Raw genomic sequence first — 70,749 nt, forward strand, 5'->3', positions numbered from 1 at the left:
CGTTTTGTTTTGTAACTTAATCAAAACAACGGTAAAGAAACATGGTCATTTTACCCCCAAAAGCTAACAGAATAAATCTACTTATTAAGTTGCTAGCTGACAAGTTAGCAGGAAACTTCCTCAAACAGCAATAATATCAAAGATTTGTATAACTAAATGTCATTGTTCTATCTGTGATATTATTGTGGAACACCTTCGAGCACCAAGCTCATGGTAACTACAGTACATTCGGAAAGTATTCAGACCCCTTGACTTTTTCCACATTTTGTTACATTACAGCTTTATTCTAAAATTGATGAAATAATTTTTTTTCTTGTCAATCTACACACAATATCCCATAATGACATAGCAAAAACAGGTTCTAAGACATTTTTGAAAATGTATAAAAAAATAAAAAATATTCACCTTTACATAAGTATTCAGAACCTTTACTCAGTACTTTGTTGAAGCCCCTTTGGCAGCGATTACAGCCTCAAGTCTTCTTGGGTATGACGCTACAAGCTTGGTACACCTGTATTTGGGGAGTTTCTCCCATTCTTCTCTGCAGATCCTCTCAAGTTCTGTCAGGTTGAATGGGGAGCATCGCCTCACAGCTATTTCCAGGTGTCTCCAGAGATGTTCGATCCGATTCAAGTCCGGGCTCTGTCTGGACCACTCAAGGACATTCAGAGACTTGTCCCGAAGCCACTCCTGCATTGTCTTGGCTGTGTGCTTAGGGTCGTTGTCCTGTTGGAAGGTGAACCTTAGCCCCAGTCTGAGGTCCTGAGCGCTCTGGAGCAGGTTTTCATCCAGGATCTCTCTGTACTTTGCTCCATTCATCTTTCCCTCGATCTCCCAGTCCCTGCCGCTGATAAACATCCCCACAGCATGAGGCTGCCACCACCACCCCATAGGTATGGTGCCAGGTGTCCTCCAGACGTGACGCTTGGCATTCAGGCCGAAGAGTTCAATCTTTGTTTCATCAGACTAGAGAATCTTGTTTCTCATTTTTAGAATAAGGCTGTGGAAAAAGGGAAGGGGCCTGAATACTGGAAAATGTGGAAAAAGGGAAGGGGCCTGAATACTTTCCGAATGCACAGTACATGCTAATTACTGGAATCCCAAGCTTTATACCCGCCACATCCTCAGAGGAAATAGGCCTACCACAGAACATCACAATTTCAGTAACACTAACACAACTTGAATGTTTTAAGCTGTTCTACACTCAGTTGCTGGCCTCCTGCTGCAGTCTCATTTACTGGCTTGTATGTCTTCTTTTTTCACAGGGAAATGATAGAGGAAATAACCCGTTTTGGGAATCTATTCTGAAATTATAGTTTACCAACCGACCAACTATTTCACTTCACACTGGAATAAGCTAAGCTACGCTAAAGCTGCCTTAAGGAAAATACAATTGGCTGAACTAAAGTTACTTTTAAAAACTAGTTCACTACAGCCAATTCACTTTGTGAAAAATGATCATAAATCTGAAATGTCATAGACTACAAATTGCAAGAACAGATCAGTTTTGAGTCATATGTTAAAATAATGTGTCATTATTGAACACAAAAACAATGTTTCAAGTGAGAATTAGGCAGGTCCAGTAAGTAGCTAAACTGCTACATGTCAAAAAGTAATTAACTACTGAAAACACGACCTAGATTTAGTTCAACTACCACCAAGCTCAACTACCACCAAGTTCAACTACCACCAAGTTCAACTACCACCAAGTTCAACTACCACCAAGTTCAACTACCACCAAGCTACTGCAGAATGTAATTATTTTACTAGTTGAACTGCAGAATGTAATTATTTTACTAGTTGAACTGCAGAATGTAGTTATTTTACTAGTTGAACTGCAGAATGTAATTATTTTACTAGTTGAACTGCAGAATGTAGTTATTTTACTAGTTGAACTGCAGAATGTAATTATTTTACTAGTTGAACTGCAGAATGTAGTTATTTTACTAGTTGAACTGCAGAATGTAATTATTTTACTAGTTGAACTGCAGAATGTAATTATTTTACTATTTGAACTGCAGAATGTAATTATTTTACTAGTTGAACTGCAGAATGTAGTTATTTTACTAGTTAAACTGCAGAATGTAATTATTTTACTAGTTGAACTGCAGAATGTAATTATTTTACTAGTTGAACTGCAGAATGTAATTATTTTACTAGTTGAACTGCAGAATGTAATTATTTTACTAGTTGAACTGCAGAATGTAATTATTTTACTAGTTGAACTGCAGAATGTAATTACTTTACTAGTTGAACTGCAGAATGTAGTTATTTTACTAGTTGAACTGCAGAATGTAATTATTTTACTAGTTGAACTGCAGAATGTAATTATTTTACTAGTTGAACTGCAGAATGTAGTTATTTTACTAGTTGAACTGCAGAATGTAATTATTTTACTAGTTGAACTGCAGAATGTAGTTACTTTACTAGTTGAACTGCAGAATGTAATTATTTTACTAGTTGAACTGCAGAATGTAATTATTTTACTAGTTGAACTGCAGAATGTAGTTATTTTACTAGTTGAACTGCAGAATGTAATTATTTTACTAGTTGAACTGCAGAATGTAATTATTTTACTAGTTGAACTGCAGAATGTAATTATTTTACTAGTTGAACTGCATAATGTAATTATTTTACTAGTTGAACTGCAGAATGTAATTATTTTACTAGTTGAACTGCAGAATGTAATTATTTTACTAGTTGAACTGCAGAATGTAATTATTTTACTAGTTGAACTGCAGAATGTAATTATTTTACTAGTTGAACTACATGTACCCTCTAAAAAGTAAAGGTTACTGGAGTATCCTTTAGGCGTTCTTCAAATTGAAACTGTGGGGGAACCTCTATAAGTTCTTTTAATTACCCTTTAAACCTCTTTTTAATGGATCCTCGAACCTTTTGAAGAATTGTTTGGGGTACATTTAACGGTACCCCTCCACTATTATTAGTATAAATAATAATATGCGTAACAATAAAACAATATTTTAGTTGTCAGTGTTTATTATGATTTTAGTGCAAAGCAGAATTGAAGAGAAATCTAATATGAGTTAAACTCCCAGGAGATCCCCAAGTCCAATGGGTATATCCTCTGGCGTGTTGATGAACCTCTTAAGGATCAGATCCTTTTTTTAAATTTTCGCCTAAAATGACATACCCAAATCTAACTGCCTGTAGATCAGGCCCTGAAGCAAGGATATGCATATTCTTGGTACCATTTGAAAGGAAACACTTTGAAGTTTGTGGAAATGTGAAAGGAATGTAGTAGAATATAACACATTGGAGCTGGTAAAATATAACACAAAGAAGAAAAAAAACGTTTTTTTGTATTTATTTTGTACCGTCTTTGAAATGCAAGAGAAAGGCCATAATGTATTATTCCAGCCCGGGTGCAATTTAGATTGTGGCCACTAGATGGCAGCAGTGCATGTGCACAATTGGCCTAGTGTCGGCACCAGTGAGTCCTGTGGCGGGCCGGGCGCAGTGCGCGCTAACTAAGGTTGCCAGGTGCATGGTGTTTCCTCCGATACATTGGTGCGGCTGGCTTCCGGGTTGGATGGCGCTGTGTTAAGAAGCAGTGCGGCTTGGTTGGGTTGTGTATCGGAGGACGCATGACTTTCAACCTTTGTCTCTCCCGAGCCCGTACAGGAGTTGTAGCGATGAGACAAGATAGTAGCTATTAAAAACAATTGGATACCATGAAAATTGGGGAGAAAAAGGGGTCAAATTAAAAATAAAAATAAATTAAAGTCATTACACAGATGATTAACAAAATATGCACACGACAATATTCAAACCTTGTTTTTTGTGGTGAATGAAAAAACTTTTGATAATGGTTTTCATACACATACACAAGGGAAGAGGATGGTAAATGTGAGCTGTAAAACATACCAATACCAATTGTCTGTATACCTGCAGACAGACACAAAAGTGAGCGGTTCAGTCATCTGCACCCAATACAGCCAGCCTTCAACATATTCTAATAGCCTACATATTCTTACCTCTGTTGATTGATATGCATTGTATTGTATCCATTTTCTCTTTTAGAAAGATTTGCACAAATATGAAAAGATAGATGGTATCATCATAAAACAATATACAGTTGAAGTAGGAAGTTTACATACACTTAGGTTGGAGTAATTAAAACTTGTTTTTCAACCACTCCACAAATTTCTTGTTAGCAAACTATAGTTTTGGCAAGTCGGTTAGGACATCTACTTTGTGCATGACACTAGTAATTTTTCTCAACAATTGTTTACAGACAGATTATTTCACTTATAATTCACTGTATCACAATTCCAGTGGGTCAGAAGTTTACATACACTAAGTTGACTGTGCCTTTAAACAGCTTGGAAAATTCCAGAAAATTATGTCATGGCTTTAGAAGCTTCTGATAGGCTAATTGACATAATTTGAGTCAATTGGAGGTGTACCTGTGGATGTATTTCAAGGCCTACCTTCAACCTCAGTGCCTCTTTGCTTGACATCATGGGGAAATCACAAGAAATCAGCCAAGACCTCAGGAAAAATTGTAGACCTCCACAAGTCTGGATCATCCTTGGGAGCAATTTCCAAATGCCTGAGGGTACCACGTTCATCTGTACAAACAATAGTACGCAAGTATAAACACCATGGGACCACACAGCCGTCATACCGCTCAGGAAGGAGACGCGTTCTGCCTCCTAGAGATGAACGTACTTTGGTGCAAAAAGTGCACAACAATCCCAGAACAACAGCAAAGGACCTTGTGAAGATGCTGGAGGAAACAGGTACAAAAGTATCTATATCCACAGTAAAACGAGTCCTATATTAACATAACCTGAAAGGCCGCTGAGCAAGGAAGAAGCCACTGCTCCAAAATCACCACTACGGTTTGCAACTGCACATGGGGACAAAGATCGTACTTTTTTGAGAAATGTCCTCTGGTCTGATGAAACAAAAATAGAACTGTTTGGCCATAATGACCATCGTTATGTTTGGAGGAAAAAGGGGGAGGCTTGCAAGCCGAAGAACACCATCCCAACCGTGAAGCACGGGGGGGCAGCATCATGTTGTGGGGGTGCTTTGCTGCAAGAGACTGGTGCACTTCACAAAATAGATGGCGTCATGAGGCAGAAACATTATGTGGATATATTGAACCAACATCTCAAAACATCAGTTAAAGCTTGGTCGCAAATGGGTCTTCCAAATGGACAATGACTCCAAGCACACTTCCAAAGTTGTGGCAAATGGCTTAAGGACAACAAAGTCAAGGTATTGGAGTGGCCACCACAAAGCCCTGATCTCAATCCTATATAAAATGTGTGGACAAAACTGAAAAAGGGTGTGCGAGCAAGGAGGCCTACAAACCTGACTCAGTTGCACCAGCTCTGTCAGGAGGAATGGGACAACATTTTTGTGGAAGACTACCCGAAACATTTGACCCAAGTTAAACAATTTAAAGGCAATGCTACCAAATACTAATTGAGTGTATGTAAACTTCTGTCCCACTGGGAATGTGAAAAACCTGAAATAAATCATTCTCTCTACTATTATTCTGACATTTTTGAAGAATAAAATGTATCTAGCTTCAAGATATAGTTAAACTATCTTGTGGATGTTATGGACTATCGGTCCTTGCATGTCAAGCGCTATCTTTGAATTTGATGGGGGTAACGTTTCCTAAGCCCATCCCTCAGCTGTATACCAAAACAAGTGGAAGGGACTCCCTTTTGTTGTTTTTTTAATTGTAGGCTAGCTTTAAAGATGCTCTATGCAGAAATCGCTCCAGAATATCCTGGTTGCTAAAATACTAATAGTTAGCCTAATTTCAGTTTGTGGCAAAATAAGCAGGTATAGTGTCGAGAATCATTGCACCATCTAAACCGCTGTGAAATATATTTTACATAAGCAAACATTGTATTTTCAGCTGTTTGAAGCTGGTGTACAAAACCTAAAGTAAAAGATACAACAACTAATCTTAAGAATGTGAAGCATAGAAATAGCGCACAGAAGAGATCTACTGCTTCTTAGACTTGCTTTCAATCACAATTTGTAAATTTGGTCGGATCGCCCAAAAAGTTACATATTTCAGCTTTAAGGTTTAGAGCTAATAGTCACGTAGGGTGACGTCTCATAATGAGTTTTTATATGGCTATATCCCTACAGTTGGAAAAATGTGTGATAGCAGTGCAGCAATGGTAGCATTGTAATGGTTTTCCTCCTCTTCTGAGGAGGAGAAGGAAGGATCGGACCAATATGCAGCGTGGTAAGTGTTCGTCATTTTATTAAACTGAACACTACAATACAAAGCAAACAAAAAGAACGACCGAAACAGTTCCGCCTGGTAACTAATACAAAGACAGAAAACAACTACCCACAAATCATAGTGGGAAAACAGGCTGCCTAAGTATTGGTTCTCAATCAGAGACAACGATAAACAGCTGCCTCTGATTGGGAACCATACCAGGCCAAACACAGAAATACAAAAACATAGAATGCCCACCCCAACTCACGCCCTGACCAAACTAAAATAGAGACATAAAAAAGGAACTAAGGTCAGGACGTGACAAGCATTCTGTGTTAGCACGCTTTCTTTCATCCTTCCATCCCATTACTTTTCCCATAGGGATTTTACCTGATGGCAAACAATGTCAGTATACAACAAGTTACTGCTCACGTATCCTCTTTAATCATATATCATTGGAAAGCTAAGATTCACAGCTGTACGTCATACACATTTTCACAATGTTCAGGTCAACAGAACTTTGACCTCAAGGGTACATATCAGAATTACCTGTAGAAATGGCTTTAAAAAGGAAACCCTGATACATTTTAAACTTTGTTTGCCAAATGGTTCTGAAAGGTCGTGAAATTAGCTTTTAAATGATATGTGATATAATCAACTTAGAAAGCATCAGTTACAACTACTGTTTAGAAATCGCCCATATTGTGCCATTGACATTAGAATGTTGGACGCTTACCCACTGGACACACACTGGTTGAATGACATTGTTTCCACGTCATTTCAATGAAATTACGTTGAACAGATGTTGAATTGACGTCTGTGCCCAGTGGGTAGCAATAGAACTCCATAAAGTGGTGGAGCTATGTTTTTGGATTGTACCTTTTGGAACCAAATTTCACACACACAGCTAGAACAGGAAAGATTTGTATATACAGGGCCATCATAGGATTCACACATTAACCTCACAGAAGCCTTTTTCCAATATGGCCGCCAAACAACTCAATGGGGTCTTATTGGATCAATTTCGTATGACCATACCGGTATGAAATATAATTGCAGTACGCCCAATAATATCTTGTAAATGTTCATAGTGATGTAGAATACATAACCAAATGAGCCATAGATATAAAGATGATAAATTATTCACAGAATTAAGAATGACCCCAAATAGCTGTCTAATTCATTGATTTCTGAAGATGTTATGATCAGTAATTGCAATATGGCATCTTTAAACATGTAAAATGGATATGTAAATGTTAATTGTCATGGATGTGAGCCGATTAAAATGATATACTTAAGCAATAAGGCACCTCAGGGGTTTGTGACATATGGCCAATATACCACGGCTAAGGGCATGTCAGCCAATCAGCATTCAGGGCTCGAACCACTCAGTTTGTAAAATGTTATATTAGCTGTTTCCATAAAACAGAGGACTAGAAACTTGCTGCAAACATTACAGCGATCAAACATTTTGAAATTGCACCTTCTATATTCTACTATTCTCACTCCCATAAGTAAGTTGGGACCCTGACTAAAAATGTAATAAATGTATTTTTTTAATGGTCTAGGGGCCTCTTAGCAGCCATTGGGCCTTAAGCGGCCACTAATGTCGCTTGCCCGGCCCGGAACTTGCCCCTCAACCTCATAATCTTACATATGGTTGCTTTCAATCATAACAGGAGTAACTTGCTTAATAGATTAAACATAACTTTTTCATCACCCAGCACATCAGATCACATACGGCACAGAGTACTCACAGGTCTCAGTAACTCAATTCAACCCCACTCTCTGTACCAGAACATCAGATCACATAGGACACAGAGTACTCACAGGTCTCAGTAACTCAATTCAACCCCACTCTCTGTACCAGAACATCAGATCACATAGGACACAGAGTACTCACAGGTCTCAGTAACTCAATTAAACCCCACTCTCTGTGCCAGAACATCAGATCACATAGGACACAGAGTACTCACAGGTCTCAGTAACTCAATTCAACCCCACTCTCTGTGCCAGAACATCAGATCACATAGGACACAGAGTACTCACAGGTCTCAGTAACTCAATTCAACCCCACTCTCTGTGCCAGAACATCAGATCACATAGGACACAGAGTACTCACAGGTCTCAGTAACTCAATTCAACCCCACTCTCTGTGCCAGAACATCAGATCACATAGGACACAGAGTACTCACAGGTCTCAGTAACTCAATTCAACCCCACTCTCTGTGCCAGAACATCAGATCACATAGGACACAGAGTACTCACAGGTCTCAGTAACTCAATTCAACCCCACTCTCTGTGCCAGAACATCAGATCACATAGGACACAGAGTACTCACAGGTCTCAGTAACTCAATTCAACCCCACTCTCTGTGCCAGAACATCATGGCACAGAAGTAAAAGTAGTAGAATTTGCTTTGCTGGGTTACCACTCCCTATCAGTTAACGTCATAGACACGACAGTTACCAGAAACCAGACATTACGACAATAAACCTATGTTTTATGACAGAAAGACAATAAACAATCTTGATGTTATAATGAAGTGTATATAACATGGAGACTGAAGAAACATGACTATTGTACTTTTTTTTTAGCATTATGATGTGACTGCTTGTACCCTAGAAGAGCTGTATTAAACTGTTACTTTGACCGGATCCTCGAGTCTCCTCTTCTACCTTCACAAAGTCAACTTGCATTTGAAAATCACTGTACCACTGTCTTCACTGTGTAAAGTCAACTTGGAGCTATTTCTCTGTCCATATCATAACAATCCTCCCCTCCTGCAGACAGGGGATGATAGACTCCCCCAGCCGCCCTCCCGTGAAATAAAAAGACCCTGGCAATTTTCCACAGCCGTCTCACCCCAGCTTCTCTCTTGTCTGTGCAAATGACATGTTTCCCACTACTCCCTGGCTCCTGGGGTGATTATAGCGTGCTTCGGGCCCCCGCAGGCGGCTCACCGTGCACTAATAAGACCAGAGACAGGCTTCCCCAGCGTGCAAATGTGAGAGATTTCACTCCCAGACACATCATACCTCAGCATGACATTCACTTCCCTGAAGAGGATGATGACTGCTCAGGCTGAACTCCTTCCTGAGGAGGAATAGACTGGCATTAACATGTCAGAGGAGTTTCACCAGTTATGTATCAGTAAAGACAATGTACTATTTGTTACCTAAACGCCTCATCTCTTTAACACTGGTTGGTTATGAAACAAGTAATCATGGCAGCGTTTACACAGACAGCCCAATTCTGATCTTTTTTTCACTAATTGGTCTTTTGACCAATCAGATCAGCTCTGAAAAACAGCTGGTGTGAAAAGATCTGATGTGACTGGTCAAAAGACCAATTAGTGGAAAAAAAAGATCAGAATTGTGCTGCTGCATCCGAAGATCCTCCCCACTGTATTGACTCAATACATTATAGAAAGTCAGATAAAGGGATATATGACCAATCAACATTTGTTTGTTTTTTTGTGTGTAAACCACTTGTAAAGTGATTGTTGTAAAGACATCTGATTTGTCCCCTAATTGAGTGAGTGTCCCCTAATTTTCATGGGTCTGTGGCATCCACCTGTGCCGGGTTCAGGTGGAGAATTGGTGAGAGATGTCTGCCCTCTGCTGGATATACAGGGTAGTAGTGACAATTCTGTAATAAAAAATTCACCTCTACAAGGCTCCATAGGGACAAATGGGGATCAACTGTTTTTTAACTGAGGTATACAGGGGGCTCACTGGTCATACACTTTGTCCTTTGAGTGGTTGACTACTTCCATGAGGTGAGTAGTGTCAGGCGTACACGACCCTACTACAATCACGACCTGCCACGCACACCTGAACGTTACCAAGTTCATGGTATGGGTGACTGGAGGGGGTAAACTCATTGTGTTGCATAATTCATGGTCCATATTATCTTAGATCTACACAGTGCCTGTTTGGAAACAAAGCAGTCATTAACTAAATGATTTTGAAGAGAAAAAGGATTCCAGGCCTGTGGATCCAGAGCGAGGCCTTTGTCACTGAAACCCCGGGAGTCTGATTTCAGACTGGTGAATAAGATGTGATGGTTCCTCTGGTTCTATTTAGTGGAGAGATGAGGATAGGAAGGGTGAATGGAGTTCAGAGACAACAGTGATTGGTGTGTGTACTGTTCATTTGCACACATTTTACACTTGCAGTTACATTTGAAGCAATTTAATACATTTTGTGTTTTTAATTTAAAATGTATTTGTCTGTCTGTAAGGGGATGACAAGAAAGAGTGAAATGATTTGACTTCAGTAATGTCATATAACAGTCCAATAGTCTTTCATCCATTGTTGTCATGGCGCCTTGCCGATAATCAGAATGCTCATGAGGAAGACCATGATGAAGAAGATCCACATAAAATAACCTATCCGTCACCCTGGCAACCTTCTTCCACTCTGCCTGGTGGCGCAAGAGGCCCTCTGCTACCGGAAGCAGATGGCGATGTACTCCACGTTCCGCACCAGCTTGGAGTCCACCCCGGGTAAGCTGATGCCATGACTACAGAACATACAGGGGTCAAAGGTTACTGAGGCCACCACAGCAGCAACCACGGTTGCCTTTTCAACCTCTGGACAGCATGGAGGCGCCTCCTTACAGCAATCCCCCAGGGAGAGGTTCCCGTTGGACTCAAAACCTTCGTACTTGGAGCTGGGTTTTCTAATCTCTGGTGATGTGGTGTTGGGGGTCAAGGCTTGGGGTGACGTTGAAGTCCAGGGGTTTGGGATCAGGAGTGTTTGTGGCGGTACTGGTTCTCTCGCCCGCTGTGGCCTCCCAGTTTCCCATTGGCCTGGTGGTGGGGCTGAAGATGGGGTGGTGGAAGTCGTCCTGTCCATAGTGTGAGGAGGAAGAGGAGGGGGAAGAGGTGGCAGGGACACAGTTCTCTCTCACCTCGTAGACCAAGATGATCTTGGGAATGTAGTTGATGATGAGGACTTTGGCCCAATGGGGGACGGGTTTGGCTTCGGCACAACAGAAATGGATGTTCATGATGAAGACGGTGAGAGCTGTGGAGGCTGTGATCATTGTCATGGTAGTGACGTACTACTTTCCTGTGTGACAGACAGAAGAGAGGAAAACAACTTACTTCATGTAAATACATGGATTCTGTGTGTGTGTGTGTGTGTGTGTGTGTCTGCACTCACCAATAAGGGGTACATAATCAGACGACGGCATTCTCTCGGCCACCATGAGCTGGAACACGGTCAAGGCCAGCAGCACGGTGACCCCCAGGGACTCCTTCTCCCCAGAGTTAGCTGGCAGGTAGAAGCCCAGCGGGGCCAGGAAGGAGATGAGGAAGCGGGGCAGAAGGTTAAATATGTAGAAGGAGAAGCGGCGTTGTAGCAGGACGGTGTAGGTGATATCAGGGTAGGAATCGGAGCAACAGCCGTACATGATGACGATCTTGGTGGCCGGCATGCCGTGGCATTCCCACTTCACGTTCTCCACGAAGTCCGGCAGGTCCTCACTGTCCATGCCCATGGCTATGTCAACCTGGGAAGAGACATCGGAATAGAGGGTCAAATAGAATAGGAGTGTAACAGTGGTGTTTCAGAGCATGTATAATGCACACACACACAATGACTTTGTCTGCATTGCTAATGGCAGAATGACATCACCACATACAGGACTGTGTGTCTGCCTGTCTGTGGTAGGGCAGTCTGAAGCAGTAGGACAGGGTGAGTCTGCCTGTCTGTGGTAGGGCAGTCTGAAGCAGTAGGACAGGGTGGGTCTGCCTGTCTGTGGTAGGGCAGTCTGAAGCAGTAGGACAGGGTGGGTCTGCCTGTCTGTGGTAGGGCAGTCTGAAGCAGTAGGACAGGGTGGGTCTGCCTGTCTGTGGTAGGGCAGTCTGAAGCAGTAGGACAAGGACAGGGTGTGTCTGCCTGTCTGTGGTAGGGCAGTCTGAAGCAGTAGGACAGGGTGTGTCTGCCTGTCTGTCTTTCAGGCTCACCAAGTTGTCACCATTTAACTTTTATACTGACACAGGAGACAGTCTAAATAACAAAGTATGTGTGTGTGTGTGTGGTGTGTGTGTGGTGTGTGGTGTGGGTGCCCATCCTGTACACCTCGTTGCCGTTGTATGTCCAGGAGCCAAATGTGAGGTTGCACTCCTGGCTGTGGAAGGGGAAGTAGGAGACGACCACCACAAAGGAGCTCAAATTCCAATTACAATTCATGGACCAACAGTTATTCTTGGTAAGGGAGGTTGTTTCTAGATAGTAGAAATGATTATGGTTTAGAGGCTGTACTGTACAGTATATCTGTGTCACGTACGCGCGTACTTGTCATAGAGGACGAGGTCAGGCCTCCACACCAGACTGCTGGGGATCCGGATGACCTCCAGGCCATCATAGTCCTCCTTGTTCCACCTCAGGTAGGCATCGTGCCACATCTGACGGATCCACAGCTATCAATACCTGGTTCCTCTCATCCTGCACACACAGACACAGATATAAACACACACACACAGACAGACACAGATACTGTATAAACACACACACACATAGATGCAGGTGCCCACATACCGCAGACACATGCACACAGCAGTCACACACACACAAGACATGTGGACACACACACAGATAAGGGCAATATACTAGCGAACAGTCTTATTCTTCTTGTCATTGTCTCTCTCTCTCTCATTAACCCACTAAAGTCTCAGATTAGCTTTCATACAGTGAAATTCAGACCCAGCTATCTGTCAATATCACGTGGATGAGGAGTTTAGATGGGGGGGGTGAGGGGTTGTCACTGCCAGAACCTGACACATTGCTTGACCAAAGCATGGAACCAAGGAGTAATGGGACACTCAAAACACACAAACACACACACCATTAGTCTGTCTGCATTTCAAAGTGATATCATCCCAGAGACACGGAGTGAGTTGGCAGTAGGACAGCTCTCTTTAGAGAGCACTGGACAAGGTACACTTAGTAACACACACACAAATGGGAGGTTGACACTCCACTGAACTGAAAGAGTATATGGCTGCTAACTGTAGGCCTGTACAGTACATCTGACGTCTCTCATACACATCACCAGAGGAACCAATTGGGTATCATACAGCATGTTCAAGGTACAGTACTTGTGCCTTGCATACATAGGTAAAATAACAGGTGAGTCACAGAGCTGATGGACTATACGTGTCTTAGCAATGAGCAGAACAGCGCTGGCTGCTGCCTGGTTCCTCTGATCTAAAGTACATGATCTCTCTCTACGATATCTCTCAGAAGAGTTATCCTCTGTATACGTACTCACAGTATTTGATCAGGGGATATACATTTTGTCAAAGCCTCATTGTGAGAGAAGCCGGTCATAGATTACCAGTGGTCCTCTACTCATCGCCGAGACCTAGTCAGTAATCTCTGAGACATGCCTTTGATCTGGGAGAGAGTGATCTGCAGGGTGACGTTCAGGGCTTAGTCTGTGTCCTCAACTGGCCACAGGGCTTTCGAGTAGTTCTCCATCAGGTCAGTAAGCAGCTGCTGTGCGTACTGGCCCTGAGCCGAGTGGGTCACTACAATAGGAGAATAGAAGTCAGTCTTATTTGTGAAAGAATACAGAAGGCAGGCCAATTTGTTGTATGTACAGTGCCTTGTGAAAGTATTCGGCCCCCTTGAACTTTGCGACCTTTTGCCTCATTTCAGGCTTCAAACATAAAGATATAAAACTGTATTTTTTTGTGAAGAATCAACAACAAGTGGGACACAATCATGAAGTGGAACGACATTTATTGGATATTTCAGAATTTTTGAACAAATCAAAAACTGAAAAATTGGGCGTGCAAAATTATTCAGCCCCCTTAAGTTAATACTTTGTAGCGCCACCTTTTGCTGTGATTACAGCTGTAAGTCGCTTGGGGTATGTCTCTATCAGTTTTGCACATCGAGAGACTGACATTTTTTCCCATTCCTCCTTGCAAAACAGCTCGAGCTCAGTGAGGTTGGATGGAGAGCATTTGTGAACAGCAGTTTTCAGTTCTTTCCACAGATTCTCGATTGGATTCAGGTCTGGACTTTGACTTGGCCATTCTAACACCTGGATATGTTTATTTTTGAACCATTCCATTGTAGATTTTGCTTTATGTTTTGGATCATTGTCTTGTTGGAAGACAAATCTCCGTCCCAGTCTCAAGTCTTTTGCAGACTCCATCAGGTTTTCTTCCAGAATGGTCCTGTATTTGGCTCCATCCATCTTCCCATCAATTTTAACCATCTTCCCTGTCCCTGCTGAAGAAAAGCAGGCCCAAACCATGATGCTGCCACCACCATGTTTGACAGTGGGGATGGTGTGTTCAGCTGTGTTGCTCTTACGCCAAACATAACGTTTTGCATTGTTGCCAAAAAGTTCAATCTGACCAGAGCACCTTCTTCCACATGTTTGGTGTGTCTCCCAGGTGGCTTGTGGCAAACTTTAAACGACACTTTTTATGGATATCTTTAAGAAATGGCTTTCATCTTGCCACTCTTCCATAAAGGCCAGATTTGTACAATATACGACTGATTGTTGTCCTATGGACAGAGTCTCCCACCTCAGCTGTAGATCTCTGCAGTTCATCCAGAGTGATCATGGGCCTCTTGGCTGCATCTCTGATCAGTCTTCTCCTTGTATGATCTGAAAGTTTAGAGGGACGGCCAGGTCTTGGTAGATTTGCAGTGGTCTGATACTCCTTCCATTTCAATATTATCGCTTGCAAAGTGCTCCTTGGGATGTTTAAAGCTTGGGAAATCTTTTTGTATCCAAATCCGGCTTTAAACTTCTTCACAACAGTATCTCGGACCTGCCTGGTGTGTTCCTTGTTCTTCATGATGCTCTCTGCGCTTTTAACGGACTTCTGAGACTATCACAGTGCAGGTGCATTTATACGGAGACTTGATTACACACAGGTGGATTGTATTTATCATCATTAGTCATTTAGGTCAACATTGGATCATTCAGAGATCCTCACTGAACTTCTGGAGAGAGTTTGCTGCACTGAAAGTAAAGGGGCTGAATAATTTTGCACGCCCAATTTTTCAGTTTTTGATTTGTTAAAAAAGTTTGAAATATCCAATAAATGTCGTTCCACTTCATGATTGTGTCCCACTTGTTGTTGATTCTTACGTACGTACAGTCGTGGCCAAAAGTTGAGAATGACACAAATATTCATTTTCACAAAGTTCATTTTCACAAAGTTTGCTGCCTCAGTGTCTTTAGTATTTTTGTCAGATGTTACTATGGAATACTGAAGTATAATTACAAGCATTTCATAAGTGTCAAAGGCTTTTATTGACACTTTCATGAAGTTGATGCAAAGAGTCAATATTTGCAGTGTTGACCCATCTCTTTCAAGACCGCTGCAATCCGCCTTGGCATGCTGTCAATTAACTTCTGGGCCACATCCTGACTGATGGCAGCCCATTTTTGCATAATCAATGCTTGAAGTTTGTCAGAATTTGTGGGGTTTTGTTTGTCCATCCGCCTCTTGAGGATTGACCACAAGTTCTCAATGGGATTAAGGTCTGGGCAGTTTCCTGGCCATGGACCCAAAATATTGATGTTTTGTTCCCTGATCCACTTAGCTGTGGCTTTTGCCTTATGGCAAGGTGCTCCATCATGCTGGAAAAGGCATTGTTTGTCACCAAACTGTTCCTGGATGGTTGGGAGAAGTTGCTCTCGGAGGATGTGTTGGTACCATTCTTTATTCATGGCTGTGTTCTTAGGCAAAATTGTGAGTGAGCCCACTCCCTTGGCTGAGAAGCAACCCCACACATGAATGGTCTCAGGATGCTTTACTGTTGGCATGACACAGGACTGATGGTATGGCTCACCTTGTCTTCTCCAGACAAGCTTTTTTCCGGATGCCCCAAACAATCGGAAAGGGGATTCATCAGAGAAAATGACTTTACCCCAGTCCTCAGCAATCCTATCCCTGTACCTTTGACAGAATATCAGTCTGTCCCTGATGTTTTTCCTGGAGAGAAGTGGCTTCTTTGCTGCCCTTCTTGACACCAGGCCATCCTCCAAAAGTCTTCACCTCACTGTGCGCGCAGATGCACTCACACCTGCCTTCTGACATTCCTGAGCAAGCTCTGTACTGGTGGTGCCCCGATCCCGCAGCTGAATCAACTTTAGGAGACGGTCCTGGCGCTTGCTGGACTTCCTTGGGCGCCCTGAAGCCTTCTTCACAACAATTGAACCTCGCTCCTTGAAGTTCTTGATGATCCGATAAATGGTTGATTTAGGTGCAATCTTACTGGAGGCAATATCCTTGCCTGTGAAGCCCTTTTTGTGCAAAGCAATGATGACGGCACGTGTAAGCATGGATGACAGAGGAAGAACAATGATTCCAAGTACCACCCTCCTTTTGAAGCTTCCAGTCTATTATTCAACCTCAATCAGCATGACAGAGTGATCTCCAGCCTTGTCCTCGTCAACACTCACACCTGTGTTAATGAGAGATGACCTCCAGGCCATCATAGTCCTCCTTGATCCACCTCAGGTAGGCATCGTGCCACATCTGACGGATCCACAGCTATCAATACCTGGTTCCTCTCATCCTGCACACACAGACACAGATATAAACACACACACAGACAGACACAGATACTGTATAAACACATACACACATAGATGCAGGTGCCCACATACCACAGACACATGCACACAGCAGTCACACACACACAAGACATGTGGACACACACACATGATGTCAACTGGTCCTTTTGTGGCAGGGCTGAAATGCAGTGGAAATGTTTTGGGGGGATTCAGTTCATTTGCATGGCAAAGAGGGACTTTGCAATTATTTGCAATTCATCTGATCACTCTTCATAACATTCTGGAGTATATGCAAATTGCCGTCATACAAACTGAGGCAGCAGACTTTGTGAAAATGTATATTTGTCATTCTCAACACTTTTGCCCATGACTGTAGGCGACTTCCTCTGCCAAGGGGTCTAATAATTAATGGCACGGGTGGTATGGTATTAGCCCCATGGAATGCTGGTTCAAGCCTCCCTCCATTGTTACCCCCTCAATGGACCGAATAGCCCACATTGGGGAAGGGTCCTGTCTCGAGAGTTGTCTGCGGTGTGGAGAGATGTGACGCCTTGGTCGCAAATGCAAGGCGCATCCCGCGTAATCCAATGCGTAAAATGAGCTCACTGTGACGTTTTAAATATAAAAGCAACAATGTTAATCTAGGTCAAAATAAGACTGTTAATATAATTTAAAATAAGACAGACATATGTTTACATTTCCATAGGCTTAACTCCATTGTAGAATTTCCCAAACACGTCCTAAATACAGCTAATGTCACTGACTTACCATCGAGCAAAAACATCGCAAAGCACACAATTGGAAACATCTTCCGCGTTTAGGATGAATGTCCAGAAGGAACCAGGAGGAAGTTGGATCAACACACACCCGCTCCTTTGTTTAAATCCATCCAGGTTTGCATGACGTCCATTCAATCCCAATTGAACTCAATTGCTTATAACAGCCCTCCTCGCGCTTTAGGGCAGCAGAGGTTGCATGCCCGCTCAGACACGGAATAGGACCCCGGCTATCACGTAGAAGGCAGAGACCGGGGAAACCAGATCAAATCAAATCAAATCAAACCAGATGCCCCCGGACCATAGGCACAACACACAGGATGTATTCAGCTGTAAATCAAACTATTGGCAGGTGTGCTCGCGAGGAAGACACTGGTTGAAGCAGAAGGAATAATGTAATAGGTTTAGGCCTACCAATTTGTTGATCAATGGGCTTGGATATCAGGTTTGGATAGGGCATAGGAATGGTTTGTGTGATTTTATCATCATGGATACCAGGGTAATCAAATGGTTAGGCCTACAATTTCCAATCAAATACAAAGACTGGATGTGGGTTTTGGTTGCCTTGGAGGGCCCTTAGGAGACCTGGATAATGGGGCATTGAGGGAATAGATGGCGCAGGATTATATCTGGGTGGTATAACCAGTAGACGTGTTCCTATGGGGGTGTTCAAGTCCAAAACATAGGGTTGTCTTCTTCACAAAACCTAAAGCTGGGACCCAAGCTGTTGCCACCCTGACACTTACTCAGGTCACATCTCACTTTACTAAGTATCACCTACACTAAATCCCACAGCTTTTCTCAGCTCTGGCAGAAGACTTTGGTGGTGTGTCAGGGGAGAGATATTCATCATGGTAACAAAGAGAGATACATAACAAGCTTTTGTGACTTGGGAAACCTGAGGTTGGCTTTGTCTGTATCTCGATAGCAGGTGTCGCTGTACAGCAGGGGAGTCTGCATGGGTCGCAATAGGGAAACTAAGGCCTAACTCCAGCCTCCAGACACAGTAGGCCTATTTACACACAGACTGATACAAGCTTGTGTGTAAGGGCATTCTTCCCAGTGCAGGCATGCTGCAATATGGGTATCGGAGAGCAATGCCAGGTTCACTCCTGTGTTAAAAGATGGGCTTGTTGGCAAGGCTGGCTCAGACACAACACGCTACCTACCCTGCCATCTGGTTGTGTTCAGCCTAATAACTCTCGCCTGACTACACAAACAATATGCTCTGTGGCTTTTCTCAAACAAGAACTGATAGCCCATTGTACAATGTGTTAATCTAGTTCATGCTCCGATCCACTAGCATGTGGGGTTTTAATCATGTCTAGACAGAATCAACCCATTTAGTAAGTCCTTTCATGCTACTGATAGTGCAGTGCATACAAATGCAATTATTTAAATAAACATGCATTTGTATGCAGCCTGCTTACACACACACAATTCTATATTGTATTGCATATGTTTGTTCTACTTTCCTCAAGTATATAATTCCCACTGGACTTTGTTTCTTCCAGCATTATAAATGTAGCTTCTCACCCTAGATTTTTGTACACATACAGGGAGGGAAGACTACTAATCGCACACACAAATGCAAACACAATACTCAAAGTAATTCGGCAATATAATGCATTTCTAAAGAGCAAATAAAACATCACACATTTTGGATTAATTTACACAGACTTTAATAGCTTTATTTACAGATGAATTCTTTTGACAGGTTGTTGTTTTTTAAACCTCTGTTGGCGTTGTTCAGTGGATGCGATATCTTTCAAACCACTTTATTATTTTTTAACTCCCAGTCTTAAATTTGCTTGAGTAGCGTTATCGGTAAACAGTGCGCTGAGCGTTTCTGTTTTTTGTTTTCTTTCTCTTTTTAAAAACGGGAATCTAATCGTCTTCCTGTAGGAGGCCAGAACCAGATAAAAAAAGGGGGAAGAAGAAAGAGTGATGATGATAGTCATGACAGGGTTGAGAGGGGTGGGGCTCCCTGCTGATGGGATGGAGAGTTTAGGATGGTAAGACTAAGCCAGTTGACACATCATGTGGATACTGCAAGTGCTAGGAAACATCAGTGATGTGGTAAGTGCCAAAATGGTGGAGATTTCTCTGTTCAAACAATCTTACAACACTTCCTTACTTTCTTCAAGGTCATAACTGATGTAAAAGGATTGTATACGTCATAGGACGCCGGTGGAGAATGTTGAGACAAAGCCAGCGACTGAAGGAGTTGGGATGGTAATGGACATGAATAGCATGAGTAGAGAGGCACATGGCCTAAGGGAAGGAGTCATTTGATTGAGGTATGTGAAATGATGGCAGGGAACAGTGCCAACATGAAGATGGCAGGGAAGATGGAGGAGAGTGGTACAGAGATGTTGACAATGGGAGAAATGCCAGGAGGTTGAAAGGGGGTATCCAACAGGTAGATAAGAGGGGTGAGGGGTCAGAGGGACAGCAGAGAAAAGGGCTTCAGATGGAGGGAGACTGAAGGAGAGGGGTCAGATGGGGGCATTGAGACTCAGTTACTGAGCAGTAGCTCTGTTGCTGTCTCCACATCCCAGGATTTCGACGACAACGCCACTATTACTGCATTCTGTGAAGACGGGACAAACAGGAGTGTAAGAAGTTTAGAACACTGTCAGAACTGTGCTACAGTATTCAAAACACAAAACTGAGATCCATTGGTGAACCATATTAAAATGGGATCAAAGAACATCACCTATCAACAGTGGTCTTGTAATACCATAATAAAGCATTAATGACTTATGAAGGTATGAGACAGTAATAAGGGGTTGATCACTCACTTTGTCAAAGCCCATGGCACAGAGTTTGTCTATTTTGCGTGTGTACTCTGGGCTGGAGGAGGGGGCGCCAGCATACACATGAGACCAGAGTCTGGCCGTCTGTTTGAACATCTCTGGGTTCTGCTTATACTGGGGGGGGGGGGGGGGGGGGGGGGGGCAAAAAAGAGAAAGAAATAAAGAACACATCACAATACCGAGCAGGCAGCAGCATAGAAACCTCACTAGGTGACAATTTAGTAAATCACATTTACTCAACGAACAAATGGCAAAATCTACAAACAAATTAGAGGTTTACTTATTATGCATACTCTCTCTCTCTCACACACAGACACCCAGTGTTCCTCTCACCTGATTGGCCACCACAGCGTCCTGTGGGTCATCTGGCTCTGCAGCTGCCAGTAAGGCCTGTAGTGACAACAGCACTGTCCTCAGCGTCATAGCTGCCGCCCTGTCAGACACACAGAGGAGATGGTATTAGAGTACTAAGAACTGGGATCATCCGTAACTAAGACATGACAATGAATTGTTGTTATTTTTTTTAAAGAGTATTGGAACAGAGTGACTTACCACTGGTCTTTGAGGATGTCCAGACATATAGCACCTGTGACTGAGCTGATGTTGGGATGCCAGATCTTTGTGATAAATCGCACCTGGGAAGCACATAAACAAGCAAGTGAATTAGCAAAGGACTTCACCCTGGCACAGGTCAATGTTGACAAAATTCACAACTGAACAATAAACATTAGAATGTTATTTTGTATACATACCTTTGGTGGATTGAAGGGATATGTTTCTGGAATTTTAATTTCTAGTTGATATCTGCCACCTGAAAAATACAGAAAGCAAATAGTTATGACAGCAAGAACTCCAACATATGCACAAGTACTGACTAAAATATGGGATCAAGCGACTGCTCAAATCTTCTGTAACCTTTTGCATGACACAAGCCTAGCTCCCTTGATGGAAAAAATGCTTTGAATCCTATTGTGGCGCAGTAGACAGACTAGAGTTTGACTCAGGTAAGCTAAGTAAGTCTGCCTCAGCCCTCAACTAAACACAGGTAGGTGTGTCCCAGGTAAACCTGTTAGGTGTGTCCACAGTCCCAAGTCAGTAAACCCCAGCCTCTCACCTTCATACGGCGTGTCAGGTGGCCCTGCAATCTCCCCCTTCAGCTCTGTGAAGTTCTCATCCACTAGGTCCACCTTTATCTGGTTTCTACTCGTCTGTCAGAGAAGGAGAGAAGCAGAGGTCATCAGTTGGTTCTGTCACAGAGCATGTGCTGGGGTGTAAGGAAAGGAGGGGTAGCCATAAGACCAATACATCTATACCCAACTTCCTCTCAACAGACATACTCACAGAACGATCGGTGACAGCTAATACGTTCACATGACCTCTCTCCTTCCACTTGAATATGATATAATTTGATAAGAAGCAACAGTATGAGAACTTTGTCAGGTCCAAGTTGTGCTACAGATTCTTACGGGATATGCTAAACTAGTTGGCTAACGTTAACTCCATTCACAATTAAAATACTACCATGACATGACACTTATGTTGCTCAATACCTTTAACTTTCAATGCATGGCATGAAGCATGTCATAATCACCTGCAACAGGACAAGAAGGTAGAAAATGTCACGCTAGCTTTCGAACCCAAATCTGCCAATGCGGCAGAAGTTGACACCCTGGTAGTAAAAACACAGCGTTAACTGTGGGTGGCAAATATCATACTTCTTAGTTGACTAGTTAGCTACCACCCATCGTCTGACGTTAGAAAGGTTAATTAAGCCTCATTTTAAACCAGCGTGACTTTTTTCAATGCTTAGCTAGCTACCTTCGCTGGAAGCGCTAACGTTAGCGTCAAGGCAGGGAATTTCCTGTAGGCTAGTTAAGTTAGCAGCATAACGTTCACCAACGTTGCGAACAATCCAGTCACGCGTTCCTTCCTTGGCCTCCGTTTGCAAACAGGGTAGTTAGCGCCTTGTCCTTCACCTTTGTTAACATCTGGCTAAGTAACCTCAGTAGCTAGCTAGCATATAATAAAACACTCATTTTCAACAACAGGCAATCGTGTTAGACACCCAACTCAGCTAGCGTTAGCTTGCTAGCTAGCTAGATATTTAGCGTATCGTTCACGGTCGATTGAAAAAAATAAGCCCACCTCCTCGCTTTTGAGAACCTCTTTAAATTCCCGTTTTATCCTTTGAACCGCGATGTTGGCCATGATTTCGCCGTGTTTCTGTCGGAAGGGAACACGATCCTCTCGCTCAGTCAGGCCTCGCTTGGCTTCAGCCCTACTAGTAGCTAGCTAACCCAGCTAATTCGCAGTCCCCCTCGCACTTTCGTTCTTTCTGCCTGTCACTTTTGGATCCAAGCAACAATAACAGTTGCAAGGGTACAGCTAGTTACCACTAAATGCTAAGTTCTGCGCAAACGTGACTGAGCCACGATGTCATAAAATATACCGCTAGCTAGTTACTAAAGAGCCGAGGGACATGTGTATTTTCTGGAAGAATTGTCACAATGTACGCAGTTGACAGTTTGTGATGCTGGAAACATTTTAACACCAACTGCATGCAAGCTGAAAAGCGGATCATGTGATTTCGACAGCATTGCTTTGCTGTACGCTACTTGTCATTAGTTCCCTCCTTGTCATTACATTCCAGAGACGCTTGTCTGCAATAACTGGTACACCTATTTATTGTGAGTGGACAATGAAAAACAGGCCTATAATTGCTTATATATGCTTGATTATATTGTCCAAAGTATAATTGAATATATAAATAATTACACTGTACATGTAACATTATATGTATTGTTACCTATCTGGACCTCAATGATGCAACAATGGGGCAACATTCAGAATCTTCTTATAGAAAAATATGTATCTGGGACAACTCTCAATTCAGCAGTATATACGTATATATGGTTCACTGCTTCATACGTCCTTACTGGATCTAGAATGCTGATGAGGAAGCGATAAGTATAGGATGAGAACAACGTCCAAAATTATTCTATCAATCTATCAGAACAAACAAATCCTTTGCTCATTTGTATTAGTGGTCTTTGACTGTCACAAACTAGAAAAACTGCTTCATGTGGAGATGCCATATCGCTACAAATGACAGCTCAAGATGACTTAACTATCTACGTATGTCAGTCCATTTACATACTAAAATCAGAATCAGACTATGTGGTAGACTATGGTATTAATTCATCCTGTACTCTGTCTCTGACTATGTTCTACCTTTCTCAGCCTGTGTATCATGGTCAGCTCTTTCTCTCTGTATTCTCGCCAAGGGCCTTGAACTAGCGTTGGGACATAAGACTAGGGGGCAGCAGTGTCTCAAAGAATCAGTGCGCGCATAGCAACATTTCTGGCACAATCAAAGCTTCTACAACAGATAACATCAATTTGAAAAAGGGAAAGCTGCAACATACAGTTGTATTTTATTGAATTTCATTTATAGCAAATTATTATGGTTTAATTTACAGAATAGCATATTATGTATTTACAATTACATTACACATCATCTTTACCCCCTCAATAAAATCGCGCAATAAATTAGTCGAACTAAACAAGTGTTTGAGTTGGCCATCCATAGATAACATGGCTCTGGAGCCAAGAGAGAAAAATAATTATGCTATCAGTCCAGACGCCCTGTGAACTCCCTATTAATACAAGTAGACATGAGATCAGGACACCGAGTGATACACACCAACAAGTCATACAGGGCAGTCTATTGTTGGCCTACACAATACATGATCAGTCTAGGCCCCTTACTTTTTTCAATCTTTACTAATGACATGCCACTGGCTTTGAGTAAAGCCAGAGTGTCTATGTATGCGGATGACACAACACTATACATGTCAGCTACTACAGCAACCAAAATGACTGCTTAACAAAGAGCTGCAGTTAGTTTCAGAATGGGTGGCAAGGAATAAGTTAGTCCTAAATATTTCTAAAACTAAAATCATTGAATTTGGGACAAATCAGGTGACCAAACTGCTTGGAGTAACCCTGGATTGTAAACTGTCATGGTCAAAATATATTGATACAACAGTGGCTAAGATGGGGAGGAAAAAAAGTCCATAATAAAGCGCTGCTCTACCTTCTTAACAGCACTATCAACAAGGCAGGTCCTACAGGCCCTAGTTTCTACCTTCTTAACAACACTATCAACAAGGCAGGTCCTACAGGCCCTAGTTTCTACCTTCTTAACAGCACTATCAACAAGGCAGGTCCTACAGGCCCTAGTTTCTACCTTCTTAACAACACTATCACCAAGGCAGGTCCTACAGGCCCTAGTTTCTACCTTCTTAACAACACTATCAACAAGGCAGGTCCTACAGGCCCTAGTTTCTACCTTCTTAACAACACTATCAACAAGGCAGGTCCTACAGGCCCTAGTTTCTACCTTCTTAACAACACTATCAACAAGGCAGGTCCTACAGGCCCTAGTTTCTACCTTCTTAACAGCACTATCAACAAGGCAGGTCCTACAGGCCCTAGTTTCTACCTTCTTAACAACACTATCAACAAGGCAGGTCCTACAGGCCCTAGTTTCTACCTTCTTAACAGCACTATCACCAAGGCAGGTCCTACAGGCCCTAGTTTCTACCTTCTTAACAACACTATCAACAAGGCAGGTCCTACAGGCCCTAGTTTCTACCTTCTTAACAGCACTATCAACAAGGCAGGTCCTACAGGCCCTAGTTTCTACCTTCTTAACAACACTATCACCAAGGCAGGTCCTACAGGCCCTAGTTTCTACCTTCTTAACAACACTATCAACAAGGCAGGTCCTACAGGCCCTAGTTTCTACCTTCTTAACAGCACTATCAACAAGGCAGGTCCTATAGGCCCTAGTTTCTACCTTCTTAACAACACTATCAACAAGGCAGGTCCTACAGGCCCTAGTTTCTACCTTCTTAACCACACTATCAACAAGGCAGGTCCTACGGGCCCTAGTTTCTACCTTCTTAACAACACTATCAACAAGGCAGGTCCTTCAGGCCCTAGTTTCTACCTTCTTAACAGCACTATCAACAAGGCAGGTCCTACAGGCCCTAGTTTCTACCTTCTTAACAACACTATCACCAAGGCAGGTCCTACAGGCCCTAGTTTCTACCTTCTTAACAACACTATCAACAAGGCAGGTCCTACAGGCCCTAGTTTCTACCTTCTTAACAACACTATCAACAAGGCAGGTCCTACAGGCCCTAGTTTCTATCTTCTTAACAGCACTATCAACAAGGCAGGTCCTACAGGCCCTAGTTTCTACCTTCTTAACAACACTATCACCAAGGCAGGTCCTACAAGCCCTAGTTTCTACCTTCTTAACAACACTATCACCAAGGCAGGTCCTACAGGCCCTAGTTTCTACCTTCTTAACAACACTATCACCAAGGCAGGTCCTACAGGCCCTAGTTTCTACCTTCTTAACAACACTATCACCAAGGCAGGTCCTACAGGCCCTAGTTTCTACCTTCTTAACAACACTATCAACAAGGCAGGTCCTACAGGCCCTAGTTTCTACCTTCTTAACAACACTATCAACAAGGCAGGTCCTACAGGCCCTAGTTTCTACCTTCTTAACAGCACCATCACCAAGGCAGGTCCTACAGGCCCTAGTTTCTACCTTCTTAACAACACTATCACCAAGGCAGGTCCTACAGGCCCTAGTTTCTACCTTCTTAACAACACTATCACCAAGGCAGGTCCTACAGGCCCTAGTTTCTACCTTCTTAACAACACTATCAACAAGGCAGGTCCTACAGGCCCTAGTTTCTACCTTCTTAACAACACTATCACCAAGGCAGGTCCTACAGGCCCTAGTTTCTACCTTCTTAACAACACTATCACCAAGGCAGGTCCTACAGGCCCTAGTTTCTACCTTCTTAACAACACTATCAACAAGGCAGGTCCTACAGGCCCTAGTTTCTACCTTCTTAACAACACTATCACCAAGGCAGGTCCTACAGGCCCTAGTTTCTACCTTCTTAACAACACTATCAACAAGGCAGGTCCTACAGGCCCTAGTTTCTACCTTCTTAACAACACTATCACCAAGGCAGGTCCTACAGGCCCTAGTTTCTACCTTCTTAACAACACTATCAACAAGGCAGGTCCTACAGGCCCTAGTTTCTACCTTCTTAACAACACTATCACCAAGGCAGGTCCTACAGGCCCTAGTTTCTACCTTCTTAACAACACTATCAACAAGGCAGGTCCTACAAGCCCTAGTTTCTACCTTCTTAACAGCACTATCAACAAGGCAGGTCCTACAGGCCCTAGTTTCTACCTTCTTAACAACACTATCAACAAGGCAGGTCCTACGGGCCCTAGTTTCTACCTTCTTAACAGCACTATCAACAAGGCAGGTCCTACAGGCCCTAGTTTCTACCTTCTTAACAGCACTATCAACAAGGCAGGTCCTACAGGTCCTAGTTTCTACCTTCTTAACAACACTATCAACAAGGCAGGTCCTACAGGCCCTAGTTTCTACCTTCTTAACAGCACTATCAACAAGGCAGGTCCTACAGGCCCTAGTTTCTACCTTCTTAACAACACTATCAACAAGGCAGGTCCTACAGGCCCTAGTTTCTACCTTCTTAACAACACTATCAACAAGGCAGGTCCTACAGGCCCTAGTTTCTACCTTCTTAACAGCACTATCAACAAGGCAGGTCCTACAGGCCCTAGTTTCTACCTTCTTAACAACACTATCAACAAGGAAGGTCCTACAGGCCCTAGTTTCTACCTTCTTAACAACACTATCAACAAGGCAGGTCCTACAGGCCCTAGTTTCTACCTTCTTAACAACACTATCAACAAGGCAGGTCCTACAGGCCCTAGTTTCTACCTTCTTAACAACACTATCAACAAGGCAGGTCCTACAGGCCCTAGTTTCTACCTTCTTAACAGCACTATCAACAAGGCAGGTCCTACAGGCCCTAGTTTCTACCTTCTTAACAGCACTATCAACAAGGCAGGTCCTACAGGCCCTAGTTTCTACCTTCTTAACAGCACTATCAACAAGGCAGGTCCTACAGGCCCTAGTTTCTACCTTCTTAACAACACTATCAACAAGGCAGGTCCTACAGGCCCTAGTTTCTACCTTCTTAACAACACTATCACCAAGGCAGGTCCTACAGGCCCTAGTTTCTACCTTCTTAACAACACTATCAACAAGGCAGGTCCTACAGGCCCTAGTTTCTACCTTCTTAACAACACTATCACCAAGGCAGGTCCTACAGGCCCTAGTTTCTACCTTCTTAACAACACTATCAACAAGGCAGGTCCTACAGGCCCTAGTTTCTACCTTCTTAACAACACTATCACCAAGGCAGGTCCTACAGGCCCTAGTTTCTACCTTCTTAACAACACTATCAACAAGGCAGGTCCTACAAGCCCTAGTTTCTACCTTCTTAACAGCACTATCAACAAGGCAGGTCCTACAGGCCCTAGTTTCTACCTTCTTAACAACACTATCAACAAGGCAGGTCCTACGGGCCCTAGTTTCTACCTTCTTAACAGCACTATCAACAAGGCAGGTCCTACAGGCCCTAGTTTCTACCTTCTTAACAGCACTATCAACAAGGCAGGTCCTACAGGTCCTAGTTTCTACCTTCTTAACAACACTATCAACAAGGCAGGTCCTACAGGCCCTAGTTTCTACCTTCTTAACAGCACTATCAACAAGGCAGGTCCTACAGGCCCTAGTTTCTACCTTCTTAACAACACTATCAACAAGGCAGGTCCTACAGGCCCTAGTTTCTACCTTCTTAACAACACTATCAACAAGGCAGGTCCTACAGGCCCTAGTTTCTACCTTCTTAACAGCACTATCAACAAGGCAGGTCCTACAGGCCCTAGTTTCTACCTTCTTAACAACACTATCAACAAGGAAGGTCCTACAGGCCCTAGTTTCTACCTTCTTAACAACACTATCAACAAGGCAGGTCCTACAGGCCCTAGTTTCTACCTTCTTAACAACACTATCAACAAGGCAGGTCCTACAGGCCCTAGTTTCTACCTTCTTAACAACACTATCAACAAGGCAGGTCCTACAGGCCCTAGTTTCTACCTTCTTAACAGCACTATCAACAAGGCAGGTCCTACAGGCCCTAGTTTCTACCTTCTTAACAGCACTATCAACAAGGCAGGTCCTACAGGCCCTAGTTTCTACCTTCTTAACAGCACTATCAACAAGGCAGGTCCTACAGGCCCTAGTTTCTACCTTCTTAACAGCACTATCAACAAGGCAGGTCCTACAGGCCCTAGTTTCTACCTTCTTAACAACACTATCAACAAGGCAGGTCCTACAGGCCCTAGTTTCTACCTTCTTAACAACACTATCAACAAGGCAGGTCCTACAGGCCCTAGTTTCTACCTTCTTAACAACACTATCAACAAGGCAGGTCCTACAGGCCCTAGTTTCTACCTTCTTAACAACACTATCAACAAGGCAGGTCCTACAGGCCCTAGTTTCTACCTTCTTAACAACACTATCAACAAGGCAGGTCCTACAGGCCCTAGTTTCTACCTTCTTAACAACACTATCACCAAGGCAGGTCCTACAGGCCCTAGTTTCTACCTTCTTAACAACACTATCAACAAGGCAGGTCCTACAGGCCCTAGTTTCTACCTTCTTAACAACACTATCAACAAGGCAGGTCCTACAGGCCCTAGTTTCTACCTTCTTAACAACACTATCAACAAGGCAGGTCCTACAGGCCCTAGTTTCTACCTTCTTAACAACACTATCAACAAGGCAGGTCCTACAGGCCCTAGTTTCTACCTTCTTAACAACACTATCACCAAGGCAGGTCCTACAGGCCCTAGTTTCTACCTTCTTAACCACACTATCAACAAGGCAGGTCCTATAGGCCCTAGTTTCTACCTTCTTAACAGCACTATCAACAAGGCAGGTCCTACAAGCCCTAGTTTCTACCTTCTTAACAGCACTATCAACAAGGCAGGTCCTACAGGCCCTAGTTTCTACCTTCTTAACAGCACTATCAACAAGGCAGGTGCTACAGGCCCTAGTTTCTACCTTCTTAACAACACTATCACCAAGGCAGGTCCTTCAGGCCCTAGTTTCTACCTTCTTAACAATACTATCAACAAGGCAGGTCCTACAGGCCCTAGTTTCTACCTTCTTAACAACACTATCAACAAGGCAGGTCCTACAGGCCCTAGTTTTGTCGCACCTGGACTACTGTTCAGTCGTGTGGTCATGTGCCACAAAAAGGGACTTAGGAAAATTGCAATTGGCTCAGAACAGGGCAGCGCAGCTGGGCCTTGGATGTACACAGAGAGCTAATATTAATAATATGCATGTCAATCTCTCCTTGCTCAAAGTGGTCGACAGATTGACTACATCACTACTTGTATTTATGAGAGGTATTGACATGATGAATGCACCGAGTTGTCTGTTGAACTACTGCAGCACAGCTCGGACATCTATGCATACCCCACAAGACATGCCACCAGAGATCTCTTCACAGTCCCTAAGTCCAGGACAGACGATGGGAGGCGTACAGTACTACATAGAGCCATGACTACATGGAACATCAAGTAACTGATGCAAGCAGTAGAATCAGATTAAAAAATATATAAAATACCTTATGGAACAGCTGGGACTGTGAGGCAACACAAACATAGGCACAGACACATGCATACACACACGATAACATACGCACTACACACAAATGGATTTTGTACTGTAAATATGTGGTAGTGATGGAGTAGAGGCCTGAGGGCACACAGTGTGTTGTGAAATCTGTGAATGTATTGTAATGTTTTTAAAATGGTATAAACTGCCTTAATTTAGCTGGACCCCAGGAAGAGTAGCTGCTGCCTGGGCAGCATGAGGATTCATAATAAATACAAAAACAAATGTTTCTGATAGTTTATAGGCTACAAACTGTCAATTGTATTCGTTGGAGATACATTGTTTTTCAATATGTGGGATCTCTAGGGCTCAGACAGAGACTATTAGTCACTTGGTATTGGTAAAGATGACCCCTTGGCCCTCGCTGATCCCGCTGTGTTAAGCACAATCCCAGTGGGCTTGTGGATTGGAATGAAGTTTCCCCCTAGACACTGCTCTACAGTCAGTTTTGTGTTTTCCCTCTCAGTTCAAGATTTGGATTTCAGGAGGGTAAGCGGATCCTAGACCTGTCCCCAAGAACCATTACGACAGGACCAAACGCCTAGCAGCTGACCACTCGGATCCTTTCTGTCACACGCTGCAGGGCCACTCTCTCCCACAGCTGACACTTCATCCCCAGTGGGACAGGACACACCGGCACCCCCTACTCCTAGTCCTCTTCCTCCTGACGATGACGATGATGACTGCCACTAGCACAGCTAGCGTGATGAGGAGACATGCAGTGAAGAACAGCAGGGGTTTGTTCTCTGAGATGCGAGCGCAGATGGAACACACTTTCCGGCGGGTGCTGACCCTACAGGAAGATGTGACGTTGTTGCCAGGGAAACCACTGCAGTCAATGATCCCTCGGTAGGCTGCGATGAAGGTTTTGGGTTGGGACTGGTGGTGGAAAGAGGTGAAGAGGCCGAACTGACGGACGTGTCGATCCTGCAGTTTCCAGATGTAGAAGCCCTTTAGGTTGACTCCCTCTAACTGACGAGCTGGAGTGGAGAGAAGACAGGGAGAAGTGGGAGGTCAGAATCACTATTTCTACATACAGAAAAGCCACTTTAAGCAATACCAATAACAACAAGCTGTAGCATGTGTAGGGGCCATAAACCAACTGAGGCTTTATTGTGGCTACAGTACTGCACAGAATGTTTGTCTCAGTACAACGGGACAGTTCTCACTGGGATTCACTTTAGGGATCTCAAAGGTACCTCATACAGTAAAGTCTGTGAGTTTACTGTATTTTAATTGAAAATGAGAATTTGTTCTTAACTGACTTGCCTGGTTAAATAAAGGTTAAAAAACACAGGAATCTCTGAGCGGGGGTTGCATGTGACTCCAGGAAGAGGTTGCCGTGTTTTACCCAGTCTGCGTGCAGGGCCAGGGACACGTCCTCTCTGTTGGCTGAGATGCTCCCTCTCATAGAGCCTCCAGGCCTTAGTGTGGGCCAGCAGGAGGCTATGGGCTGCCAGATGCTGCTCCTCTCCACTCCATCAGTCTGTTGGGCTCATTGATGGTGATCCAATAACTCACCCAGGGCCCAGCCCTGTAGCAGAGCGTAGCTCTGGAAGGCCTCCACCGTGCTCTGGTTCAGCCAGCTTCTGGAGCCATGCACCGGGCCAGGCAAGCCCAGCAGAGGGGCTCTGTTCGTGGGGTAGTAGAGGATGACCATGGCCTCCAGGCCCTGCTTGCGGAGCTCAGTCAGGAGACAGCGATAGAATCTGTAAAAAGAGTTTGAAGTGATTTAAAATGCAATGTGTATCCATGCAGGCGTGCATTCTAGTGTATGTTTGCATGTGTATTAAACATTGAATACGCACTATACAGTGTGCGTCTACCTCAGGGCCTCTGTGTGCACATTAGACAGATCTCCATGGGGCAGGATGAGGGACCAGTTTAGAGCGAAGCGGTAGTGAGATGCCCCTGTGGACTCAAAGAGGCCCAGGTGACCTCGGATGGCCAGGTAGTCATCCTGGTGTGACCCCTTGGACAGGACGCAGTGCCCTGTCTGTCCCCTGTCAGGTTCCAGCTGTACAGATGGGGGTCCAATAATTAAGGGGAGAAGGGGTGGAAATGGACCTTTAATTAAGGAGAACAAGAATATAAATGTTTGTGTTTATTTCTTACAAGGTGTGTAATGACCTAGCTTGCGTATTGTTCTGTTCGAGATCGAGTGCTAAAAAAACAGAGCAGTTTTACTAAATAAAATCACAATCTCCTTTTCCTTTCTCCTCCCTCTCTCGTCTCTGCATCCTGTCCTCTTCTCATCCCCTCACCTGTACGGTTGAGTCGGCCACGCCCCAGTGGAAGTCACATGGGAAACACCCTTTGACCTCTCTGGTGGTCTCATCACCAGGGAAACCGTTGTCCTTTACGACCTGCCTGTAGAACTGAGCGGTGGTCTTTGGGACCACAGCAGGCTGTGTAGCCAAACACTCTGACACTGTCAAACACCATCGCTGGACACCAACAAACACAGAGAGAATTAAATGAGGAGACACAGTTACCACAGAGGTAGAAATAGCACAACAGTGCAGAGGTTAAATATATTAAAGAGGTCAGTCTGTCAAATATACTCTCTTGTTGACCTCTGTTTTCCCTAACCCTGCCCGCTCCTCTACCCACTCCTCCCTCCTCACCTTGCAGCACCTTGTTGAACCTCGTCATCGGGTAGATAGTGACTGTATCCTCCATCTCCACAGCTGCATCTGAGAACCAGCCCCCCTCCACCACCAGCACTGGAAGGCCCCCGTACTCCAGCCGCACCCAGCCCAGTACCCGCCTCAGGTCTGGGAACACCCGGCTCTGGCCCAGACACAGGTTGTTAGGCCCAAAGGACAGGGAAAGGAAGTCAGCTGTTCTCCTCACCCAGAGCTTCTCCTCAGGGGTGAACTCAGGCAGGAGCCATCTATGAGTGGATCTCACCCTCCACGAACACGGGTAAAAGTAAAGATACCTGAATAAAAGTGAAAGTCACCCAGTAAAATACTACTTGAGTAAAAGTCTAAAAGTATTTGGTTTTAAGTATACTTAAGTATCAAAATGAAATGTAATTGCTAAAATATACTTAAGTATCAAAAGTAAAAGTATAAATCATTTCAATTGCTTATATTAAGCAAACCAGTTGGCACCATTTAAAAAAAAAATGTTTACCGATAGCCAGGGGCACATTCCAACACGCAGACATAATTTAAAAATGAAGCATGTGTTTAATGAACGTGCCAGATCAGCGGTAGTAGGGATGACCAGAGTTGTCCTCTTGATAAGTGTGTGAATTGGACTATTTCCCTGTCCTGCTAAGCATTGAAAATGTAACATGTACTTTTGGGAGTCATGGAAAATGTATGGAGTAAAAAGTACATAATTTTCATTAGGAATGTGTCACGAGGAATGACGCTGTTGAGACGAAGCAGGTACGGGGAGTAAAACATTTAATTGTAACGGACAGAGATGAGACAGGAACAGTGTCAGAAACAATACAATGCAGCAGCGGGGAACAGAGCAGGGAACTGACAAATATAGGGGAGGAAATAAACAGGAGAAAAGTGAGTCCAGGTGAGTCCAATAACGCAGATGCGAGTGACGAGGGAAGGCAGGTGTGCATGATGGATGGTAGGAGTGCGTGATGCAGGGTCATCTGGCGCCCTCAAGTGCCAGGGAAGGGAAGAGCGGAAGCAGACGTGACAGAATGACAGAATGTAATGAGGTCAAAGTAAAAGTTGTCAAAAATATAAATAGTAAAGTACAGACACCACAAAGAAATACTTAAGTAGTACTTTAAAGTATTTTTTACTTTACTTTACTTTACTGTACTTTACAACACTGACCTTGACCCTGACTGACACCCTGAAGATGTTGTGGAATACGATGAATAAGGTCCTCTGTCTCTCCAGGCGTGTGAACTCCCATCCCGTACCCCTGGACAGCCACCAAGGTATGGGTTGTGCATGGTGATCCAGTACCTCCATATATACCCCAGTGCCTCAACATAATCCTACCAGTGGGTGTAACTGTCACTGCCTGTGTCTGTGACACCTCAGTGGGGGACCTGAGTCGGTGAAGTGGTACCAGATTGAGGGGCCTGTGCCGGTCTGAGGCCCCCTCGGGTATGAAAGGCAGAGGTCCCAGTGCCCTAGAGGATCCCTGGAGGGAAAGTCCCATTGAGAAAGGACCGGCTCTGGTTGTAAGGCTCTGGGGTGGAGGGCTGCTGCCACTGCCTCCTGCCCTCACCCAGGGAACAGAAAGCCCCGTCCCAGACGATCGCTTCCAGGAGGAGGGAGAGATGGTATGTTACCATACTGCAGCCAGAGTAAGAAGAATGATCCTCTCCAGAGATTTCAAAAATCCTTTAAGAAAAGCTGGTCTCATTCTGAGGGACTGTTCCTGTGTGAGTATGAGGGGTCTGGATGTGATGAATGTGAGGGATCCATGATGGAAGAATAGAAGATGAAGGGATTGAAGTGAATGAGTATAGGAGACTGAGACGTCAACATGTGGAGCCTAGGAGAGGAGAGGTACACTTTTCATCTGCCCGACGAACCTGGTTGGACTTACCTCTCTCTCTCTCTACCTCCCTCTCTCTCCCTCCTTTACTCTGTCATCCTCCCTCTCTCTCTCCTTTACTCAGTCCACCTCCCTCTCTCTCTCCTTTACTCTCTCCCCCTCCCTCTCTCTCTCTCATTTACTCTGTCCTCCTCCCTCTCTCTCTCTCCTTTACTCTGTCCTCCTCCTCTCTCTCTCTCTCTCTCTCTCTCTCTCTCCTTTACTCTGTCCTCCTCCCTCTCTCTCTCCTTTACTCTGTCCTCCTCTCTCTCTCTCTCTCTCTCTCCTTTACTCTGTCCTCCTCCCTCTCTCTCTCCTTTACTCTGTCCTCCTCCCTCTCTCTTCTTTACTCCTCTCTCTCTCTCTACTTTACTCTGTCCTTATCTCTCTCTCTCTCTCTCCTTTACTCGGTACTCCTCTCTCTCTCACTCATTTACTCTGTCCTCCTCTCTCTCTCTCTCCTTTACTCTGTACTCCTCTCTCTCTCTCTCCTTTACTCTGTCCTCCTCTCTCTCTCTCCTTTACTCTGTCCTCCTCTCCCTCTCTCCTTTACTCTGTCCTTCTCTCCCTCTCCCTCCTCTCCCTCCCTCTCTGTCCTCCTCTCTCTCTCTTCTTTACTCCTCCCTCTCTCTCTCCTTTACTCTGTCCTCCTCCCTCTCTCTCTCCTTTACTCTGTCCTCCTCCCTCTCTCTCTCCTTTACTCTGTCCTCCTCTCTCTCTCTCTCCTTTACTCTGTCCTCCTCCCTCTCTCTCTCCTTTACTCTGTCCTCCTCCCTCTCTCTCTCCTTTACTCTGTCCTCCTCTCTCTCCTTTACTCTGTCCTCCTCCCTCTCTCTCTCCTTTACTCTGTCCTCCCCTCTCTCTCTCTCTCTCTCTCTCTCTCTCTCCTTTACTCTGTCCTCCTCCCTCTCTCTCCTTTACTCTGTCCTCCCCCCTCTCTCTCTCTCTCTCTCTCTCTCTCTCTCTCTCTCTCTCTCTCTCTCTCTCTCCTTTACTCTGTCCTCCTCCCTTTCTCTCTCTCTCTCTCTCTCTCTCTCTCTCTCTCTCTCTCTCTCTCTCCTTTACTCTGTCCTCCTCCCTCTCTCTCCTTTACTCTGTCCTCCTCTCTCTCTCTCTCTCTCTCTCTCTCTCTCTCTCTCTCTCTCTCTCTCTCCTTTACTCTGTCCTCCTCCCCCTCTCTCTACTTTACTCTGTCCTCCTCTCTCTCTCTCTCTCTCTCTCCTTTACTCTGTCCTCTCTCTCTCTCTCTCTCTCCTTTACTCTGTCCTCCTCCATCTCTCTCTACTTTACTCTGTCCTCCTCTCTCTCTCTCTCCTTTACTCTTTCCTCCTCCCTCTCTCTCTCCTTTACTCTGTCCTACTCTCTCTCTTTCTCCTTTACTGTGTCCTCCTCCCTCTCTCTGACACATAATGTACATTGGGCATGCACAACCACTCTCCCCAACACTGACTCATACAGCCAGGAACACACATGCAGGCACACACACATTCTGTCAATGATTAGCTTGAACTCTGATCCTCACCTCGACTACATTTACTCTCCCTCCCTCTCTCTCTCACTCTCTCTTTCGATCTCTCTCTCCCTTTCAATCTCATCTCTATCTCACAATCACTTTCTCTTGCTAAATATTCTAGTCTCCCTCTCTCTCCTTTACTCTGTCCTCCCCTCTCTCTCTCTCTCTCTCTCTCTCTATCTCTCTCTCTCTCTCTCTCTCTCTCCTTTACTCTGTCCTCCTCCCTCTCTCTCTCTCTCTCTCTCTCTCTCTCTCTCTCTCTCTCTCCTTTACTCTGTCCTCCTCCCTCTCTCTCCTTTACTCTGTCCTCCTCTCTCTCTCTCTCTCTCTCTCTCTCGCTCTCTCTCTCTCTCTCTCTCTCTCTCTCCTTTACTCTGTCCTCCTCCCCCTCTCTCTACTTTACTCTGTCCTCCTCTCTCTCTCTCTCTCTCTCTCTCTCTCTCTCCTTTACTCTGTCCTCTCTCTCTCTCTCTCTCCTTTACTCTGTCCTCCTCCATCTTTCTCTACTTTACTCTGTCCTCCTCTCTCTCTCTCTCTCCTTTACTCTTTCCTCCTCCCTCTCTCTCTCCTTTACTCTGTCCTCCTCTCTCTCTTTCTCCTTTACTGTGTCCTCCTCCCTCTCTCTGACACATAATGTACATTGGGCATGCACAACCACTCTCCCCAACACTGACTCATAAAGCCAGGAACACACATGCAGGCACACACACATTCTGTCAATGATTAGCTTGAACTCTGATCCTCACCTCGACTACATTTACTATCCCTCCCTCTCTCTCTCACTCTCTCTTTCGATCTCTCTCTCCCTTTCAATCTCATCTCTATCTCACAATCACTTTCTCTTGCTAAATATTCTAGTCTCCCTCTCTCTCTACACTAACACGTTATTGGAACCATTACTACCTAATGGATATAAGGAACAGATTGGCATGTTCTTGCAGCTATTCAAACCCTAATGACCCGTCTGAGAAATAGCTAAAATAAGGTTGAGTTAAAGCCAGTCACCACGCCCTAATAGGGGATTTTTTCTAAAGTATTAGATTCAAATATTTAAATTAGATGATATGTCATTAAATATGTGCATATGTCCATATCTGGCAAATCCGTTTTTCAGGGGGACTGGATTAAGTCAGTCTAAATATTGTTCTTTCATTTTGTTAAGACATTCCAGGACTGGATTTACTCCGAGCAGATTGTGGATAAATACTTTTTCAAACTTTCCATCTGTAAAATACTAAGGACATTTTAGGCAAATTTTTCTAAAGTAAATGCTATCCAGAATAAAACATTTACAACATATAAACAATTCACTCTGGGGAAGTCTGGAGAATATATCTAAGGATAACCACACAACATTTGGTGAATATAAATGCTTCTGAAGTTGAGGAAAATGATTTGGCATGTGGGAAGATTGATTTTCGGGAAACGGCAGTTAAAGACAAGTTCACGGAATTTAGACAACCAAACACCAAACACCTGTTTAGACCCAATCACCATGTCTTCAAAGTTACATGTAGTCCAGTTTGTTACATTCTCTATGAAATTGGCTTTTAAATTATGCGTAATTCAATGTAATGAGTTTTGAAATTATGGATTTATGTCCATTTTAAAGTGGCTAAAATGCATGACATTTTTATGACAGTTGTGTGATTTACTAAAGAAAATATACATTTTCATCAAGACTTTGACATTTTTATGTTTGCTTTTTGAAAAGACTAATATTAATGGACCAAAATAGCAACACATCTGAAAACTGATAGGTCGATGCAGAGATGTCATTTCAGCCTGTGGTGCCTGGCAGAAAGGGTTTTGCTGTGGGGCACATCCACAAGACAAAACTCATGCTCCAATTGGATGACCAAATAAAATACAGTTTAACCATGCTGCACAGAAAAATCAGAGGAAAAATGCACAGTTCCCTCTGATTTTATGGCCAAATCAGTCCTTACTGTTATCCTAGATTTGATTAAAGACAATGACAGGTGAAAACCGACATGATGTTCCACTTGACAAATGGTGTGTCTGTGTGAGTGTTTGCCTATCTTTGATCTGATTTGAGGCAGAGCCGGATGAATCGGGGGCTTAGCGGGGCGAAGACCAAGAGTCAGCAAATAAAAACACAAATACAGATAAAGGAAATACAGTATAGATTTCATTTTTCAATCATTTGGCCAATAGATCAATATTTTACAAAAAACATAAGTGTGAATTCAATTTCATCACAAGCAAATACAGGTAACTGCCTAAATAAAATAAAAGACAGGGTGTTTGGCCACCACAAGCTGCCAGAACAGCTTCGATGCGTCTTGGCATAGATTCTACAAGATGACCTAAACCATGTCAGGATATGCATAACATATCATTTGTATCCCTCATTTACTCAAGTGTTTCCTTTATTTTGGCAGTTACCGGTTGCCTATAGTTGGGAAGGCCACAACTTGGCCAGCATCCGAGCTAAATATTCAGCTTGTTGTGTCGTACCCATAGACATATAATCCATAGAAGGGCTTTCAAACAATGTACCCTGGCAATTTGATTTACACTAGCAATGTCTGCCAGTCATGATTTGAATGGGAACTGCCATCTATGGATTATATTTATATAGGTTGGTTACATCTGTCTATTTGCCTTTTTCACATTTCAAAATACAATCGCTGGAAAAACATACCGTTTGGAAAGAAAATGCATACTGCTGAAAAGAGAAGACTAATCTGTCTGCTGAAAAGAGAAGACTAATCTGTCTGCTGAAAAGAGAAGACTAATCTGTCTGCTGAAAAGAGAAGACTAATCTGTCTGCTGAAAAGAGAAGACTAATCTGTCTGCTGAAAAGAGAAGACTAATCTGTCTGCTGAAAAGAGAAGACTAATCTGTCTGCTGAAAGAGAAGACTAATCTGTCTGCTGAAAAGAGTAGACTAATTTGTCTGCTGAAAAGAGAAGACTAATTTGTCTGCTGAAAAGAGAAGACTAATCTGTCTGCTGAAAAGAGAAGACTAATTTGTCTGCTGAAAAGAGAAGACTAATTTGTCTGCTGAAAAGAGAAGACTAATCTGTCTGCTGGAAGGAGAAGACTAATCTGTCTGCTGAAAGGAGAAGACTAATCTGTCTGCTGAAAGACAAAGACTAATCTGTCTGCTGAAAGGAGAAGACTAATCTGTCTGCTGAAAGACAAAGACTAATCTGTCTGCTAAAAGGAGAAAACTAATCTGTCTGCTGAAAAGAGAAGACCTGAAAGGGGAAGACTAATCTGTGTGCTGAAAAGAGAAGACTAATCTGTCTGCTGAAAAGAGAAGACTAATCTGCTGAACCAATAGAAGAAAACAAATCTCAACAACTCCCATTTTCTTTGTGAACAGCAATACTGTTTTTCAAAGTAGCTCATCTTGAGATATGTAAATTGTTTTTCCCATGTTTAATGATCTGAAATAAAAGATCCCAGAAATGTTCCATATGCACAAAAAGCATATTTTTCTCAAATGTTGTGCACAAATTTGTTTACATCCCTGTTAGTGAGCATTTCTCCTAGACTAAAATAATCCATCCACCTGACAGGTGTGGCATATCAAGAAGCTGATTAAACAGTATTATCATTACACAGGTGCACCTTGCGCTGGAAACAATAAAGGCCACGCTAAAATGTGCAGTTCTGTCACACAACACAATGCCACAAGTTTTGAGGGAGTGTGCAATTGACATGCTGACTGCAGAAATGTCCACCAGAGCTTTTACCAGATAATTTAATGTTAATTTCAATACCATAAGCCACTTCCAACTTAATTTTAGAAAATGTGTCAATATGTCCAACCAGCCTCACAACCGCAGACCACGTGTGACAATGCCAGCTCAGGACCTTCACATCCAGCTTCTTCACCTGCGGGATCATCTGAGACCAGCCACCCAGACAGCTGATGAAACGGAGGAATATTTCTGTCTGTAATAAAGCCCTTTTGTGAGGAAAAACACATTCTGATTGGCTGAGCCTGGCTCCCCAGTGGGTGGGCCTTAGCCCTCCCAGGCCCACCCATGGCTGCGCCCCTGCCCAGTAATTTGAAATACATAGATTAGGGCCTAATGAAGTCATTTCAATTGACTGATTTCCTTATATGAACTGTACCTCAGTAAAATCGTTGAAATTGCTGCATGTTGCGTTTACATTTTTGTTCAGTATGTATATTGCCTCCTAATATTGTACAATCTGCCTGTTGCTTTATTGTTCCTGTAGATACACGAATGCCCACATGCAGGAACGCCCTGAAGTGCGGGCTGCAGTTGCACACTATTGCCTGGACGGGTCTAAAATGATTTGCTAAGGTTATCAAACAGGAGATCAGTGATGATATATGGTGAGTAGGGGAAGTTAGGCCGAAGCAATCAGTTACCATTGACGACTTTACAACCGCTGAATGTGGGATGAAAATATATACAGTGGCAAGAAAATGGTATGTGAACCCTTTGGAATTACCTGGACTTCTGCCTAAACTGGTCATGACATTTGATCTGATCTCCATCTCGGTCACAACAATATGCAAACACAGTGTGCTTAAACTAATAACACACAAACAATTATACGTTTTCATGTCTTTATTGAACACACCGTGTAAACATTCACAGTGCAGGGGGGAAAAGTGTGTGAACCCTTGGATTTAATAACAGGTTGACCCTCCTTTAGTAGCAATAACCTCAGCCAAATGTTTTCTGTAGTTGCGGATCAGACCTGCACAACGGTCAGGAGGAATTTTGGACCATTCCTCTTAACAAAACTGATTCAGTTCAGCAATATTCTCTGGATGTCTGGTGTGAACCGCTCTCTTGAGGTCATGCCACAGCATCTCAATCGGGTTGAGGTCAGGACTGACTGGGCCACTCCAGAAGGCGTATTTTCTTCTGTTGAAGCCATTCTGTTGTTGATTTACTTCTGTGTTTTGGGTCGTTGTCCTGTTGCATCACCCAACTTCTGTTGAGCTTCAATTGGCGCACAGATAGCCTTACATTCTCCTGCAACATGTTTTGATAAACTTGGTAATTCATTTTTCTGTCAATGATAGCAAGCTGTCCAGGCCCTGAGGCAGCAAAGCAGCCCCAAACCATGATGCTCCCTCCACCATATTTTACAGTTGGTTTGAGGTTTTGATGTTGGTGTGCTGTGACTTTTTTTCTCCACACATAGTGTTGTGTGTTCCTTCCATACAATTCAACTTTAGTTTCATATGTCCACAGAATATTTTGGACAGTAGCACTGTGGAACATCCAGATGTTCTTTTGCGAACTTCAGATGTGCAGCAATGTTTTTTTTTTGGACAGCAGTGGCTTCTTCCGTAGTGTTCTCCCATGAACACCATTCTTATTTAGTGTTTTAGGTACCGTAGACTCGTCAACAGAGAAGTTAGCATGTTCCAGACATTTCTGTAAGTCCTTAGCTGACACTCTAGGATTCTTCTTAACCTCAGAGCATTCTGCACTGTGCTCTTGCAGTTATCTTTGCAGGACGGCCACTCCTAGGGAGAATAGCAACAGTGCTGAACTTTCTCCATTTATAGACAATTTGTCTTACCATGGACTGATGAACATCAAGGCTTTTAGGGATGTAACCCTTTCCAGCTTTATACAAGTCAACCATTCTTCATCTTGGGTCTTCTGAGATCTCTCTTGTTCTAGGCATATGGTTCACAATGCTTCTTCTGAATGTTTTGAGTGTAATATAGGGCAGGGCAGCTCTAACCAACATCTCCAACCTTGTGTCAATGATTGTACTCCAGGTAAGCTGACTCATGACTCCAATAAGCTTTTTGGAGAAGTCTTAGCCTAAGGATTCACATACTTTTCCCAACCTACACTGTGAATGTTTAAATGATGTATTCAATATAGACAAGAACAATACAACAATGTGTGTGTTATTAGTTTAAGCAGACTGTGTTTGTCTGTTGTTGTGACTTAGATGAAGATCAGATCTAATTTTATGACCAATTGATGCATAAATCCAGATATTTCCAAAGGGTTCACATACCTTTTCTTGCCGCTGTATATGACGGACTCCCACAGGGGCCCATATGCATGAATGCGCACTCTCTGAGGCCCATGCCTCAAAGGCGGTGTACCAGTGAACGCTGCCATGAGAACAGCACACTATAGATGGGTTGGTTGTTTAGCAACAAAAACGACGCATGCGCAACTACGGGGCAAAACAGATGTGGTTGGCCTAGATTGTTAACATGTAAACTATATTTTGTCTCCAATGTTTATTGAAAACAGAAATACATTTGCACATAAGCACTTGTCTCTCAAATACATTGTTACTGTTGTTGGTTTTCTATATTGCGAATTTCTGCAATATAAGCATTGACATGAAATCAGTCCAAACAAGACATTGTGTCAAGACCAAGATGAAACTAGGCATTTACGATTACCCACATAGACATTTCTTGTCATTGTTGGTAGCTATCTGGCCATCCAGAAACAAACTTCTCCCTTCTACCCCATTGAGCATATGCATCGTTTTCGTGAGCTGTCAGCTAACGTCTAGAAAGTCAGAGTGAAGTGGGAGTGTTTAAAAGTGCACTTAACTTGGCATGAGGCCATACATTCCTTGTCCTATCATTGCTGACACGTAATAGGTTGGTTTTATACGATGGTCCCTTACACCAACCTGTAGGGCTCGTTGGTCTAGGGGTATGATTCTCGCTTTGGGTGCGAGAGGTCCCGGGTTCAAATCCCGGACGAGCCCCATTTTTAAAACGTTTGTTTTTGTCGTTATATCCTCCATGTTCATAAAAGGTGTTCTCTTAATTTATCATTTTAATCAATAAAAATCAATAAGTTAAATCTATTTAATATCTTTATATTGAAGCCATACATTGAGTAATATATTATCATAGCCTCTAGTCGATGCCAAATCCACAGACGTGGCAAAATCTCAACTTCATTGCCTGTCAAACTCTATCTCTGCCCATCAGTGTGAATTAAATGGAAGAAATATGTGTGTAAAGGAGGAACATGTTTCCTGCACATTTGAATGGCATGGTTTCAAGTGTCTGTTTCCCTCTGCTCAACATTTACTGTAAGCCAGAGAGGAAGTGTTAAACATGAGACTGATAAGGTAATAAATAGTAGGAGTGTGAAAGCAACACAATAGCAAAGGCAGAGAAACGTGAGATAAAGCTGAAAGGAATGAGAGAGACAGACTGACTGAAAATCATTTCAACAACAAAAAACACCTCTTGAAAAGACAGTGAATAGGACAAGTGAGTCTTTCCTTTTTTCCCTCTTTCTGTGTGTGTGTGTGTGTACATGTACCGCAAGTACTGTATAATAGACCAAAAAAGCTGAAGAGTCTATTCAAAAGTCTATTAAAAAAAAACACAAGGAAGCTTTTTTTTGTGAATAAGGACGCTGCATGACATTCATATTTAAAACAAAGCCTTTACATTTTATTGTGTTTCACAAACACACTGTGTACTGAACCTCTTTTACAAAACCAATGCTTTTTACATTTTCTCTCCCTCTTCCGCGTGATCCTTTCCATAGATGAGGAATGTGGCCGTCACCCTCTGGGCAGTGGCTGTGTTAGTGGGTGTCCATCGCAGCACCCTCTCTTCCTCAGAAATATACACCCTCTTTGTCAACCTCTCTTCCAAAACCCTCTCCTTCCCCAGAAACTTACCGCCATCCACCTAAGCCCCAGACCTCTCCCAGAACAACATCCCCATGAGAATTTCCAAGTGACCACTCACCGGTCTTGAAGGAGATAGATCCGGAGACATTCCATCCAACTCCACTCCTGGAGAGTCTGGACTTCTCCCACAACCGTCTCCAGAATCTCACTGAACAACGGTACCTGCTGTTCATACAGAACCTGAGAGGTCTAGATCTGACCTCTAACCTGTTCCACACCATTAACCTGGGGGCAGAGTTCTGTAGCCTGGGAAAGCTAGAGTCTGGGGCTCGGAGCAAACATCAACATCCCTGACGTACACCTGCAAACTTTGACCCTTCGTCTGGAGAACTTCACAGCCTATGAGAGTGGCAGCCTGGGTGACATCTAGGCAGAGAAGGTCCTCATGTCCAACGAGGTCGAGCTTATGGGTATGAACCCGAAGGGCGACCACAGTTACCTGGTGAAACTTTTGAAGGGGAGAGGGGCTGACAACACCTTACATCTTCACCTAGCCAATATGGTCATCACTTGGGAGCACTTGACCAACACCGTAAACGCTGTGTTCCAATCCCCCATCGCCCACCTGAGCACTTCAGACATGGCTATCCACATCCGTCTTTTAGTGACACCCCACGAAGAGACACATTCGAGAGGGGGTGGTTACCTTTTTCTTCTCCCTGGAAGCCCTCTGTAATTTTTTCATCAACGTGCCTGTGGAGCACCTGCCGATGACTGAGACGTCCATCATACACATGACCTGCCCCAGGTTGCCCAGCGGGATACTGCAGCTAGACTTCTCAGACTGCACCCTGACTGATACGGTGTCCTCAAGAGTAGAACTGCAAATCGCTTTGGAGTGTACAACCCTGAATAAAAATTGGACATCCTGGTGCTAAGAGGGAACAACCTCAAAAACCTTCAAATCCTGAGCAAGTGTTTAGCACACGAGCTCTCTGCGTCACCTGGACCTCAGTCTCAACTCGTTGGTTTACAGCGGGCCAGGAATGCCACAGGCTGTACACCTGAACCTATCCTCCAATGGGCTGAGCCAATTGGTATTAGCTGCTTGCCGAACAGTACCCCCACCCTGGATCTCCTGAACAACCAGATCTCCAATGTACCAGAGGCCCTGCTGGCCCTAGACTCTCTCCTTGCTCTGTACCTGAGTACCAATCGGCTGAGGAATCTCCCGGTGTGCGCTGGATTCCCACACCTTAAGTATCTCATGCTCATGGAGAACTCCCTCCATGCCCCGTCTTTGACCGGTCTGGGGGCCTGCCCTGTTCTACGGGTTCTAAACGCCAGCAGAAACCCCTTCACCCATTCCCTGAGAGGATTCAGGGATCTGGGTACTTTTGGGACTGGGCTGGGCAGCGGACACACAGGAATCCAATTTCTCCACTGGCCCACGAGCCTACCACTGCAGCTACCTTGAAGTCTGAGGAACTCCACACACCAGAGGGCTTCCAGATCCAGGAGATATCCTGCAACGTTGGCCTGCTGGCAACGGCCATCTGGTGCCCAGCGGTCACGGTTATCATTGTTATGGCGACTCTGTGCAACCTCCTGGACGTTCCGTGGTACCTGAGTATGATCTGGCAGTGGACCCAGGCCAAGCACCATTCCAGGACCCAGCAGGTCCGGCCCCAGGACCTGGAGGGGTGTTGTTCCACTCCTTCATGTCCTACAGCCAGCATAATGCAGACGGGGTCAAGGGCAGTGGTGTAAAGTACTTACGTAAAAATACTTTAAAGTACCACTTAAGTAGTTTGAGGTATATGTTTATATTTTTGACAACTTTTACTTTATACTCCATACATTTTCCCTGACACCCGAAAGTACTCGTTACATTTTGAATGCTTAGCAGGCCAGGAAAATGGTCAAATTCATGCACTTATGAAGAGAACACCTGGTCATCCCTACTGCCTGACAGACTCACTCAATACAAATGCATCTTTTGTAAATAATGTCTGAGTGTTGGAGTGTGCCCCTGACTTCAAAACTAGAAAATGGTACTGTCTGCTTTTCCCCTTTACTCCTACCTACATGTACATATTACCTCAATTACCTCGACTGACCTGTACCCCCTGACGCGGTACCGGTACCCCTGTATATACTGTAGCCTTATTATTTTATTGTTACTTTTTTAAACTTTAGATAATTCAGTCAATATTTTCTTAACTCTGTTTTTCTTAAAACGGCATTGTTGGTTAAGGGCTTGTAAGTAAGCATTTCATGGTAAGGTCTGTTGTATTCGGCGCATGTGACAAATACATCTGTTTTGATTTAATAAAGGGAATTTTAAATTATTTATGCTTTTACTTTTGATACTTAAGTCTATTTAAAACCAAATACTTTTAGACTTTTACTCAAGTAGAATTGTACGGGCTGACTATCACTTTTACTTGAGTAACTTTCTATTGAGGTATCTATACTTTAACTCAAGTGTGACAATTGGGTCCTTTTTCCACAACTGGTCAAGGGCCCGCTCTTGCTAACCTGGAGAACTCCGGCCAAGGGGGCTCCACATCTGTCGCCATGAGAGGGACTTCGTCCCAGGGAAGACGATCGTGGAGAACATCATCCAATGTGTGGAGAGGAGCCGGCGATGTGTTCATCCTCTCTGGACACTTCGTCCGGAGCGAGTGGTGCTACTACGAGCTGTACTTTGCCAGCCATCTGCGGCTGTCCTGTGGGTTTGACAGTGATATCCTGGTGCTACTGGAGCCTCTGACTCAGTGCATGATCCCTTCCAAGTACTACCAACGAAGGCTATGATGGGCAGGCACACCTACCTGGAGTGGCCCCAGGACAGGGGCAAGCACAGGCTGTTCTGGGCCAACCTCAGGGCTGCACTGCAGTGGTGGAGAAATCAAGAAAGAACTGTTGTTTCCAACCAGTCAGGTTTAATGGAGAATTCATATAAACTAACATCTATTTTACTACAGCTTTATAAAAAAGAAAAACAATAAAACGTTATCTAACAATATCAAGCTCACGTTTGTCAACTTTCCAACAATCTCACAATGATTTGGAACCTCTAATTTTTTTCCATCAGCTTCACAAAATGATCCAACTAGGCAAAGTAAACAAAATGTATCAAGATAGCCAATGAACGACACACTACACAGCAAATACAGACACACTATACACCACCAATACCTGTTTAGTATCCTCAGAAACAGTATGCTCCCCAAGTACAGAACCTTCTCTGAAAGTACATCCTCTGAAAGTAGCCATCTAAGTTTAAGGCAAGCACAAAAAGTGTCCAATATTGTACCCTCATGAAAATAGCACCATTAATAAAACCTTGAAAGAGGAAAACAATGAATTTGCCTCTTTCTAATTATGTGTGTTATTTGGTCACAGAGGCTGTTCAGGGGTCAGAAGTTCATTTGTCAGGTCTGATGGAAGACGACGATGGTCTTCTGGGCACACAAGCTACAAGGAAGACCAGGCTTTCACTGTGGACATTAGACCCATAAGCCTGGGCTCCTGGTCTCAGCAGGTTCAAAAGTCAGATGTCCGAGGTTTAAAGGTGAAGGGGTCAGAGGTTAGGTGTCAGATCAGGGCAGGGACTGGATGATGATGATCTTCTCGTTGACACAGAAGCGGTGGAGGACAGTGTACAGGTTCTCCCCGCAGCGTGACACCTGTCTCTCCATGGCCAGACGGAAGTCCTCCTTCACCCCTTTAGTGATGCCACGCGTCACCGTGTGGTGCCTACAGGGCAGAGGAAGCCAGACAATGGGTGTGAGAAAGAAACCATTTCTAGCATTTTCATAGAAAAACACATGTTCATAATTTTAGAAATCAGACATTTGATAATGTTCATTTTTCTCCAAACCTCTACAGTAACAGTTGAAAACACCAATTTATCAACGATAAAACATAAAATGACACAACATCAAGGAAACAAAATGTTTCCCCAAATACAGTATTCATAGTTTTGAGATGGAATGAGAGTATAGGGTATCTACCAACCAGGCAAAATTTAGACGGGGAAGATTCAACAACATCAAAAACAGTAACACATAGTCAAACGTGAATGTTCACAAATGCAATGACAACTACAGATATGAAAAATACAACCAAAATTGACTTTAAAAACATCAGTAACGACCACATAAACGGATGCAATGGGTCAAACGCCTTCTCAAAAATAAAACACGACAAGGACTCGATGAAAACGACAGACCGAAAGTCAAAATGAGGTTTGGGGCAGAGGGATGGAGAGAGTGTTTGGGGTAGGGGTGGTGGGCAGGGGTACCTGTCGGTTGTCTGCACCCCAGGTAGCAGCAGGGTGTTTAACTCCCCACCCAGGGCGGGACTAGGGTTCCTGAGGACAGTAAACACCAACATTCATCAACTCACGCTCCGGGTTAGAAGTTGCCCTTAAGCACAAATCTAGGATCAGCTTACCCTCTAAAAATCTTTACGTTTAACATTAAGAGGAAGCTTGAAACTGATCATAGATCAGTGTCTAGAGGCAACCTCATTCTACTCCTCAACTCGCACTGAGAGTGGTTGCATTCAAACAACCTAAACAACTTTTTTCCCGACCTTAGATAGACAGCGCTTTGTACCTCTAACCCTTTCTCAACATAACGCCTGACAGCTGAGCTGCTATTCGCTACATCCATGTGAGCATGACTGCGTACAATACATAAGCATCTGCCAGTGGGAGGGGCTTACTTGATTAACATTCCCTGATTGGGCAGTAGTTCCAGCTGGACCCGCCCCCCCTCCGTAGTGCGCAGGTATGCAAACTCCTCCAGCATATCAATATCTGAACGAGTTAAAGTCAAACAACAGAGAGACAAAAAGCTATAAAGTGTCTGCAATCCCCAGTCGTTCTCATATCTGCTCAACCAACTCGTTAGTCTTGGATTGTTTTAGATATATATAAAAAAATATATATATTGTTTTGGCTATACTGTCTGATAAGGATACTGGTGACGTAGTTGAAGAAGTTCTCATACTGGAAGCTGCCCTGCTGACAGATCTTATCAATGGCTTTCAGGAACAGAGACTCGCCCTGTGGCCAATCGTGTTGCAGGAGCACCACCACGTGACCCAAGGAGAGGTCGTCTCGGCTGTCCGTGAAGGCACGAAGCTGATTGGATGAAAATTAAAAATAGGTTATTTGAGTTTAAGGGGAATTAAAACCTGCAGACCCTTATCAAAATAGTTATGTGTTTAGCCTTATTTGTAAGGGCAGTGTTGAGGTACCTTGAAACAGGCGAACATCAGCTGAAGACAGAATGGCAGAATCGCTTTACTCGTACAGGGCAGCAGCCTCAGATCATTGCCTAGCAACAAAAACACACCGCATTGTAAGCATGGACATAAAACAAAGACATTTGAAGATATCTCACACACAGTGAACCTTACCTTTCCTGGGCTTGTTTCTGGCTTTGCCCGATTCGTCAGTGTTCTTGACTGGATCCTGGTTTTGGGGTACCAGCCCACCAACTACATCAAGTAACTTTTCACACGCCATCTGATACAGACGGAGACACAGAAAAACAGTGACGCAATCTCTCTCTGGTTGTATGCATGTTTCTGGATGAGCTCTCTGTATGTGCATACCCACCCTGTACTCCCCCAGTGCGTAGTGGCAGGAGGCCTGCTGTATAAGGGTTCTGTGGTGCTCCAGGTTACCCTGTCCTGGGGAGCTCTGTCCAGGCTGAGGCTGCTGAAACCCAGACATCTGGAGTAGGCTGGACAAGGCCTTACGGTAATGACCCTGGGGGAGAGGACACACACACTGGCATTGAACACAAATCCGTGGACATACACAGGCAAACATGTACATACAAAACACTGATGAACTCCTAACGAACAATGATCATTATTTATGTTTACCTGGTATATGATCATATCTGTGAAGAATATTCTGAACCACAACCAGTTGTCTGTCTTCCAGGAGGAACAGATCTTGTTGAATTCTGGAGAATGGGTGTGAAAACATTTCATCAGAACGACAAACATTTGCTTAGACAGGACTTGCATTTAGAGAGCACGCAGTTGGGAGCTGGGGGATGTATTTGGAGGGCGTACCGGTCCCCAGGCTGTCGTGGGACTGGAGGAGATCCCAGCTCTCCCTGGCCAAACGGAAGCTCTCCAGAGTCTCTGCCCACCCGGGCATCTCTATTTTGTTGACCATGATGTTCCGGCCACGCCCCTTCCCCAGGCCCTCGTCATCATCTGAGCTCTGAAGAAACACCCAAATACATGCATGAGCATGTACACACACACACAGTCCACAAAGACTTCCCATCTATCCTCTCACCATGGTCTTCTCGCGGCCGTCGGCCAGTTTGCGTTTCTTGTGAGCGTGTTTCCCTGCTCCTCTCTCCAGTTCTACTTCACTGTACACTGAGCTCAGGTCCTCCAACAGTATCCACGACCCAGAGGCCAACGCATTCACACCTGCAACATTAATAAATGCACAGACGCAACATACAAACAACCTCACTGTAAACTAAGGAGAGAGCCTCAAACAGAATCTCCACAAGACCAACGCTCAAAGGACAAAATGGACATTTCCATTGTCATGTGAATACAAATACATATGAACACACAGGGGGAAAGACTGACCATGAAACAGAGCAGGCTGTACAGCTGAGACGTAGAGGTAGGCACTGCGGAAGAGGACCAGCGAGGCACAGATAACCACCTGACTGCAACACCGTGACCTGGTCTCTCCCTCTAGACTGGGCAGGTAGCAACACAGCTCCTTAACCCACTGCAGCATCTCCACGTAGCCCCTACAAAACACACACGTAAACAGTGATGCACACACTTTAACACCCAGCATTATCCTGCAAAACAAACACATGCATAGAGTATGTATAGGCTAACCACTCACACTCATAAGTAAACACACACACACATTCACTTCAGTTACACTCACATACTGGGAGATCATCTGTGCTCCTACCTCTGTCCCTTGTCCCCCTGCCACTCGCAACGAGCCCCCACCACTGCCAGGATATCCAGCAGTCTCTCCCAGGGCTCCGCCACCAAAGACGACTTCTCTGACAACCCCTCAATCACATAGCGCTGGGACCCCCGAGACACACTGGGAGACTTAAGCCCACCACCCTCCTGAGAGCCTGAGAGAAGGGAGAAGATGAGTACAGGGCAACGTCATTGGACCGTGAAACACGTGAAAATGGAAAGTGTAAGCAAACGTGCAGAAGGAAAAGAGGGAGAAATTGAGGACAAAAATCATAAAACTAGCTGATGGCATGCAAGTAGTAGCAATGTGGAGGTGGCATGCAATGAGAAATAAATTAGATCAAATGCAGATATTATAAATAGTACTCAGCTACCGTTTAGGGCTTTGCCCTGCAGCTGTCCGTCAGCAGACGGGCCCCGCGTGACATAACCGATGTAGAACTCTGCTGCTTTCAGCATGTACTTCAGCAGCAGACTGGCAGGCAGACGCATGTCCACGTTGTTTATGATCAACGGGAGAACGTCACACACTGTGAGAGAGGAAGAAAAGTAACATAGAATGCATATATAGTTACTTTACATTTGTCATCTTTTGAGGTCCAAATGTTCTAGGTTTCGATCATCTGATTCAGAGAAATCTCTCACCAAACAGCTTCCTGAAACAGTTGACAGGTGTCTCCAGTTTTTCAGCCGTCTCCGCCTCCAATAGGGAATCTCCCAAATTGACCTTGAATGCGAGTGCAAACAAAGCTACAGATAAATGATTCTGTGTTATTGAACACGGTGTTGAAGGTCAGAGGTGAGAGGTTACGTACCCCATGTTGGACCACAGACTCTGGGAAGCGCCTGAGCAGTAACAGAAGCATCTCAGCCTTCTCCAGGGTGTTGAAGCATTGTTCTGTGGCCTTCAGCAGCACCTCACACTGCACTGGGCCGGGCAGGGTTTCAAACAGACCTACAGTGAACATACACAATACAGTGTTAACACTTCTAACATTTCACCCAATCAGGAAAGATCTCATGTAGATCTAACACACACACAGTCCTCACCTCGTAGGAACTGAGCCTGTTTGTCCTGACAGTCGCTCCGCAGGGCAGCTGTGATGACAGTAATCTCCCGCCACACAACAGGCTGATCAGGGAAATTGATGAACCTGAAGGACACAGCACACAGCAGTTACACCAGTCATCAACAGTACTGTGTGCAGAAGTAGCGAGATAAGAACTTTCACTCACATATCATACAGCAGTCTGCCCGCTGAAGCCGTCTTCTCTGCATTTCTCTCAATGGTGTACATCTCGTGCTGTCAAGACAAGAGACCAATGTGACTATCCATTCCAGCCTTTGTGCAACAAAGCCACTGACCAGATCTCTTGACAGAGACTAGCTTGACTACTACATGTGTTCCAAATGGCTCGTTAGTAATTTGTCAAATCCGAGTTTAGTCCGCTAGCGTTTCAATGTAATTTACTAGACGCAGATTACCTGAATATTGAAGTCCGTGGGATAGAGGGTTCGAGCGGTTATCAGCCAAGCCTTGGCTGCACACGGGTCCTCGGACACTAGATCCCGAGCCCGTTTCACTAAAAACTCGCAGTCCTTTTGTGCTGACATATTTGCTTGTATTATTGAATTCCGCGAGGTACAGGGTTAGTGCGGTTATCAGACATAAACAAACAAAAATATGAATTTCCTATTGTTGAAACTAGGGTATTTGTTTATCGCTCCGCTCAATGGCAACCTTTTGATGACATCACGACTTGCAGTCGCAGATGTGATGTCATTAGACTCGAGGGATCGTATTACCAGGTAAATGCTGCCACCTGGTGCAATGACAGAATATTGCACACATAAAATGAAGGGCGAATCTTGAGTAAAATGCGTTAATGCAAAATAAACATAAAAAAAGCACGAGGCTTTATTTAAATAATAATATTAATGTGACCTTTATTTAACTAGGCAAGTCAGTTAAGAACAAATTCGTATTTACAATTACGGCCTACCCCGGCCAAACCCGAACGACGCTGGGCTTTGCGCAGCCTTATGGGACTCCCAATTACAGCCGGATGTGATACAGCCTGGATTCGAACCATCATAGTGACGCATCTTGCACTGAGATGTAGTGCCTAGACCGCTGCGCCACTCCATTCTAGTCACGGAGTTAACCCTCAAAATATAATCCATTCGAGGTGCAAATGTTATTTAGTCAAATATACATTGTAAACCTGTTTCAAGAGAACCAACAGGAATAGCCTGAAACTTTCCACCAAAAACTGTGGTGGAAAATAAATTAAAACACATGTATTTGCGCATGCGCCGTAGGGCATGCCCGTTATCTGCATCGTTATTGGTTTTCCTTCCTGCCTGTTTCACCACAATCGACACAGCAGACTGTACGACCTAAAATAAGATATTTTCTGTGGTAAAATTACGGATTCTTCGTGGCAAGGCAAAAGGCAACGGCTGGAGTTAACGCGGCAAGTAAAGTTGGATACGAGGGACATAGTTTTTAAATATAGTATTATAATGAGCTTTTTCATTATATTTTTTTTTTACGTTTACCACGACAGCTTGTGTGGTTTAAAATCAAGTCAAGTTGTCAGCTTTGACACGGTAGTGCAACATGCTAGCTAACGTTAACTAACTCGCTAGCACAAGGCCTGCAAACTGTAGCTAGCAGAGTCAAAAGGCTGTTAGTAACAATAGCTTGCTAATGAAATCTTGACTGTCAAGATTATCCATGTCACTGGCAAGTAAACGGCCCTCTAATTGATGTTAGCTAGCTAACTGGCTTGTTAGTTTAGCAACACCCCTTTCACCTGGTTAACACAACCACAGTCATAATTATCGATCAACTCCGCCCATTGCCACAATTTCTCTAATTAACATTTCATGTTAAACCTAACCTTGATTAACCACAACCTTAAATTAGGACCAAAAAGCAAGTTCTTATTGTTAATTTTGACTTTGTGGCTATGGAATCTGATTTAGTACCTGTTGTCTAAAGTTGGTCAGTGGAAACCCGTTCACCAATCATTTTATTCTACCGTTCTGAACAGGAAGACCAATTTAGCAGACAGTTTTGTCCTGTGCTTCGGACCTGTTATTTACGGTGTCTGGATCAGACTCGGCAACCAGGTTCAGGACAGTTCATTTGTACAAGGTGACAACTTGACCTCTAATGACCCTTCAGTGACACTTCTATCACCCTCTGACCTACACTACATGACAAAGTATGTGGACACCTGCTCATTGAACATTTCATTGTTAAATCATGGGCATTAATATGAAGTTGGACCCCCCCATGCTGCTGTAACAGCCACTCTTCTGGGAAGGCTTTGTGCTAGATGTTGGAACATTGCTGTGGGGACTTGCTAACAATCAGCTACGAGCATTAGTGAGGTCGGGCACTGTTGGGTGGGTAGGTCTGGCTCGCATTCAGCGTTCCAATTCATCCCAAAGTTCTTCCACACTGATCTTGACAAACATTTCTGTTTGAAACTCGCTTTGTGCACTGGGGGCATTGTCATGCTAAAACAGGAAAGGGCCTTCCCCAGACTGTTGCCACAAAGTTGGGAGAACATACTTGTCTAGAATGTTGTAGTGTATGCTGTAGTGTTAAGATTTCTCTTCTCTTTACTGAAACTAAGGGGCCTAGTCCGAACCAGGAAAAACAGCCCCAAAACATTATTCCTCCTACACCAAACTTTAGTTGGCACTATGCATTGGGGCAGGTAGCGTTCTCCTGGCATCCGCCAAACCCAAATTTGTCCGTCGGACTGCTAGATGGTGAAGCGTGATTCATCGCTCCAGAGAACACTTCATTGCTCCAGAGTCCAATGGTGGCGAGCTTTACACCACTCCAGCCGACGCTTGGCATTGCGCATTGTGATCTTATGCTCCTGACAAACAGTTATTGTGCAGACGTTGCTTCCAGAGACAGTTTGGAACTCGGTAGTGAGTGTTACAACCGCGGACAGACGATTTGTATGTGCTACAGCCCTCGGCGGTCCTGTTCTGTGAGCTTGAGTGGCCTACCACTTTGCAGCTAAGCCGTTGTTCCTCCTAAACGTTTCCACTTCGCAGTGACAACACTTGCAGTTGACCGGGGCAGAAATTTGATGAACTGACTTGTTGGAAAGGTGGCATCCTATGACTGTGCCATGTTGAAAGTAACTGAGCTCATCAGTAAGGCCATTCTACTGCCAATGTTTGTCTATGGAGATTGCATGGCTTTGTGCTCAATGTTACACACCTGTCAGCAACAGGTGTGGCTGAAATGGCCAAACCCACTAATTTGAAGGGGTGTCCACATACTTTTGTGTATTTAGAGCATGCTCTGTGTGTAGGACCTTGTTTTTTCAAGACAACTGGCTGAAAAACATCTAGGCAGAGGTATAAATTATTTATATGTGTGTATATATACACGTCATTGATTTGAATTCCCCTTCTGATGACCAAATAGCACCTTTGTCTAAGAACCCTTGTACATTAGACCCAAATGTTATTAGACCCAAATGTGTTAACGGTGGCAAACTTCAATAGAGGCAGCAGCACTTAACTGAATTGTGTTAGTTCGTGGTGCACTGGACTGCAATACCAAACCTACTTACACAAGATCCTTCTTACATTGGCAACCTGGTCATTGTTTTGTAGAATATTTGTATCAACACCAGTCCTACCCAGGAGAGAATAACTGCCTCCTCTCATTGAAGCAACGGCAGTTGAAGGCCGAATGCGGTACTGCAGGCATTGTTGGCAGTGCAGGAAAAAAATAATTTAGAAGACATTCATGGTACCAATAATTGCTTCTAATACACCAGATGTATGTCCTTGAACCTATTTATTTTAAAATCTCACACAGAAGTTATAATTTAGTTGCTAATGGCAGCCTGCCGTATCCCGGTTGGCCTTCAACTTGAGTTACTCAATGAGAGGGGGCAGCACTGAGCTAGCCTGCAATGTCACTTCCTGGCGTAGCTCAAACTGTGAATGTTATGTCTCCATGAGACGCCATCGTAACCAACTTAACTCAATATCGCATTGAAGCCAAATTTTCACATTGGAATGAATGGTGTCAAGTGATCGATGGCTTTATCCATTCAAATATACAGTCATTGGTCCTACCGCAGTGCAGAACCTGATGCCTTCTGGATACAAGCCTCGTTGTCACACAATCCTTCTCCACTATGCATGAGGGAGTTTTGCAGACTGGTTGACCATCCATTTACAATGTTATTATAGCCATGGCATGTTTTGCTGAGATGAACAGGAAGCTTCCATTCACACAGTTTCAGCATCAATAGATAATATTGCATTTTAAATATGTGGATTTTCAATTTAAGAATATTTTTTTATTCCCTCCCACAGGTTGAAAATCATCCAAGAGGTCGTCTCCCCAGCGGTGATGTTTGTGGCGTAGGCTCAGGGTGTGTCTCACCTCCCATGGTGTTACCACCATGGACCCAGAGTCAGCCCGCACATCACAGCCCCAGGGCTCCCTTGGAAAAAGTGGGGTCTCCCTGCTATCTGGCAGGGGTTTGGGGGCAGCTCTCACCCCTCGAGGGAAACACTATGCGTGTGGTTCCATAGCTGCCTTCACCAACATCATGGTGACATTCCCGATCCAGAAAGTTCTGTTCAGGCAGCAGCTGCACGGTGTGCGGGCCAGAGAGGCTGTCGGGCAGCTCCAACGGGACGGGATGAGGAACCTCTACAGGGGGCTGCTCCCTCCTCTTCTGCAGAAGACCACCACGGTAGCCATCATGTTCGGCTTGTATGAGGACTTCTCCCATGTCTTACTGGACCAGTTGTCCACAGGCAGCGGCATTCCTGAGCTAGTGACGCGGAGCTTCGCAGCTGCGCTGGCGGGCACAGCAGAGGCTGCCCTGATGCCGTTTGAGCGGGTGCAGACTCTCCTCCAGGACCACCGGCACCACGGCCGCTTCCACAACACGGCCCACACCTTCCGGACGCTCCTAAGAGAGTACGGTGTGAAGGAGTGCTACCGCGGCCTGGTGCCAGTCTTAATAAGAAACGGTCCCAGTAACATGCTGTTCTTCGGGCTCCGCGGGCCCATCAAGGAGCAGCTCCCTGAAGCCTCCAGCCGGGCCGGCCACCTGGTCAATGACTTTGTGTGTGGAGGGGTGCTAGGGGCGGCGCTGGGGATCATGTTCTACCCGCTGAACGTGGTGAAGTCCCGTGCCCAGTCCCAAGTTGGTGGAGCGTTCCGGCCTTGTGGGGAGGTGTTAATGACGGTTTGGCGGGAGAGAGGCGGCAGCGTGGCCATGCTGTTTAGAGGGGCCCACCTCAACTACCACCGCTCCCTTCTCTCCTGGGGCATCATCAACGCCACGTACGAGCTGCTGCTCAAAGTGTTCTGATACCGAACGGGGGATAGAAAGAGGGGAAGGTGTAGAAAGGGGGAGCGAGAGAAAAAATGAAAGACTTGCGTAAGTGTTTGAGGGTGAGGATGAACGCAATTTTTTTGTTTTTATTGGATCCCCATTAGCTGTTGTACAAGCAGCAGCTATTCTTCCTGGGGTCCGTATAGTACATCAATAGACAAGAAAAGCTCAAGGATAGAACTACATTAAAAAAAGGCACCTATAGCATTTCTATCAATGCATACACACTAACTATCTCTGTCAAATAGGGGAGAGGCGTTGTGACGCGAGGTATTGCTTTATCTGGTTTTTGAATTGATGCTGTCTCTTGTGTTTGGCACTTGAAACTGATGTGCCCACTGCCCACCCAATAAGGTCCAGATAGTTTATGTGGGGGGGTAAGTGTCTACGGCAAGCAGAAGAGGACAGAGGGTATCTGAAAGGTGACGTTTCTCTACTGACAATGGCCATCAGTGTGAGATGAATTGCCGCTTGTTTAAAGTTACAGTATCAAAGTGAGAGGTCTGGGTCCAACGAAAGCCTTCATTCTTTTTTTTATTTTTATAAATGTATCAATTGAAATGGATTTGACAAATGATTGGCATTCTGTAAGTACCTTTCCCATTGTAGTCGGATGTGGTACCCAACAAAGTTTCAGAGGCAGTTTCACAGGGGGTAAGCCTTTTCAGTGACCAAGAGCACCTCTTAAAGAACTGTTCAGTGTTTTGACCAGTGTTTCTGTGTGCATTGATTATTAGTCCCTTCGACCCCTGCTTTCCCTGCTCTGATTCTCGGACTGTGAGCTCTGCTATTTACCATGTCGGTCATCTTGGATTATGCATAGATTCGACCCTCTGCGGCGTACGATCCTAGCGGCTTGCAGTGTACGACCCTAGCGGCTTGCGACCCTAGCGGCTTGCGGCGTACGACCCTAGCGGCTTGCGGCGTACGACCGTAACTGTGTTTGTCCTGTAGGTATAGCGCTCGCCAGCTTGTAGTCCTAAAACACAGAAATTAGGTACCTCTGGTTCGTTCAGCCATTCCTATGGGGAATGAATATGGTTTGGATTTTACACAGGCTTAGAAGATCTTTTACGTTGTGTTCTATGCAATATTATCAGTCCGTTAACAGGACCTTTATGAATTATGAAGACTGATTTTTTTATTAAATAAATGCATCAAAATTAACAAGTGACATTAGCTGATGAAGATTATCCCATAGAACAAAATTACAAATCTCCTAAGCCTGTGTATATCACAGACCTTTATCCAAAAACTCTACAAAACATTTATTTTGCCATGGTTCGTTGGACAAAGCCTGAGTTAGTGCCTACCAAAATCCGTTGTTACTGTTGCTCTCTATAGTGCTCTCTTTTACTTGAAAGATGATTGGTAAAAGCAGTAGCTTAGAAGCACAGGGGAACTGGACTAGGGAAGTGCTTCATTGTTATGTCATCCAATGCCAATCTAAGCATATCTTGAAAATGTTTGTCAAATGTGTGTTTAATTAGCATATTCCCGAAGTGCTACTTGTAGTGTTTGTCTGTCAAAGTGTTGACAAGTACCCATTGGTTTAAGTATAATTAAAATGTACTTGTTACCCATAACTTCTAGTCCTTCATGAAATAGACTGAAAAAATAATAATAAAAAATTCACACCAACAATACAGGAACACACACGTTTTGCCTATCAATTTATACTTCCATCTCTCGATGTAATCCTTCATTTACACACTTGTTTCTCTTCATATGTATTTTTCCCTTGCTCTCTCTTTCTCTCCATTCTTACTGCTGAACACTTGTGCACACCTCTCTGCCCATAACCCCTGTTGATATAATGGCAGTCGCCATGCAGCAGCCCACACTGAGTATGACAGGCCAGAATAGGGAAGGCATGCTGCTAGGGGATTGAGACTGGGCTAGAAAGAGGGCACTGGAGGAGTGTGTGAGAACTAGTATGAGGGAGACTGAATGCAGATGAAAATGAGAAAAGGGATAGGGAGTAGTGTTGTGGCACAGAAAGTGAAATCTGCCATTTACTTTGACCCTCTCGCTGTCTATATGCCTTCTGTATTTTCAACAACAATTCTAAGCGCTGAATAAGATCAGTACAGTTTTCTAGCTTTGAAGGTACAAGTATGTTTCACTGAGTGTTTAAGAAAAACTGTCACTAGGCTATTACATAAAACATTTCCAAAATAATTGTAGATCTGTTGTTGGTCACAGATTTTAAATTAATGTGCTGCTAACCAAGCCAGCAAGCATTGAAAATAAACAGTTAAAATGTCAAAGACTGAAAGAGAAAGCATACTCTTTTTTTGAGGGGGGTCAATTTGTGAATCTGTCATTTTTTTCCCCAATCAAAAACAAGTCATGACGTTCAATCATATTGTGAAGATGCACTATATACAGTCCCTTCAGAAAGTATTCACACCCCTTCACTTTTTCTGAATTTTGTTGTGTCCAGGGAACTTGCAGGTGGAAGAGTGGGGTAACATCTCACAGCAAGAACGGGCAAATCTGGTGCAGTCCATGAGGAGGAGATGCAATGCAGTACTTAATACAGCTGGTGGCCACACCAGATACTGACAGTTACTTTTGATTTTGACCCCCCCACCCCCTTTGTTCAGGGACACATTATTCAATTTCTGTTAGTCACATGTCTGTGGAACGCGTTCATTTTATGTCTCAGTTGTTGAATCTTATGTTCATACTAATATTTACACGTTAAGTTTTCTGAAAATAAATGCAGTTGACAGTGAGGATGTTTCTTTTTTTTGTTGAGTTTACATATGAGATGGGAAATGCAAGATATGAAAACATTAAGTGACTAAGATACCATAGAATAGTATAGAATACCGTTTATACATATGAGATGAGTAATGCCAGATATGTAAACATTATTCAAGTGACTAGTGTTCCATTCCTTAATGTGGGCAGTGATTTCTAGTCTATGCCTATAGGCATCAGCCTCTAATGTGCTAGTGATGGCTGTTTAATTGATACAGGCGTCTTTCCTAACTAAATTGCTGGAGAGGAAGGAAACTGCTCAATTTCACCATTAGGCCAATGTTGACTTTAAAACAGTTAGTTTATTGGCTGTGATAGGAGAAAACTGAGGATGGATCAACATTTTAATTACTCCACAATACGAACATAATTGACAGAGTGAAAAGAAGGAAGCCTGTACAGAATACAAATATTCCAAAACAGCCATCCTGTTTGCAGCAAGGCATTAAAGTAAAACTTTAAAAAATGTGGCAAAGCAATGATCTTTTGTCCTGAATACAAAGTGTTATGTTTGGGGCAAATCCAATACAACACATTATTACTGAGTACCATTCTCCATATTTTCAAGCATAGTGGTGGCTGCATCATGTTATGGTTATGCTTGCAATCGTTCAGGACTGGGATTTTCAGGATAGAAATAAACAGAATGGCGCTAAGCACAGGCAAAATCCCAGAGGAAAAGCTGGTTCAGTCTGCTTTCCACCAGACACTGGGAGATTAATTCACCTTTCAGCAGGACAATAACTTAAAATACAAGGCCAAATCTACACTGGATTTGCTTACCAAGAAAACAGTGAATGTTGGCTGAGTTAGTTTTAACTTAAATCTGCTAGAAATTCTATGGCATGACTTTAAAATGGTTATCTAGCAATGATTAATAACCAATTTGACAGAGCTTGAAGAATTTAGAAAATAATAATGCAAATAGTGTACAATCCAGGTGTGCAAAGCCCTTAGAAATTTACCCAGAAAGACTCAGCTGACATGACTGCCAAAGGTGATTCTCCCATGTATTGACTCAGGGGTGTGAATACTTATGTAAATTTCAATCAATTTGCAGAAATGTCCAAAAAACATGTTTTTAATTTGTCATTATGGGGAATTGTGTGTAGATGGCTGTGTGTAGATGACACAACAAAATGTGGAATAACTGCCTCTGGAAGCAATGTCAGCACAAGAACTGTTCGTCGGGAGCTTCATGAAATGGGTTTCCATGGCTGATTAGCCGCACACATGCCTAAGATTACCATGCGCAATGCCAAGTGTCAGCTGGAGTGGTGTAAGGCTTGCCACTGTTGGACTCTGGAGCAGTGGAAACGCGTTCTCTGGAGTGATGAATCACACTTTACCATCTGGCAGTGCCCCCGTGCACAAAGTGAGGTTCATACAGAAATGGTTTGTCGAGATCGGTGTGGAAGAACCTGACTGGCCTGCACAAAGCCCTGACCTCAACCTCATCAAACACCATTGGGATGAATTGGAACGCCGACTACGAGCCATGCCTAATCGCCCAACACCAGTGCCTGACCTCACTAATGCTCTTGTGGCTGAATAGAAGCAAGTCCCTTCAGCAATGTTCCAACATCTAGTGGAAAGCCTTCCCAGAAGAGTGGAGGCTGTTGTAGCAGAAAAGGAGGGGAGCAACTCCATATTAATACCCATGATTTTGGAATGAGACGGTCGACGAGCACGTGTCCACATACAGTGCCTTGCGAAAGTATTCGGCCCCCTTGAACTTTGCGACCTTTTGCCACATTTCAGGCTTCAAACATAAAGATATAAAACTGTATTTTTTTGTGAAGAATCAACAACAAGTGGGACACAATCATGAAGTGGAACGACATTTATTGGATATTTCAAACTTTTTTAACAAATCAAAAACTGAAAAATTGGGCGTGCAAAATTATTCAGCCCCCTTAAGTTAATACTTTGTAGCGCCACCTTTTGCTGCGATTACAGCTAGCTGTAAGTCGCTTGGGGTATGTCTCTATCAGTTTTGCACATCGAGAGACTGAAAGTTTTTCCCATTCCTCCTTGCAAAACAGCTCGAGCTCAGTGAGGTTGGATGGAGAGCATTTGTGAATAGCAGTTTTCAGTTCTTTCCACAGATTCTCGATTGGATTCAGGTCTGGACTTTGACTTGGCTATTCTAACACCTGGATATGTTTATTTTTGAACCATTCCATTGTAGATTTTGCTTTATGTTTTGGATCATTGTCTTGTTGGAAGACAAATCTCCGTCCCAGTCTCAGGTCTTTTGCAGACTCCATCAGGTTTTCTTCCAGAATGGTCCTGTATTTGGCTCCATCCATCTTCCCATCAATTTTAACCCTCTTCCCTGTCCCTGCTGAAGAAAAGCAGGCCCAAACCATGATGCTGCCACCACCATGTTTGACAGTGGGGATGGTGTGTTCAGGGTGATGAGCTGTGTTGCTTTTACGCCAAACATAACGTCTTGCATTGTTGCCAAAAAGTTCAATTTTGGTTTTCATCTGACCAGAGCACCTTCTTCCACATGTTTGGTGTGTCTCCCAGGTGGCTTGTAGCAAACTTTAAACGACACTTTTTATGAATATCTTTAAGAAATGGCTTTCTTCTTGCCACTCTTCCATAAAGGCCAGATTTGTGCAATATACGACTGATTGTTGTCCTATGGACAGAGTCTCCCACCTCAGCTGTAGATCTCTGCAGTTCATCCAGAGTGATCATGGGCCTCTTGGCTGCATCTCTGATCAGTCTTCTCCTTGTATGAGCTGAAAGTTTAGAGGGACGGCCAGGTCTTGGTAGATTTGCAGTGGTCTGATACTCCTTCCATTTCAATATTATCTAGCTTGCACAGTGCTCCTTGGGATGTTTAAAGCTTGGGAAATCTTTTTGTATCCAAATCCGGCTTTAAACTTCTTCACAACAGTATCTCGGACCTGCCTGGTGTGTTCCTTGTTCTTCATGATGCTCTCTGCGCTTTTAACGGACCTCTGAGACTATCACAGTGCAGGTGCATTTATACGGAGACTTGATTACACACAGGTGGATTGTATTTATCATCATTAGTCATTTAGGTCAACATTGGATCATTCAGAGATCCTCACTGAACTTCTGGAGAGAGTTTGCTGCACTGAAAGTAAAGGGGCTGAATAATTTTGCACGCCCAATTTTTCAGTTTTTGATTTGTTAAAAAAGTTTGAAATATCCAATAAATGTCGTTCCACTTCATGATTGTGTCCCACTTGTTGTTGATTCTTCACAAAAAAATACAGTTTTATATCTTTATGTTTGAAGCCTGAAATGTGGCAAAAGGTCGCAAAGTTCAAGGGGGCCGAATACTTTCGCAAGGCACTGTACTTTTGGTCATGTAGTGTAATTAACAATTTAGTAAAATAACATTTTTTATAAGAAGACACCCACGTTTTATATAAAGGTTTTCTAGAAATGCTTCTTAAACCGTTGTGTATGTGTGTCATCATTTGGGTGTGAGTGAGTCAACATTACCATTGTGAACTTGACACTTCAGATCTTCCATTTTCAGTTCAGTCATTACTCACTGTTACTGTTCACCTTGTTCATACCGAAACAACCAGCTAATCCCTATTGACAAATCACACAGGAAGTTTTTCCATGCATACTACTCAAAACACACTTTCATTGTATGTCCATATAACTCTAATTAACACAATAAAGGGTATGTCTACATGTTATGGTATTATGGCAATTTCAGGGCAAGAAACATTTTGCCATTCCCCTAATCTCCACTACCCAGAAGTAAAATTCTCACGACAGTATGTCACTTCCATTTACATGCAGAATCTGTCCACAAGACATTAGCCTTCACCCGAAACGGTAACACCAACCAAACAATCTTACTGGTACAGCCTGCAACTGAGAAATGAGGACAACTGTCAAGCCAAGCCACAGGGTTGGTTAGTATGGCTTTGTGAGGGCCTTGATCTGACTGCTGGGTTAAGAAGTCAGACGTTGGAAGATAACGATCAGATTAAGGGCAATGTGACATGGGGACTTTGGTCTGGAGAGAGAGATGGACCGGGCAGAAGGCACAGACGTGCCCCAGGCAGTTCAGCTAGGGCCTCCCCCTGTAGATTGCTACTGAAAGGCCTTTTGTCTTTCTATGGGTGTTCACTAATCAGGACTAAGTAGGAAAGTGCAGTGTGACTTTTACACATATTCAGAGGTGGATTTTCATTAGCTTGCTTAGTTTCCACTATATTGTTTTTTCTTACACAGTCATTCTTGGTAAGTGATGACTCATGTTAAAGGGATGATGGAAGAAAGCTCAGTATTGTGACAAGCCCTGTTCACAAGTACTGCTACAAATATTTACCCCAGGGTTCAATGTCAGGTCAACATTTCTGTTCCTAAGTCATGTCGGTGAGCCAATTGGTGGGCAGCACTTTGGATAAACCAAGCTGAGCCAAACCATCGAGATAGTTACAGTGGCTTGCGAAAGTATTCACCCCCTTGGCATTTTTCCTATTTTGTTGCCTTACAACCTGGAATTAAAATAGATTTTGGGGGGGGTTTGTGTTATTTGGTTTACACAACATGCCTACCACTTTGAAGATACAAAATATTTTTTATTTTGAAACGAACAAGAAATAAGACAAAAAAACTGAAAACTTGAAGCGTGAAAAATATTCACCCCCCCCCCCCCCCCCCCAAAATCAATACTTTGTAGAGCTAAATTTTGCAGCAATTACAGCTGCAAGTCTCTTGGGGTATGTCTCTGTAAGCTTGGCACATCTAGCCACTGTGATTTTTGCCCATTCTTCAAGGCAAAACTGCTCCAGCTCCTTCAAGTTGGATGGTTTCTGCTGGTGTACAGCAATCTTTAAGTCATACCACAGATTCTCAATTGGATTGAGGTCTGGGCTTTGACTAGGCCATTCCAAGACATTTAAATGTTTCCCCTTAAACCACTCGAGTGTTGCTTTAGCAGTATGCTTAGGGTCATTGTCCTGCTGGAAGGTGAACCTTTGTCCCAGTCTCAAATCTCTGGAAGACTGAAACAGATTTCCCTCAAGAATTTCCCTGTATTTAGCACCATCCATCATTTCTTCAATTCTGACCAGTTTCCCAGTCCCTGCTGATGAAAAACATCCCCACAGCATGATGATGCCACCACCATGCTTTACTGTGGGGATGTTGTTCTCGGGGTGATGAGAGGTTTTGGGTTTGCGCCAGACATAGCGTTTTCCTTGATGGCCAAAAAGCTCAATTTTAGTCTCATCTGACCAGAGTACCTTCTTCCATATGTTTGGGTAGTCTCCCATGTGCCTTTTGGTGAACACCAATACGTGTTTGCTTATTTTTTTCTTTAAGCAATGGATTTTATCTGGCCACTCTACCGTAAAGCCCAGCTCTGTGGAGTGTACGGCTTAAAGTGGTACTCCAATCTCCGCTGTGGAGCTTTGCAGCTCCTTCAGGGTTATCCTTGGTCTCTTTGTTGCCTATCTGATTAATGCCTGGTCTGTGGGTTTTGATGGGAGGCCCTCTCTTGGCAGGTTTGTTGTGGTGCCATATTCTTTCCATTTTATTATTATTTTTTAATTTGACCTTTATTTAACTAGGCAAGTCAGTTATGAACAAATTCTTATTTTCAATGATGGCCTAGGAACAGTGGGTTAACTGCCTTGTTCAGGGGCAGAACGACAGATTTTTACCTTGTCGGCTTGGGGATTTGATCTTGCAACCTTTCGGTTACTAGTCCAACGCTCCAACCACTCTAACCACTATCCATGGGATGTTCAAAGTTTCAGATATTTTTTTATAACCCAACCCTGATCTCTACTTCTCCACAACTTTGTCCCTGACCATTTTGGCTCCTTGGTCTTCGTGGTGCCACTTGCTTGGTGGTGTCCCTTGCCTAGTGGTGTTGCAGACTCTGGGGCCTTTCAGAACAGGTGTATATATACTGAGATCATATGACACTTAGATTGCACACAGGGGAACTTTATTAAACTAATTATGTGACTTCCGAAGGTAATTGGTTGCACCAGATCTTAATTAGGGGATTTATAGCATATACATGCACCACTTTTCCAGGTTTTTTTTAAACAAGTAATTTTTTTCATTTCACTTCACCAATTTGGACTATTTTGTGTATGTCGATTACACAAAATCCAAATAAAAATAAATTTAAATTACAGGTTGTAAAGCAACAAAATAGGAAAAACGGCAAGTATGCTTGGGGTCATTGTCCATTTGGAAGGCCCATTTGTGACCAAGCTTTAACTTCCGGGCTGATTTCTTGATGTTGCTTCAATATATCCACATAATTTCCTTCCTCATGACGCCATCTATTTTGTGAAGTGCACCAGTCCCTCCTGCAGCAAAGCACACCCACAACATGATGCTGTCACCCCCGTGCATCCCACGGTTGGGATGGTGTTCTTCGGCTTGCAAGCCTCCCCATGTGCAGTTGCAAACCGTAGTCTGGCTTTTTTATGACAGGTTTGGAGCAGTGGCTTCTTCCTTGCTGAGCGGCCTTTCAGGTTATGTTGATATAGAACTCGCTTTACTGTGGATATAGATACTGTTATACCTGTTTCCTCCAGCATCTTCACAAGGTCCTTTGCTGTTGTTCTGGGATTGATTTGCACTTTTCGCACCAAAGTACGTTAATCTCTAGGAGACAGAACGCATCTCCTTCCTGAGAGGTATGACAGCTGCGTGGTCCCATGGTGTTTATACTTGCGTACTATTGTTTGTACAGATGAACGTGGTACCTTCAGGCATTTGGAAATTGCTCCCAAGGATGATCCAGACTTGTGGAGGTCTACAATTTTTTTCTGAGGTCATGGCTGATTTCTTTTGATTTTTCCATGATGTCAAGCAGAGTCACAGAGTTTGAATGTAGGCCTTGAAATACATCCACAGGTACACCTCCAATTGACTCAAATTATGTCCTTTAGCCTATCAGAATCTTCTAAAGCCATTACATACTTTTCTGGAATTTTCCAAGCTGTTTAAAGGCACAGTCAATTTAGTGTATGTAAACTTCTGACCCACTGGAATTGTGATACAGTGAATTATAAGTTAAATAATCTGTCTGTAAACAATTGTTGGAAAAATGACTTGTGTGATGGACAAAGTAGATGTCCTAACCGACTTGCCAAAACTATAGTTGGTTAACAAGAAATGTGTGGAGTGGTTGAAAAACGAGTTTTAATGACTCCAACCTAAGTGTATGTAAACTTCCGACTTCAACTGTAGTGTCGATCATCTTAAATACTTATTATTGGAACTTGTTTGAATCTGATGCTACAGGAAAATCTGTGTTTAGCTTGAACAAAAAGGAGGAGAATGATAGCGTCAATCAAATAGCTGTGTGTCTCATCAAACGAAAGGCAAAACACCCATTTATTTAGTCAAAGTTCAGATTGAACATGTTTACAGAATCTTGACCGGGGCTCTGTCCAGGATCAAGTAAGTTGTGAACAGTTTCCAAGTCACAGAACAGCTCTGCATTTTACCCACAACACATCAGGTTAGAAGCCACTGCTGAGATATGTTGCATCCGATTACGTGCAACGTTGCAGAACATTGCAATTCTGAACATACCCGTAATCATAGTCCAGACACTCCAGTATAATACATGGAAGCCCTCTCTGTATTTCCAGGAACAAAGACTATAAAACATACGCAGGTATTCTTGTCTTTAATGTTAACACAAATGTAACAGAGAATGATATGTGGGAGAACAGGGAAGTAGTGGTTATGTTTGCATAGCCATAAACCAAGGAAGGACAGATAGACTCAAACTAACACAAACATAGATGTATATCTATCTACAGGTCTGGTACAAACCGAATCAGTCAGTCCGCCCGTCTGCAGAGCTAAACATGGGCAAGTAGTAAAATAGTAAAAATTGTGGCTCAGTGTTAAATGCCTTTGGATCGATGCTATGTTTTAACAGTCAGCCTTTCTTGTGCCGTGTCAAAACCTTTTTACAAAATACCAAATGAATATCCTTTCCACTATTCCCCCATCCACGCAATGCACCCCAGAAAAATATATGTATCCTTTGGATTCAAAGTTGATATACTGTATAATTACTGCATATAAGCGTTTGGGTTATTGAGTGTTTTCTCCATTCAAGCATTCGCACACAAGTAGTCAGTCAGGAGCCAGGAATGGAACAGAAATAGATAGCTTTAACATGGTTCATTTCTCTTCTTAAAGGTGCAATCTGTTTTTTTATTTTACGGCTAATAGTGCTCCCCTTTCATTTGATTGTAAACGGAAGGGGTGGGTCTTCGCGAATGTAAAAGTTTGTGTTTTACTATTTGGCATAACATGCTCGTTGTACTTTTTCCTAGAGTTCCCAATAGAAACATCTAAGTTACAGATTGCACCTTTAACTGGATCCGAAGAATCATTGAAGCAGCTAAAGCAGACACCAGCCCAGAGGAGGAAGAATCATTGAAGCAGCTAAAGCAGACACCAGCCCAGAGGAGGAAGAATCATTGAAGCAGCTAAAGCAGACACCAGCCCAGAGGAGGAACAGAAGGTGGAGGGAGGTAGAAGAAACTACAACATCAATAAGGTCTTACACCAGCAAGGACCATGGCGCAAACAGTCATAGAAATGAATACATACATAAATACGTACATACATAATTCATACATACAGTATACAATAAGAAGATAGATAGTTAGTTATAAAATACCTATGTACAAATGCATAGTCCAGATGAGTCCATCAGGAGACCTAGCAGTAATGGCAGTCAGTGGAAGAGGTTATTTTCATCATTTAAGGATGTGTGTGTGCGTGTGTGTGCGTGTGTGTGTGTGTGTGTGTATGTGTATGTGTGTGTGTGTGTGTGCGTGTGCATGGCACTTACTGTACAGGTGTGTATGTACTGTACTGTATCACCTTAGTCCTGGTAGCGAGAAGGAGTTTTAAAAGTTCAGAGGTCAAAAGTTGAGAGGCGTGTGACCTGGTGTGTCCGGCGAGTGCGTCCTGAACAGCTGTGTTAGCGAAAAGACGGAAGAGATGAGCACCGTGCACCGTTTGGCCAGTAGCCTCACCCCCTCGCCCTCTCCCTGTCCATCCCCAGACCCACTGCTGGACCCAGACCCGGCTCCAGCAGTCTCCACAGCCCCAACAAACTCCCTGTACAGCCCTACGATCTCCTTCAGCTTGTCCAGAGCCTCCTCCTGGCCCCCATCATCATCAGTGCTCTGGATCTGACCCCCGTTGCGGCAGACGTCACATCCAGGACAGGGGTGTGTTCTCAGGCAGGCTGCGGAGAGCTGCACCAGGGCACTGAAACTATTGGATAAGGAACGAAGCGCCTCCTCTGGAGCCCAGCCCACACGCGTGGCACGTTGGCACCCTGTTGCCAACCGCCGTGCCTCCGCCTGGAGTAAATTCCTCTCAGGCTCCGTCATGGGCGGAGGACTTGCACCTCTACAGCACGCGGTTGCACCCTCCCCTTGGGTTGGGTTGGGTCCCCCTTCTCCACCCTCATCCTGATCTGTTTTGGAGGGTTCTGATGATGGTGGTGGCCCAGCCAGGACCAGTAGGAGCTGATTGATGTCCTGTCTCAGGGAAACGAAGCCCCCTTTCAGCCCCCCATAGTGCTTGTTGGTGAGGGAACGCAGGGAGCCGATGGGGGGCGTGGGGGAGACAGGGCGGGACAGGAGTGGGCTGAGCTCTGAGGAGGTGGTGGAGAGAGTGGAGAGGGGGCGAGGGGTGTCTCTCAGCAGGGACAGGATGTTGGGGGAGGGGATGGGGGAGGTGGGGGAGGCCAGGGGTGTAGAATGGGCTGGTTTGGGGCGCGTGCGTTTGGAGAACTCGTAGATGGTGAGCTCCTCGTCGAAGCCACAGCCGTCCTCCACGTCACCGCTGAAGCAGTTGGCGTAGACGGTGCGGCAGCCGCACGCCTCACGGTGGGCCGGGGGAGGGGTGTGCTCCAGAGAGTCCCCCTCTAGGGGCGGGCCTGAACCGCCCCCTAACCCCACCTCTGAGTGGGGTCTGGACTGAGGCTGCTCCGACTTGCAGGACCCCAGGAATCCGTAGGGTTCTGAGACGTGTGCACCGTTTTCTCTCAGGGTCAGGTTGGGGTGCGACCCGCTATTCCCGTTGGCCTCCTTCGCACGTGGAGTCACTTCCTGGTACTCTTTGATGGTTGCTATGACAACCTCAGCTCCATCCTCCACCACTTCCTTCTTCCCTTTTCCCCCTGCAGTCTCACCAACTGTTGCCTGGGCAGTGACCTTGCTGACCTCAGAGGCTCCGCTGATTGACAAACCGGAGCCATAGCCGGACGTGACATCCCCGTTGATGGAGCTGGTGGAAGAGTGGTCCAGGGTGCCCAGGATCTCCTGGGAGCGGGTCATGTACCATGGCAGGGCCTGGATCCTCCCTCTCAGGGCTGAGGTAGGCAGACGGCCCCCCAGGCTGGAAGAACTGACCCTCAGGTCTGACCCTGACCTTCCTGTGCTCTCTGGGTCTCCCGCTGTCCCTTTAGAGGAGGTGGTGAGGGAGGTGGTCAGGCTGAGGGGGGCGTCTGTATTTTTGGGCGACAGGTTCTCGTGACTCAGAGAGACCCTCCTCCCGGTCTGATTGCTCCCGTTGCAACTAACCCAGGGGTGGAGGCCGCTCGGCGGACACGTCCCCTCTTTCTCATTTGGTGAGACCGGGATGGGGAGGACTGATAGGGGATGGAGAGAAGGAGGGGAGGGTTTGGGAGAGAGTGGAGGAGGGGTGGCCAGGCTCAACCTGATCTCATCTCCTGAAGCAGAATGTGGAATGAGGGACAAGCTTGGTAGCTTTTTCGGGAGGTCCACCCCAACCCCCGTTCTGACCTCTCCCTTCAGCAGGGTAACCCTGTTTGTTTTACTTTCAACA

At 44.1% G+C, this 70,749-nt stretch overlaps 4 protein-coding genes, 1 non-coding gene and 3 pseudogenes across 14 annotated transcripts in view; 3 read left to right on the forward strand and 5 right to left on the reverse strand.

Moving 5' to 3' along the window:
- Nucleotides 1-10,067: 10,067 nt before the first annotated feature.
- LOC110504435 lies at nt 10,068-13,780 on the reverse strand (annotated as a pseudogene).
- A 5,447-nt stretch (nt 13,781-19,227) lies between these two features.
- LOC110504905 (ubiquitin-conjugating enzyme E2 K) lies at nt 19,228-22,983 on the reverse strand. Of its 5 annotated transcripts, none has more exons than XM_036970105.1 (8): nt 22,527-22,661; nt 21,973-22,050; nt 21,496-21,589; nt 21,134-21,192; nt 20,934-21,016; nt 20,715-20,814; nt 20,367-20,495; nt 19,228-20,155 (listed from the first exon to the last, which is right to left on the reverse strand). In XM_036970105.1, exons 6-8 carry the CDS (start codon nt 20,802-20,804, stop codon nt 20,081-20,083), a joined length of 294 nt encoding a protein of 97 aa, XP_036826000.1. In that variant the 5' UTR covers nt 20,805-20,814; nt 20,934-21,016; nt 21,134-21,192; nt 21,496-21,589; nt 21,973-22,050; nt 22,527-22,661; the 3' UTR covers nt 19,228-20,080. The 5 variants fall into 5 exon arrangements, with proteins under 5 accessions (XP_036826000.1, XP_036825999.1, XP_021439452.1 ...); XM_036970104.1 differs by lacking the exon at nt 22,527-22,661 and adding an exon at nt 22,200-22,500; XM_021583777.2 differs by lacking the exon at nt 21,973-22,050 and having other exon boundaries at nt 22,527-22,983.
- An 8,320-nt stretch (nt 22,984-31,303) lies between these two features.
- Nucleotides 31,304-42,197, reverse strand: LOC110504906 (annotated as a pseudogene).
- A 538-nt stretch (nt 42,198-42,735) lies between these two features.
- Nucleotides 42,736-42,807, forward strand: trnap-ugg. Its single transcript has one exon. It is a non-coding gene; the product is annotated as a tRNA-Pro (tRNA).
- A 1,013-nt stretch (nt 42,808-43,820) lies between these two features.
- Nucleotides 43,821-46,808, forward strand: LOC110504908 (annotated as a pseudogene).
- Nucleotides 46,622-52,585, reverse strand: ints10 (integrator complex subunit 10). 2 transcript variants are annotated; one of them, XM_021583779.2, is made up of 18 exons: nt 52,190-52,585; nt 51,940-52,007; nt 51,754-51,857; nt 51,519-51,658; nt 51,349-51,430; nt 51,078-51,233; nt 50,684-50,858; nt 50,341-50,510; nt 50,033-50,172; nt 49,801-49,954; nt 49,606-49,688; nt 49,334-49,486; nt 49,132-49,240; nt 48,970-49,049; nt 48,691-48,853; nt 48,433-48,526; nt 48,008-48,076; nt 46,622-47,460 (listed from the first exon to the last, which is right to left on the reverse strand). In XM_021583779.2, the coding sequence occupies exons 1-18, from the start codon at nt 52,316-52,318 to the stop codon at nt 47,304-47,306; spliced, it is 2,226 nt and encodes a 741-aa protein (XP_021439454.2). In that variant the 5' UTR covers nt 52,319-52,585; the 3' UTR covers nt 46,622-47,303. The 2 variants fall into 2 exon arrangements, with proteins under 2 accessions (XP_021439454.2, XP_021439455.2); XM_021583780.2 differs by lacking the exon at nt 48,008-48,076 and having other exon boundaries at nt 52,190-52,566.
- Nucleotides 52,586-53,031: 446 nt separating this feature from the next.
- LOC110504909 (solute carrier family 25 member 51) lies at nt 53,032-58,765 on the forward strand. Of its 4 annotated transcripts, none has more exons than XR_005041164.1 (3): nt 53,032-53,181; nt 56,075-57,189; nt 57,237-58,765. XR_005041164.1 is itself a non-coding variant. In XM_021583781.2 (2 exons), the coding sequence occupies exon 2, from the start codon at nt 56,164-56,166 to the stop codon at nt 57,085-57,087; it is 924 nt and encodes a 307-aa protein (XP_021439456.1). In that variant the 5' UTR covers nt 53,032-53,181; nt 56,075-56,163; the 3' UTR covers nt 57,088-58,765. The 4 variants fall into 4 exon arrangements, 1 of the variants encoding a protein (XP_021439456.1); XR_005041166.1 differs by lacking the exon at nt 53,032-53,181 and adding an exon at nt 53,238-53,937; XR_005041165.1 differs by lacking the exon at nt 53,032-53,181 and adding an exon at nt 53,238-53,867.
- An 8,460-nt stretch (nt 58,766-67,225) lies between these two features.
- LOC118946021 overlaps nt 67,226-70,749 on the reverse strand; it is a 35,765-nt gene continuing 32,241 nt past the window's right edge. For both annotated transcript variants that reach the window (XM_036969996.1, XM_036969995.1), the window contains exon 17: nt 67,226-70,749. This exon is cut by the window's right edge and continues 592 nt beyond it. In XM_036969996.1, the coding sequence (XP_036825891.1) occupies nt 68,811-70,749 (1,939 nt within the window). In that variant the 3' untranslated portion in view covers nt 67,226-68,810.

This window comes from Oncorhynchus mykiss, chromosome 31 (genome assembly GCF_013265735.2).
Source record: "Oncorhynchus mykiss isolate Arlee chromosome 31, USDA_OmykA_1.1, whole genome shotgun sequence".
NCBI lineage: Eukaryota > Metazoa > Chordata > Actinopteri > Salmoniformes > Salmonidae > Oncorhynchus > Oncorhynchus mykiss.

Coding starts and splice junctions, on each gene's coding strand:
- LOC110504905 (XM_021583777.2), bottom strand. CDS start 22,589: ATGGCCAACATCGCGGTTCAAAGGATAAAACGGGAATTTAAAGAGGTT. Junction 21,590..22,526: donor AGGTTCTCAAAAGCGAGGAG/GTGGGCTTATTT, acceptor CTTCTCTGACAG/ACGAGTAGAAACCAGATAAA. Junction 20,815..20,933: donor GACATCCTCAAAGACCAGTG/GTAAGTCACTCT, acceptor TGTGTCTGACAG/GGCGGCAGCTATGACGCTGA.
- ints10 (XM_021583779.2), bottom strand. CDS start 52,318: ATGTCAGCACAAAAGGACTGCGAGTTTTTAGTGAAACGGGCTCGGGAT. Junction 50,859..51,077: donor GCAGGGCAAAGCCCTAAACG/GTAGCTGAGTAC, acceptor CCCTTCTCTCAG/GCTCTCAGGAGGGTGGTGGG. Junction 49,955..50,032: donor ACGGCCGCGAGAAGACCATG/GTGAGAGGATAG, acceptor GTGTTTCTTCAG/AGCTCAGATGATGACGAGGG.
- LOC110504909 (XM_021583781.2), top strand. CDS start 56,164: ATGGACCCAGAGTCAGCCCGCACATCACAGCCCCAGGGCTCCCTTGGA.